This window comes from Oncorhynchus mykiss, chromosome 24 (genome assembly GCF_057628025.1).
Source record: "Oncorhynchus mykiss isolate SJ-2025 chromosome 24, ASM5762802v1, whole genome shotgun sequence".
Classification (NCBI taxonomy): Eukaryota; Metazoa; Chordata; class Actinopteri; order Salmoniformes; family Salmonidae; genus Oncorhynchus; species Oncorhynchus mykiss.
The window spans coordinates 22,092,518-22,162,320 of record NC_143045.1 but is presented as its reverse complement, the minus strand read 5'-3'; the positions used below and the strand labels follow the sequence as shown (position 1 = coordinate 22,162,320).

The following is a 69,803-nucleotide window of genomic DNA, read 5'->3' as shown; positions in this document are numbered from 1 at the left end:
TCCTCCATGCACTCGCCCTGAGGTGTGTATCACCGTTCCAGTACAATGTTTGCCGGTCCTACGCACCGTGTCTCCAGTGCGCCTCCACAGCCCAGTGCGTCCTGTGCCAGTTCCCCGCACTTGCCGGGCGAAGGTTGTCATCTGTCCAGGACACGTTGTGCCAGCTCTACGCTCCAGACCCCCAGTGCGCCTCCACAGCCCAGTACGTCCTGTGCCGGCTCCACGCACAATGCCTCCTGTGAGTCTCCCCAGCGCGGTACTTCCTGTGCCGGCTCCACGCTCCAGGCCTCCAGCGAGGGTTCCCAGTACAGAGCCTCCAGCGATGGTTCCCAGTCCAGAGCCTCCAGCGAGGGTTTCCTGTCCAGAGCCTCCAGCGAGGGATCGCAGTCCAGAGACTCCGGCGACGGTTCCCAGTCCAGAGCCTCTGGCGACGGTTCACAGTCCGGAACCTCCGACAGACGGTTCGCAGTCCGGAGCATCCATTGATGATCCATGGCCCGGAGCCTCCTGTGATGATCCATGGCCCGGAGCCTTCAGTGATGATCCATGGCCCGGAGCCTCCAGTGATGATCCATGGCCCGCAGCCTCCAGTGATGATCCATGGCCTGGAGCCTCCTGTGATGATCCATGGCCCGGAGCCTCGTGTGATGATCCATGGCCCGGTGCCTCCAGTGATGATCCATGGCCCGGAGCTTCCAGTGATGATCTATGACCCGGAGCCTCTAGTGACGATCCAAGTCCCGGCGCCTCCGGCGACGATCCACGGTCCGGTTCCTCCGGCGACGATCCACGGACCGGTTCCTCCGGCGACGATCCACGGTCCGGAGCTTCCGGCGACGATCCTCGCACAAGAGTCGCAACCGAAGATGGAGGATCCGCGAGCGGAGTGGGGTCTACGTCCCGCACTGGAGCCGCCACTAAGGCTAGATGCCCACCTGGACCCTCCCCTATAGAGTCGGGTTTTGCAGCCGGAGTCCGCACCTTTGGGGGGGTACTGTCACGCCCTGACCTTAGAGATCATTTTTATTCTCTATTTTGGTTAGGTCAGGGTGTGACTAGGGAGGGTAGTCTAGTTTTTTCCATTTCTATGTTTACCTGGTATGGTTCCCAATCAGAGGCAGCTGTCTATCGTTGTCTCTGATTGGGGATCATATTTAGGCAGCCTTTTCCCACTGGGTTTTTGTGGGATCTTGTTTATGTATTGTTGCTTGTGAGCACTGCATAGCTTCTGGTTTTGTTTTGCGCTTTATTGTTTTCTGTGAGTTTCATTTAAATAAACATGTGGAACTCTACGGACGCAGTGCCTTGGTCCAGTTATTCCAACGATCGTGACAAACATAGGTACAGCAGATCCTCCTATTGTAATGGACACTTTTAAATGTGGCTTTATAGGCCATGCAATTCAATGCTCATCTTTTTTTTGTTGATCCAGGGCCCGCAATTGATCCAGCAATTTAGGTCAAAAGAGTGAAAATAGAGGGACTAACAGTCCAGATAGATAGAAAACTGTACCATAGAGGCACGGAATAAGTTAGAGGAAAAATAAAAATAACTGGAAGAACTTATTCAAGAAAGATCAAGTGTAATATATTATAAAAAAAGCAAACTGGATGGAATATGGGGCGAAATGGGGGAAATTGATATGTCACGGTCGTTACAATGAGTGGACCAAGATGCAGCGTGGTATGGTTCCATCCTCTTTATTTTTAAGTGAAACTCAAAGAAAACAATAAATTGAAAACAAAACGTGAAGTTGCTATAGTGCTCACAGGCAACTATACATAGTCAAGATCCCACAAAGCACAATGGGGAAATGGCTGCCTAAATATGATCCCCAATCAGAGACAATGATAAACAGCTGCCTCTGATTGGGAACCATACCAGGCCAACATAGATATACAGTGCCTTGCGAAAGTATTCGGCCCCCTTGAACTTTGCGACCTTTTGCCACATTTCAGGCTTCAAACATAAAGATATAAAACTGTATTTTTTTTGTGACGGATCAACAGCAAGTGGGACACAATCATGAAGTGGAACGACATTTATTGGATATTTCAAACTTTTTTAACAAATCAAAAACTGAAAAATTGGGCGTGCAAAATTATTCAGCCCCCTTAAGTTAATACTTTGTAGCGCCACCTTTTGCTGCGATTACAGCTGTAAGTCGCTTGGGGTATGTCTCTATCAGTTTTGCACATCGAGAGACTGAAATTTTTTCCCATTCCTCCTTGCAAAACAGCTTGAGCTCAGTGAGGTTGGATGGAGAGCATTTGTGAACAGCAGTTTTCAGTTCTTTCCACAGATTCTCGATTGGATTCAGGTCTGGACTTTGACTTGGCCATTCTAACACCTGGATATGTTTATTTTTGAACCATTCCATTGTAGATTTTGCTTTATGTTTTGGATCATTGTCTTGTTGGAAGACAAATCTCCGTCCCAGTCTCAGGTCTTTTGCAGACTCCATCAGGTTTTCTTCCAGAATGGTCCTATATTTGGCTCCATCCATCTTCCCATCAATTTTAACCATCGAAGGGGAGACGAAGGGGAGAGGCTGGGACTCTAAGTGATGTAGTAAATTACTTTTCCTGTCAATAACTTTGTTTGATAAATGCCCTTTATTGTGTATGTGTGTCTCTTTTGAAGGTTTAATAAAACCTTCATTCAGCCAAGACATATTTTCATTAATTAAATATTATACAGACTGAACATTCATTTACCAATGAGATGAATAAGTTGCATTGCAGTTGTGTGTGGTGTTGTTGCCATTCAGCCTCATCTAGTGTTGGTATGGAATAACTGATAACTGAAAAAGTACCTCAGCCTTAGGAAATCATTGGGGAAAGAAGTCACACTTCCAGTTTGCACAAATCTGTATTTGATTTACTGTAATACAGAGATACAGACAGTATAAAATAATACATTCAATCTAACAATGTCTTCATTTTGTTTTAATAGAAAATGAAAGCATAGTCTTCCTTTATTCACAATTTCAATAAGGAAAGGGCAATACTAGTATTACTGGCCAGAAGGCTCAGACAATATGCATAATGACTACAGAGAAAGTACTCACACTTTAAGACCCTATGAATCGATGACTTTCCATAAAGTCATATGGTAAGTCATGAAATACAAGTTTCTAGGTGTGTGGGGAGTGGGTCAGTGACTTGAGGGGGAGAAAGAATCAGTGGAGGAAGCAACAGGCTGGTAGAGGGGGGCAAAGTGGGATTGGGCCAGGCACGTTCAAGTGTCAGGCTGGGGTGTCCTCAGTCGCGGTCCAAGAGTCTCAGGTCCTCCGGAAGGAGAGACAGAGAAAGAGAAAAGATGAGGGTTTGTGAGCGCATGCCTAAAACCATAGTACACCACATACACTGGGGGTAGAGAATAATCAAAAGTGTTGTTGTGGACACTGGACAGTCAGACTAACACATACACACACCTGTTTGACCTCGTTGTGATACTGAAGGTCTACTTATGTTACTTTTTTGAGTGAATTCAGGTAGCATTTGATGTCCTGCAATTGTGTTAACAATGGCAGCCAGCATTGTAAATGAAGAGATGTGCAGAAAGATAATCAGCCTCTGTGTCATTGGATCCTTTCCCCTTAATGTAATTTTTTATATCAGCCAAGCCCAACTTTTCAAGAAACACAATTTATTTGAATATCTAGTTGAGTGAAGAGTCTATTGCTTCAGTCCTTGTATAGTTTTGACTTCTTGTTACACTATTTATATTAATCTCTAGTTGAGTAAAAGTCACAAAATGATTTTTTTAAATGTGGTAAACAGTGCCACACTCAGGCAGAAAACGGAATGTTCTATTCTCAGCCAGGCCCATATTTTCAAAGATAAGATTTATTATATCTATATTTGATCAAAATACCTAGTTTTGTTGTGATCACAATAAAATCCTAATAATTCAGGTATAGAGCCCCACAGTCAGGCAGATACATCTGAATGTTCTATCACAAAGTTTCCCTGGCTGTGTCGGGTCCGTAGATACAGAACAAAAAGACTGAACAACTTGGTCGCGTCTCTGGCAACCGAACCAATAGAACGAACGTTGCTTGGGTAGCAACCCTAGATTGGTCTCGGGACTATATCTTGTTGAAGGATGAAATGATAAATTAATAAAAGATAACGTTTTGAATGAAAATATGTCAATCATTATTTGAATATGTTGGTAACCCGTTGTAGAAAAGTGATAATGCCCTCCATGCCAGTGTTTGAAATCCACCCCTTCCAAAATTTTCCCCCCATTCGCGTGAACGCCCACACACTACATTTTTCATTGCTGCTGAGAAGGAGAGATGTCATGTATGCCTTGTTTTGTTTGGCTGGCTCTAAATGTCTATCGTTGATGCCATTCCCATAGTTGCACATAGCGAGTCTACACAGTCCACACAAATTCAGCAAAAAAATAATGTCCTCTCACTGTCAACAGCGTATATTTTCAGCAACTTAACATGTGTTAATATTTGTTTGAACATAGAAAGATTCAACAACTGAGACAAACTGAACAAGTTCCACAGAGATGTGACTAACAGAAATGGAATAATGTGTCCCTGAACAAAGGAGGGGGGGGGGGGGGGTTCAAAGGTAACAGTCAGTATCTGGTGTGGCCACCAGCTGCATTAAGTACTGCAGCGCATCTCCTCCTCATGGACTGCACCAGATTTGCCCGTTCTTGCTGTGAGATGTTACCCCACTCTTCCACCAAGGCACCTGCATGTTCTTGGACATTTCTGGGGGGAATGTCCCTAGCCCTCACCCTTCGATCCAATAGGTCCCAGACATGCTCAATGGGATTGAGATCTGGGCTCTTCGCTGGCCATGGCAGAACAATGACGTTCCTGTTTTGCAGGAAATCACGCACAGAACGAGCAGTATGGCTGGTTGCATTGTCATGCTTGAGGGTCAAGTCAGGATGAGCCTGCAGGAAGGGTACCACAAGGGTAACACACAGCTTTGAGATTGTCTGTAATGATAACAAGCTCAGTCCGATGATCCTGTGACACACCGCCCCAGACCATGGCGGACTCTCCACCTCCAAATCGATCCCGCTCGAGAGTACAGGCCTCGGTGTAACGCTCATTCCTTCGATAAACTTGAATCCGACCATCACCCATGTTGAGACAAAAAAGAGAAAATCAGTGAAAAGTAATTTTTGCCAGTCTGGTCTACTGACGGTGGATTTGTGCCCATAGGCGACGTTGTTGCCGGTGATGTCTGGTGAGGACCTGCCTTACAACAGTCCTACAAGCCCTCAGTCCAGTCTCTCTCAGCCTATTGTGGACAGTCTGAGAAATGATGGAGAGATTGTGCATTCCTGGTGTAACTCGGGCAGTTGTTGTCATCCTGTACCTGTCCCGCAGGTGTGATGTACTGATCCTGTGCAGGTATTGTTACACGTGGTCTGCCACTGTGAGGACGATCAGCTGTCCGTCCTGTCTCCCTGTAGCGTTGTCTTAGGTGTCTCACAGTACGGACATTGCAATGTATTGCCCTGGCCACATCTGCAGTCCTCATGCCTCCTTGCAACATGCCTAAGGCATGTTCACGCAGATGAGCAGGGACCCTGGGCATCTTTCTTTTGGTGTTTTTCAGAACAGTAGAAAGGCCTCTTTAGTGTCCTCAGTTTTCATAACTGTGACCTTAATTGCCCACCGTCTGTAAGCTGTTAGTGTCTTAACGACCGTTCCACATCCCAAAATATATTCCTGGGGGGGTGGTATTATCATTATTGTTATCATAACAATCAAACGTAACACCTACTCTTTCTTAACTTACGCTACACTTTGTACATTGCAATGGAAGCACAGTGTGATTTCACTGAGGTATATATAAATTATGAATTTCTCATCACTAGTGGATATGTTTTTTGGGATCCCCATCCGATTGTGTGATTTTCTTTTTCAAAGGAAAACATGAAGCAAATTAGGCGATGGTGGTGACTAGTTCTCCTGCAAAACTTTCCCATTTCGTAAGTCTAGTTCTCCTGCAGAACTTTCCCATGCCGTAAGTCTAGTTCTCCTGCAGAACTTTCCCATGCCGTAAGTCTAGTTCTCCTGCAGAACTTTCCCATGCCGTAAGTCTAGTTCTCCTGCAGAACTTTCCCATGCCGTAAGTCTAGTTCTCCTGCAGAACTTTCCCATGCCGTAAGTCTAGTTCTCCTGCAGAACTTTCCCATGCCGTAAGTCTAGTTCTCCTGCAGAACTTTCCCATGCCGTAAGTCTAGTTCTCCTGCAGAACTTTCCCATGTCGTAAGTCTAGTTCTCCTGCAGAACTTTCCCATGCCGTAAGTCTAGTTCTCCTGCAGAACTTTCCCATGCCGTAAGTCTAGTTCTCCTGCAGAACTTTCCCATGCCGTAAGTCTAGTTCTCCTGCAGAACTTTCCCATGCCGTAAGTCTAGTTCTCCTGCAGAACTTTCCCAATGCCGTAAGTCTTGAACATTATAAAAACGTTTCATTTGCATCCTTTAAATCACTTGTTTCACTGTAGCCAGACTGACCTGAATATATTTTCGTATGTATGTCATTCCCTCACTAAGGTCTGAAGAAGAGAGGTTGAAAGACCGAAAAAGCCAGTGAAAACAAAACACACTACAGGGAGGTGTCATATGTGGTATAGTGGTATAGTCTTAAACCAATGTTTAAAGAAGTCACAGAGCATCCAGCTCTGCAGGATCAGGTACTGTGTAGGCTATTAGCTAAAGTAAGGTGCATTCTTGTACACACATCCCTAGAGGTTACATTACTTTTTTTTTTTTATTTAACCTTTATTTAACTAGGCAAGTGAGTTAAGAACAAATTCTTATTTACAATGACAGCCTAGGAACAGTGGGTTAACTGCCTTGTTCAGGGGAACAGTGGGTTAACTGCCTTGTTCAGGGTAACAGTGGGTTAACTGCCTTGTTCAGGGTAACAGTGGGTTAACTGCCTTGTTCAGGGGAACAGTGGGTTAACTGCCTGTTCAGGGGAACAGTGGGTTAACTGCCTTGTTCAGGGGAACAGTGGGTTAACTGCCTTGTTCAGGGGAACAGTGGGTTAACTGCCTTGTTCAGGGGAACAGTGGGTTAACTGCCTGTTCAGGGGCAGAACGACAGATATTTACCTTGTCAGCTCAGGGGTTTTATCCAGCAACCTTCCGGTTACTGGCCCAACACCCTAACCACCAATAGACCACTGTCTATTTTCTTTCTAGATGATACTGAAAACAAAATGCACGCCGAACTGGGAGCTGTGAACTGGGTATGTAGTCAACTGTGGGTAATGCTGAAGACTTTATGCATGGCAAGATATAATAGCTGTGATGACTTGTTTAGTTATTTTAGATATCACTGAAAACCCCTTTAGTAATAGGGGCTTTTGTTTGCATTGTATTGTGAAAGTGGAGTATAATTTGACTTGATCACCCAATAAGGCACTACTCTTAATATTTATTCTTCCTTTTTCTTGAAGGAAGCAGGTGTTCTTCTAAGGGACACCCTAGAGGCAGCAAGGTGATGTGAACTCCAAACATTTAAAGGCGCTGTTCCCCTCCCTAGTGTAATTGGGATGGACGGGGAAGACCGCCTTACAACCCTTAAAGAACTACAGTTGTATGATGGCCTGGATGACGAGACAAATGTTCTCCTCAAGGAACCATTCATGTTACAGAGAGATTATGAGTTGTTGTATGTGGAGGCAGTTGACAACAAGAAAATTACTGTCTTTGTCTCTTTTGAGGAGCAAAGCCATTTTTGAGGAGTGGTCAAACTTTGTCTGCTGTGTTAATTGTTTCAATTGTTAATTGTGTAATGTTTAGTAAAGATGACGTAGAAGTCACCCGAGTCTCTGATCTCTTCATTGGAGCTGGTATAACTTAATGTACTTGTCAGTGTGTCTATATGGTATGGACTGTCTCCATTCTCATGAGGAAAGTAAATAACATTATAAATCAGGATGGGTAGTAACTGTGTATGCTCAATGAAATAATGTAATTACAAAGTTCTAACATTTATCAACACAATTTTAACAGTAAATAACAAGTCTGCTGTTCACTGCAACTATCAGTAGTTTGTCTCAAATTTAGCATGAAGCAAAAAGTGTTACATCTGCTGGTACTTTATCTAATATTTCTTACAATCTTCAAAAATGAAATATGTTTGTATTCTTACTTGTGCCTACATTTCACTGATCATAGTAGCAGAAGGTATTTTTCATTAGTGTCCTTCAAGGCAGCTGTCAATGATCACGTCAGGCTGCGTTTCATTTGATTTGTTATGGCGGTTTGATCGCGGAGCAGACACTAGTAATGTCTGCAGTTTTCGGTTTGTCATTTTGTTTCAAATGTATTAGTCTATAAATAAATCTCTTCGCCAAAATTTGTCTCTCCCATGTCTTATTCGACTAGTAGTTAATCTGAAATGTTTGCTTGCCTACATTTTACTCTGTTTAATTTAACACACATTAAGTCAGAGGCAAGACCAAGACCGGAGGGGGGATAGACCGGGAGGTGGACAAGGGGTTCGAGACGAGTCAAGATCGAGACCGGAGGGGGGATAGACCGGGAGGTGGAAAAGGGAGGTGGAAAAGGGGTTAGAGACGAGTCAAGGCCGAGACCGGAGGGGGGATAGACCGGGAGGTGGACAAGGGGTTCGAGACGAGTCAAGATCGAGACCGGAGGGGGGATAGACCGGGAGGTGGACAGGGGGTTCGAGACGAGTCAAGACCGAGACCAGAGGGGGGATAGACCGGGAGGTGGACAAGGGGTTCGAGACGAGTCAAGGCCGAGACCGGAGGGGGGATAGACCGGGAGGTGGACAAGGGGTTCGAGACGAGTCAAGGCCGAGAGTCCAATTCAAGCCCATGATTGTCATTTTGTAAAATCACTACCATAAACAAGAGTTCAAAATGTCCAGTATTTCTGTGTTCATATTTCAGTGCAACATATATATTCTTTAGACATTCAAAATGGTGGCATGGGGGCCTGGGGGTCCTCCCCATCATTTTGGGGGGGCATCTAAAGCTAATTTTCTAACTTTTTACACAATCCAGTCTCTATTTACCAAAAATGCCCACAGTAATCAAGCTAGGTAAGAGATCATTACAAAATATGTTTAAGTGGTTGATAAGACTGAACTAGATGAAAGGTCTTTTATTAATAAATATTGTGTTGCACCTTTAACCAATCGCCTAACAAATGAACAACTGTCTTTACTAAGACATCCTCTATATAACATTTCAGCCAGACCGACCAGCCAGCCCACATACACCACATACTGTGCCTTGCAAAAGTATTCACCAACCTTGGCATTTTTTTGAATTTTTTTCTAATCTTTACAGGAAAATGCCACGGGCACTATCTGATGTGTGGAGACATTTCACTGCAGCTAATGTAGAAAGAAAAGCTGTGTGAATTTTAGGGCTGGATGGAATCCTGTGGCGTACGGCATTAGCATAAAATAGTCCCTGCGATATGCAACTTTTCAGGGAAGTTACTAACCAATATACACAGGCAGATAGGAAAGCAAAGGCTAGCTTTTTCAAACAGAAATGTGCATCCTGCAGTAAAGTCCATGGAGATTAAGAGCACCTCCTCCCAGCTGCCCACTGCACTGAGGCTAGGAAACACTGTCACCACCGATAAAGCCACAATAATTGAGAATTTCAATAAGCATTTTTTCTATGGCTGGCCATGCTTTCCACATGACCACCCCTGCCCTGGTTAACACCCACCACAGCAACTTGCCCAAGCCTCCCCCATTTCTCCTTCACACAAATCCAGACAGCTGATGTTCTGAAAGAGCTGCAAAATCTGGACCCCTACAAAGCAGCAGGGCTAGACAATCTGGATCCTCTCTTTCTAAAATTATCAGCGTAAATTGTTGCAATCCCTATTACTAGACTGTTCAACCTTTCTTTCGTATTGTCTGAGATCCCCAAAGATTGGAAAGCTGCTGCGGTCATCCCCCTCTTCAAAGGGGGAGACACTCTAGACCCAAACTGCTACAGACCTATGTCTATCTTGCCCTGCCTTTCTAAGGTCTTTCGAAAGCCAAGTTAACAAACAGATCACCGACCATTTCGAATCTCACCGTACCTTCTCCGCTATGCAATCTGGTTTCCGAGCTGGTCATGTGGCTGGTCACCTCAGCCACGTTCAAGGTCCTAAACGAAATTATAACCGCCATTTTCTCTGCATATATCAATGATGTCGCTCTTGCTGCTGGTGATTCTCTGATCCACCTTTACGCAGACGACACCATTCTGTATACTTCTGGCCCTTCTTTGGACACTGTGTTAACTAACCTCCAGACGAGTTTCAATGCCATACAACTCTCCAACTGCTCTTAAACGCAAGTAAAACTAAATGTATGCTCTTCAACCGATCGCTGCCCGCACCTGCCTGCCCATCCAGCATCACTACTCTGGACAGTTCTGACTTAGAATATGTGGACAACTACAAATACCTAGGTGTCTGGTTAGACTGTAAACTCTCCTTCCAGACTCACATTAAGCATCTCCAATCCAAAATTACACCTAGAATCGGCTTCCTATTTCGCAACAAAGCATCCTTCACTCATGTGATGTCATTTACAAAATAGCCTCCAACACTCTACTCAGCAAATTGGATGCAGTCTATCACAGTGCCACCCGTTTTGTCACCAAAAATGCTCTCGTTGGCTGTCCCTCGCTTCATATTCGTCGCCAAACCCACTGGCTCCAGGTCATCTATAAGTATTTTCTAGGTAAAGCCCCGCCTTATCTTAGCTCACTGGTCACCATAGCAGTACCCACCCGTAGCACGCACTCCAGCAAGTATATTTCACTGGCCACCCCCAAAGCCAATTCCTACTTTGCCCGCCTTTCCTTCCAGTTCTCTGCTGCCAATGACTGGAACAAACTGCAAAAATCACTGTAGCTGGAGACTCATATCTCCCTCACTAACTTTAATCTCCAGCTGTCAGAACAGCTCACAGATCACTGCACCTGTGCATAGCCCATCTGTAAATAGCCCATCCAACTACCTCATCCTCATACTGTTATTTTTGTCCTCCTTTGCACCTCAGTATCTCTACTTGCACATTCATCTTCTGCACATCTATCACTCCAGTGTTTAATTGCTAAATTGTAATTATTTCGCCACTATGGCCTATTTATTGCCTGACCTCCCTTATCTTACCTCATTTGCACACACTGTATATAGACTTCTTTCTACTGTGTTATTGACTGTATTGTTTGTTTATTCTCTGTGTCGTTGTTTGTTGTTGTTCAATGTGTAACACCCGCCAGCTTAACCCAGAAGCTAGCCGCACCAATGTGTCGGAGAAAACACCGTTCAACTGGCGACCGGGGTCAGACCGCAAGCACCCGGCCCACCACAAGGAGTCACTAGGGTGCGATGAGCCAAGTAAGCCTCACTGGCCAAACCCTCCCCTAACCCAGACAATGCTGGGCCAATTGTGCTCTGTCCTATGGGACTCCCAGACCTGGCCAGTTGTGGCACAATCCGGGAAATGAACCCGGGTCTGTAGTAACGCCTCTAGCACTGAATGTGATGCTCTGCCTTAGACCGCTGCGCCACTCAGAAGGCTGCTGCCCTTGCTACTTTCATTATACTGACATTCTCATGCTTAGTTACATTTGTATATTTTTGTCCAGAATATTGAGTCATTGAAACTCTACCAGGGCATCCCGAATGGAGGAAGCAATCAATTTACTAGGCCAGATAGCAATATTTTTTTGGACTAGCAAGAAATGTATTGTTGAATTATATTAATCATGCATTGAACTGCATCCATCTATTCTGCCAACAATGCCTTAGTATACGCTATGTAACGCTGAGTCAAATAAAACCTATTTTTAAAACCTCTTATGAAGTTGGTTTTGTAGCATAAAGTGTGTATTTAATATTGGCTGATATTACAATTGTCTGTTTTATATCTGCAAAGTAGTTCAAAGTAACGCTGTCAGATCCACTTTAAACAGTTACTTTGTGTGCTAAACTTAAATGTTTTGTTTTTTTTTACAATGGGAAGTAATAGTTGTATATTTCAATTGGGAAATGCTTAATGGTTGTGTTTTTGTATTCTTATGATTGGGACCTACTGGCTTATTATGTCTGAGTTTATGGATTGCTTAACTTTTAACATCATGCTGTATGTGACTGCTGTATTTCCATTGGCTCTAATGCCTGTCAGGGCATTGCTCCCCAGTGGGTGGACCTCTGTCCACCCACACTCGAACCAACACTTCGGACTAAACTTTTTCAATAGCTGGTTTGCATACACATTGTTGCCTTATTGGCTGCCTGCAGATGATATTCCGCTGAAATATGCGCGGCGGGCATGTGAATAGAGTTCACGTGCTTTGCGATTTCGTATGCTACTTTGTGCATGATTTACAGTGCCTTGCGAAAGTATTCGGCCCCCTAGAACTTTGCGACCTTTTTCCACATTTCAGGCTTCAAACATAAAGATATAAAACTGTATTTTTTTGTGAAGAATCAACAGCAAGTGGGACACAATCGTGAAGTAAAACGACATTTATTGGATATTTCAAACTTTTTTAACATATCAAAAACTGAAAAATTGGGCGTGCAAAATTATTCAGCCCCTTTACTTTCAGTGCAGCAAACTCTCTCCAGAAGTTCAGTGAGGATCTCTGAATGATCCAATGTTGACCTAAATGACTAATGATGATAAATACAATCCACCTGTGTGTAATCAAGTCTCCGTATAAATGCACCTGCACTGTGATAGTCTCAGAGGTCCGTTAAAAGCGCAGAGAGCATCATGAAGAACAAGGAACACACCAGGCAGGTCCGAGATACTGTTGTGAAGAAGTTTAAAGCCGGATTTGGATACAAAAATATTTCCCAAGCTTTAAACATCCCAAGGAGCACTGTGCAAGCGATAATATTGAAATGGAAGGAGTATCAGACCACTGCAAATCTACCAAGACCTGGCCGTCCATCTAAACTTTCAGCTCATACAAGGAGAAGACTGATCAGAGATGCAGCCAAGAGGCCCATGATCACTCTGGATGAACTGCAGAGATCTACAGCTGAGGTGGGAGACTCTGTCCATAGGACAATAATCAGTCGTATATTGCACAAATCTGGCCTTTATGGAAGAGTGGCAAGAAGAAAGCCATTTCTTAAAGATATCCATAAAAAGTGTTGTTTAAAGTTTGCCACAAGCCACCTGGGAGACACACCAAACATGTGGAAGAAGGTGCTCTGGTCAGATGAAACCAAAATTGAACTTTTTGGCAACAATGCAAAACGTTATGTTTGGCGTAAAAGCAACACAGCTGAACACACCATCCCCACTGTCAAACATGGTGGTGGCAGCATCATGGTTTGGGCCTGCTTTTCTTCAGCAGGGACAGAGAAGATGGTTAAAATTGATGGGAAGATGGATGGAGCCAAATACAGGACCATTCTGGAAGAATACCTGATGGAGTCTGCAAAAGACCTGAGACTGGGACAGAGATTTGTCTTCCAACAAGACAATGATCCAAAACATAAAGCAAAATCTACAATGGAATGGTTCAAAAATAAACATATCCAGGTGTTAGAATGGCCAAGTCAAAGTCCAGACCTGAATCCAATCGAGAATCTGTGGAAAGAACTGAAAACTGCTGTTCACAAATGCTCTCCATCCAACCTCACTGAGCTCGAGCTGTTTTGCAAGGAGGAATGGGAAAAAATGTCAGTCTCTCGATGTGCAAAACTGATAGACATACCCCAAGCGACTTACAGCTGTAATCGCAGCAAAAGGTGGTGCTACAAAGTATTAACTTAAGGGGGCTGAATAATTTTGCACGCCCAATTTTTCAGTTTTTGATTTGTTAAATAAGTTTGAAATATCCAATAAATGTCGTTCCACTTCATGATTGTGTCCCACTTGTTGTTGATTCTTCACAAAAAAATACAGTTTTATATCTTTATGTTTGAAGCCTGAAATGTGGCAAAAGGTCGCAAAGTTCAAGGGGGCCGAATACTTTCGCAAGGCACTGTCTCTATTGCACTACAATACTGATACGCATCAGGGATTAAGAAGTAATTATAAACTGGGTGGTTCAAGTCCTGAATGCTGATTGACTGACAGCTGTGGTATATCAGACCGTATACCACGGGTATGACAAAACATTTATTTTTACTGCTCCAATTACATTGGTAACCAGTTTATAAGCGCAATAAGGCACCTCGTGGGGGGGTCACCCCCAAAGCCAAAAAAACAGCTAAGGGCTGTTCTTACGCACGACGCATCGCGATGTGCCTGGATAGCAGTGGTATATTGGCAGTGGTATATTGGCCATAACACAACCCCCTTATGCCTTATTCCTTAAGTATACGCAATAGCCACTGAAAAGAAGTGGGTATAGGGTTTATACTTGCGTTTAAACTCCACTACACCAACAGGCCTGTGCTATACAGAGTGCACTCTCCTACATGAGTGCACTAGTATTAGGTTCCCACTGCAAAAAAAAATGTTTATAATAAATATGCAGTTAAGATACTGTATTAATGTTTCAAGGCAGAATTGTATAGACTTAGTCTGGCAAAGCCGTTTTATGCATTGTGACAATGGAAGCTGATCATGTGTTTCCTTACTCTGCTCTTTTCAGCTGGTCCCGGGAAGAAATTACGCCCTCACTGTCAGACTGAGCACAAACGTATTTATCCGACAGACACTTAATGTGGTCAAGACCAACACTGAAATTGATAACACATACAAAATTTGCCTTGAATTGATGTCTTTATTAACCAGAAAAAAACAGCCCTCTTGCACTCCACAACCATACTGAGTACCAGGAACTTTTCCCTGTGAAATCTGTTTGTATCAAAGTATGAAAAACATTAAGCAAAAATGTCGCAATTGCAGTTCAAGACCCCCCCCCCCCCCAGAACGACTGGCAAAAATCTCAGAAAATGAATTTAATACTGAACGTACATAATACAGAACAACACTAGAATGTCTTCCCAATATGAGAAATCACAGTATTTTGCAATAAGTACTTTTTGGTTTCCTGTACTTGGCAAAAGGGTACCAATTTGTGACATGTGGCAAGACAATGCATTGTAATGTCATACAAAAGGAAAATGAATACTCAAATTTAAATAAGCAATGGTTTGCTACAGAGTGATCCCCAAACCACATCACTCAATCTCATATTTACACCTCAATCAATGACTAGAATGCACAACGAAATATTGCAAAATAAACATTGAAAAAATGAAGACAAAACGGAGGAAAACTAGGAATTCAAATTTGTACATTTTGGCTCATATCAACAAGTCGCCACACAATACATTAAAGGATAATTAATGTGGATTTACAAAGGAGTGTTGAAGTCAAAAGGAGGGTGAAGAAGATTAGTTGTCTCAGCGAGTGTGCTTGGACTGAATCCGCCATCCTGGAAATGTTTATCCCTACCTACTCTTAACTCCCAAGACTGCATTTCTGAGACTACGGTAAACTTAGTTGACCCCTGAGTTCCTAATGCAAAACTAGTGTATGAAATACCTCTTTACAGTGTGTTTCTTAGTGCAAACCAGCAAAATATGCTTGATTAAACAGAGGTATATTAAGATAGCACCCAAGCTGACAATGCTCCCCCGAACGGTTATTTAGCTGGCCAAATCACAAAAGCAGAATGGGAGGTGGTTTGCTCTATATATACACACACACACACTTGTGAAAACCAGCTGTTCAAATGCTTGCATTCATACATTTTTTTACCTTATTTTTTTCCATTTATTATTATTTTTTCATAGAAAATATAAATATCCCTGAATGAAACAGATTCACAGCATTTCCTTTTGAAAGGGCTCCAGTGCTACTACCTTAATGTGGCGATCAAGTGTCTTCAAGGTCTCCAGTTAGTCTCGTTCTGGCCAAGCCTGCTGCGCCAAGTCCTTCATTCGCTGTCGTGATATGTCACCGTCCGTTTGCCACGGTTTCGGGTCTTGATACGTGTTCCACTCTGGGGTTCCTGGTCAGTGTCTGCCTCAGATGCATCCCTCCTGCGTTGTCGAGAGTGGCGGACGGCACCCTTTTCGCTGACCCTTGACCTCTTGTGGCTTTTTCTCTTTGTACTGATCTGGGAACCTGAGCTAGCAGAGGACTTCTCAGAGGCAGAGGACTCTTCCTCCTCTTCGCTTTCAGAGGAATAACTGTGGGCACTGCTGCTGCAGCTCTCTTTTCGCTTGCGTTTCTGTCGCTCCAAACGTCTCTTCCATCTCGGACACTCAACCTCCTCCTCATCCTCTGACCCTTGAGAAGAGGCATCTTCCTGACTATTACAGTCCTCGGGTTCTGACTTGGATCGAGATTCCTTCTTGGGATGTTTTGAGTTGGATCTTTTTGCCTCCCTCTCGTCCTTATCACAGTAGCGCTTAGCTTTAGCCTTGCGCACGCACCGTTTCTTTTCATCAGGGTTCTCTGAGGAGTCTGAGGTGTAAATGCGTTTTCTCTTGGAAGAGGACTGTCGTTTTGTAGCAGCTGGGGAGGCTTTTCTTCGGTTGCGTTGATATCCTTTATGTGAAACAGTTTTGCTCTTCCCATTCTTACAACTGCCTTGCATCTCAGAGTTCAAGTCCTCCTCAGAGTCTTCATTGATATATTTCTTTTTTGGTTGGGCTCGAAGGCAAGGCCGCATGCTAGGGCTATGCTTCTCCTTCCCATCAGATTCTTCCTCTGAGGAAGCATGCAGTTTCCTCCTTGCTCTCCTGTTGGGTACAACTTCCTCCTCGCTCTCTGAAGCAGAGTCATTGCGACTCTGCCTTTTGTTTCGCAATGGAGTTTTTTTATTGGATTCTCCCTCAGATTCATCGTATGAAAGGTTGCTGTCTGCTTCGTCTTCCTCCCCATCTTCCTCCTCTTCAGATTTCAGTCTTTTCTTGCGAGAGTTTGATCTCTTTGGAGTGTCACTGAGTTCCTCTGATTCAGGGCCATCCTGTTTGTGGGTTGAGGCAGATGTTTGCTCTTGGCTTTTTGATGGTAATTTACAATTTTTCTCAGAGTCTTTAGGATGTTCTTTCTCCACCCTCCTCCCGTTTTTGTGAGGGTGCTTTTGAGCATTGTGGTCTCGTGTTGTGTGTTGTCTCTTTCTGGAGCCAGACTTCTCTTCTGCCACATAACTGGTAATGCAAGTTCTACTTTTGCTCACTGCAGCAGTTGCGGTGCTTCTGGAGGACTTCTGAGACACAATAGTTTCTTCCTCCTCCCCTTCTTCACCATCAGAGCTCTCCTCATCCTCTTTCTCAGAGTTACTATCAGCCAGTTGATGTTTTGTGCTGTAGCCATTTACATGAGACAAATCATCTGAAAGAGATAGAAACATTAACACTACAGCAACAAATGAATGCAATTGGAGTAAAGGCAGAGAGAAAGTAGCCTTGACTGTGAAAGCATCTACAGTATGCCTGTAGTTCTTACCCTTACCCCCCGTCACTGCAGCTTGTCTGGTCATCCTGCGGCTGCTGGAGTTCTTACTCTCTCCATTCTGATGGCAACGAGAGGATGAAGCTTCACTCTCAATACTGTCCTCATTGTTCTCCCAATCACCCGATGAATCCTTGCCTTTTTTTAGAACATAGGTGAGAGAAAGAATATAGTGTTGAAATTTGTTCTCAAAGAATGCCCCCTTTTGTGGTTCTGGTACAGTAGATCCTTGAAAACAAAAGTTGATCCAAACCGGTCTAAACTGACTGTGTGCTTACTCTGTGCTGATGACGGATCCTCGGATCCAGAGGCTGATGACTGATCCTCGGATTCAGAGCTGCTCTGGATCACGGCAGTGCGTTTGCTGACTCGGGTCGCATGGCGGCTGCTTTTCCGCCTATGTTTGTCCTCATCCTCAGAGGCTGAACCATCGTCTTCCTCAGAGGCTTCCAGAAGCTTCATCTTGTTAACGGCTGCCCTGGCAGTCTTCCTTTTCAATGTCCTGCGGCCCACATTCTCCTCCTCATCCCGGTAAGTGTCTGTACCCTGGGATGGTGATCTCTCAGAGTCGTTCCCTCGTCGCCTCCCTCGCCCAAATGTTCTGCTATAACCGTTCATCTGGGAACCCCTCTCTGGACACAGTGCAGCGACAACATTTTAATGGCTAATAATCATATAATAACTCAAATATCTGCTCTGTGGTGTGATGGTGTTTACCTGGCCATTTGGTATGCTTCCTATGGTTAACAGCATTGTTCCTGGTTAGCCTGGTGCTGGACCTGTTGGGGAATCTGTGAGACATTGAGTTGGACAACTTCTCACTGTCCTCACTCTCCTCCCGCTCATTGGAGGACTCACTCTCGCTCTCAGCAACTGAAATAAAACATCAAAAACAGGGATTTTATTAGAAGGACAGCTAATAAGAGCTAGCTGCCTTCTGCCGGATTTATGTGAAATACTCACTTTTCTTCTTTGCCCCATTGTTCCTGGTGACTCTTCTGGTTCCCCTGGTCTCTGTGCTGTGATGGTGCTGTGAGGACCTCGGGCGTTTCTCTTCTTCAGAGTCACTCATATATAACTCACTGTAAATCTCAGAGTCTGACCTTGAGGAAGCTTCAGAAGAGCTGTGACCTGAGCTGTCACTGCTGTGGCTCCTCCTCCTGGTTCTCTCAGGAGCAGACACTTTGGCTGAGGTAGATTTGGTCGTCGACGCCGCTTCCACCTTTTCCTGAGTTTTTAGAGCAGTCCTCTTTTGACTGAAGGGAAATAATAATATAATTAGAAGTGCTGTACGTCATGTGGACAAGTACATTTCCTTAAGCCCAATGAGGTCCGTGGGCAGTAGAAATGAGGCCTACCTTGTGGTGTCAGTGCTGGGTGCAGCAGACTCGTGGTGCTGAAGCTTCTTTCGGAACCTCTGGCTGCGGCGGAGCTTCTCGCTGCTCTTAACAGCAGTTTTGTATTGCGATATGATTGTTCTGATTCGCTCTTCGAAGAATGCAGAGAGCCGCAAAGTCATACTGTAGATCTGGGGACATAGGAGATAAAAAATATGTAGAGCACACCAATTTGGCATCAGGTCCTAGTCACTAGATTGATGACACTCCAGAACCTGACCAATGTCAAATTGTAAATGAAAAATCAACTCAATAAGTTTTTGATCAAGGTAGGATTTTTTACACTGGAATCACTTGTATGGTTTGGAAATGCAAGAGCTGAAATACCTTTGAGCGTTTGTTTGGCGTGAAGGCTTTAGCATTGGCAAATATCAGAAGTGTGTCTTTGCAGAGCTCCATGGGGTTTTCATAACGGTCCTCCTCAAGGGTCCCCTTCACCATTTCAAAGTCCATGGGAGTGTCAATGATGCTAAGGTAGTCCTGCAAACAGACATGAGTCCCATTCGATCAACAGTTCTGTCAAAGCCAGAGTCATTATTACAGTAGAACTCTCTGTTCTCTTACTGGGTAGGAGGTAGGATCCACAGGCTTTCTGAAGGGCTCAGAGTCCTCACACTCAAAGACATAGTTCATCAGGCGTTTACACTGCCCCTTCCAGGAGTCTGGGTCAGGTACCGTCTCCGAAGAGCGCTGGGATGAAGGAAGACACAAGATAACATTCCCAGCCACTTCCCTCAGTTTTCATTGATGATTTTACATAAATCTTTCATTACTTACCTGGCACAGTCTGTGTCCAGAAGAGGTGCCTGGTGCCTCTTCCAGGTCCTGGGAAAGACATTCAAATCAACATCAGTTCATCCCAAACATTTCAGAGCAAGGTTTGAATGACTTGCCACATAAAAACCTGATTTACCTCATCATCCGTGTAGTCCATGTCTTCAATTGCATTGTAGATCTCCATGATATCTGTACAGCTAGGTCGACTGAGGAAATAAAAAGGCAACATAAGTTGTTAAAAATGTATCTGTATAAAAGTTTGAGCTCAATAACACTTGGATAACTCACTTGATAAACTTTAGCAGGACATCTGTGATAAGTTTTGCTGAATGGGCTATCTTGCTCCTTGGCTCATTGAAGGTCCGGGCATTGTGCACAATGTATCTGGCATCCCAAACTACAGCGGACAGTCGCCTGTAGAACCTACTCAACAGTCTCAGTCTGATGGTGCTCAGGTCTGTGGGGAAGGCTATCACCGTGCAGTAAGTTGGGTATTGAACTATGTCCACCGGGCCAGAGAATGGGGCTACAATATCTGTCAATGAGAAGGAAAATAACATTTTAAATTCAAAACCTCACTAGCCCATCTAGGAATGGTATACAATGCAGGGTCTGTTGAGGAGGAAGTAGTACCAAAATGCAGTGGTGCTTACCGACAGTGATGAGTTGGTCAATGCCTGCTATGATGCGTTCACACTCGTCATCTCTGCTCCTCTCACCCCACTCTCCTGTCTGGGGTTTATACATGACCTCTCTCATCTCCTCTGCTGTCACTGGAACCCCTCCACCTATACACTCAGGTTGCTGGGCTGAAGAGCACACACCATTGTTGCCATATAGTCCATTACCAAATAATGTACTAGAATGTCCCATTTACAACAGTCTGTTAAAATTACCATCCTCTGGAATAGCTTCCACATCCCAAGGACTTAGCTTCTCCGTTTCGCCATTGTCCCATCTGGCAACAAAACAAAGACAAGCAGGTTAGAATTTTGACTGGTTTCCAACATTGCAGACCCAATCATACTAGCACTTTAATACATTCTCACCGGACTTTGAAGCACTGGAAATGACTGTCTGGATATTCAGGCTGATATGGCTCCTGACAAACAATAATCCCAAACCACCAGGCATCATCTATTACGGACCGGAATCTGTCATCTGCAGTGAGGAATGTTACCATTTTAGGTGGGGGAAATGCAGAAAACATTGTATCGAAATGTTGACCTGTTCATCTCATATGTTACTGGACCTTAAGTAGTGTGAGGAACCCCTGAGGAGAGATGTATTGTTAACTTACTTGGCTGCCAGACTCTACTGCGTGCTTCGTCATAACTCTGCCGAAGCACGAGGAAGTCAATCACATCTGGCATGTCATGATACCTGAGGGGAAGCGTACAGAAGTCCAAAGTTACCAAATGGCTCGGGCAATATCTGTGTATATTCATCTTTAATGTTAGACACTTTGAAGCGGTTGCATCACTTACTTGACATAAAATGATTTGTCTGTGATTTTGCGCGTGCCGTGGTCAATGAGCGTCAGTTTCAGGCAGCAGAGTGTCGGAGGGCACACTTCATACTTGATCCCAGTTATTTTAACAAATTCTTGGTCCTGTAGAGAGATGGAGAGCGTCAAGTTACTCTTCAACAATGTCCTTTTATACACAGGCCCTCTCAACACACTAGCCCGTTTTCTACCGCATCAGTGGAAGACAGATTCATCCGTTTCCTAGTTTGGAGCAGAGTGGATATGTTCTTACCCTCAGCTCCATCTTCCTCCAGGGCTGTTTCTCCATGTTAATGGGGTACAGGTTGTTCCTGTTCACCGCCTCCACATACGCCTCGTGACCCTGGCGGAAATAGATTACCTGAGGGAGAGAGAGGGTAACAGTAATTAGATCAGAGGAGGCTGGTGGGAGGAGCTATAGGAGGACAGGCTCATTGAAATTGCTAGAATGGAAATGTGGTTTCCATTTGTTTGACACCGTTCCATTCCAGCCATTCCTATAGCTCCTCCCACAAGCCTCCTCTGATGTAGACATCAGAGATGCACACAACACAGTAGGGGAGACATATGGTCCAGACAGAGCCACGTACCTCATCACCCATCTGGGGAACGAAGGGAGACTTCCTGGGAATGACATCAGTGATCCAAGTGGAGGGTCTGAACTCGTTGGAGACTTCTCTGTTGATCGACGGCCTGGCTTTAGGCCGCTGTGATACAAATGAACAATTACGTAAGATTTATTCAATATTCAATAGAGAAGTGTGAAACTACTTTTTGTCATACCATAACAGGATGCAAGCACTGACAGAAAATATGCAGGTTAGTACAGTGGCTAACCTTGGGCTTCTTGGATTTCTGCTTGCTATTCTGAGGTGGTCGTTCCTCATCCTCACTTTGCTGCTTCTCTTCCTCCTCGATCTCTTCCTCCTCCGAGCTGCTAAGCTGGCGGCGAACTCGTTTCCGTGATGACACGGGAGTGGAGGGCTGCAGGTTAATCCCAGCGTCTGCAGTCCAGTCAGAGTACTCACTGGACGAGTGGCTGTCATGGGAAACGCAAGTTATATTAGCATTAAACCAAGGGAAACAACAATATGACATACGTCATGTACCTCTTGCAAGGAATCAAGAGAAGCAAGGAGCTTATCTGTACCTTGAACTGTCACTTTTCCATTCCTCTTCGTCATTGGATGAATCCAGTTCACTGCCCTCCATCTCATGGTCCTAGAGGAGGGATAGGAGATGGCAAGATTGACCTCCTTCACCCATATTCCAAAATAGCTTGTTATTCTCTAACGGACACGTCAAAAGCATAGAATGTACCTCTGATGTGGTCCCCTCTCCCTCCTCACAGGAGAACTCGATTAATTCCTCCACAATGCCATCTCTGCTCTGCTGGAAGACTTTTTGCTTTTTGCGGGACTGTGCTCGTTTGATGCAAGGCAGTTCATCTTCAGAATCATCCTGAGGCAGAAGCAAAGCAGAAATGCAGGTATGACATCAGTATCATTTAAAAATTCCCGTGTTCAGTCATGATTTTTAAAAGTAATAAATATATGTCTACTTACTCTACAACTGCCGTATGTCACACGGCGTTTCTTTGCGTTGTATAAGGCAATCTCCTCCTCTCCTTTTGTAATTCGGAAGTCATCCTGGTAACTAAGATCATTTACACATTTAATTTAAACTTGCATTTCAGGAATAATGTTCTAGCGATGAACCATTCAGGAGTAGGCTTGTTTATATACATGACATCCTTTGTGTTATATAACCAACTATACAGATTATCTACCCCTGTTGTTTGAGGGATGTCGGTCTCACCTGTAACTGCTGGACGAGAGCTCAGGTACCACCACCCTGCGTCTCCAGGCCTGCAGGTCCCTCTCCGTGGCCATCTGGCTGCGAGGGGCATTCTGGTGCATCTGTCTCACCCCCTCCACCTGCCCACTGCGCCGCAGACCCACGTTAGGAGACGACAGCACCTCAGCTGCACCTCGCTCATTCACCGATGCTGGGAACAGAGTGGGAGAGAAGGGAACACAACATCACTGCTTGTCCAGGACCCAATCATTCCTTCAACCATAATGGATGAGAAATTATTTTCCATTTCCAATAGAGTCCTCGACCATTAACATGTAGGAATACAAAGTTTTTGAGCATGCCCCAGAGCAATGGTAGCTTATAGAAAGTAAAAGAGCTAGGAATATGTTATCTTGCACGCCACCACACAATACTGTTAGTAGAACTGACAGTATGGCTGTGTTCCAGTACCTCTGCGTGGGGTGCTGGGGGCTGGGGCCAGTGTCCCTGGTCTGCTCTGCCTGTCCTGCTGCTCCTGCAGCTGCCTGATGGTGTCATCCAGAATGCTGCGTCTGGCCGTGGCCTCCTCGTGGTCTGTGGTCAGCTGACTGATCACCTGCTCCATCACCTCGCCATCACCTGAGTGGGACAACATGGACAGTCTTAAGTAACAGGGTCTTAAGTAACAACCACTTTCTCAAACATATTAACACATCCACCCACTCACAAACTCACAGAGAAACAGATGGTAGTTACACTGGTCAAACAAAATCCACCCATCCACACGTGCCCAACTGCTATTTTAGTGTGGTCCAATAAACAAAAGGATCATATTGCCTTACAACTGTCTCGTAAATGCTAGTTTACATACTTGTGGCAACATATCCCAGCTGAGGCACCAGGTGTTCGTCTGCAATGTTCTCCCTCCCAGGGACCAGCCGCTGGTATATAGGGGGGTGGGGGTTCCCATCCACATCCACCAGGAAGGGAGGGGGCATGAGGTGGGGTGCCTGCTGGGTCTGCTCATCCAAAACAAAGCCGTTGGCGTCCCGGATCAGTGGCCGATAGTCGGTGTGGAAAAACACCTGATCTGGAAGCTGGACAAAGACAGACAGGCAGTCAACCTCAAACCATTGAATAAAGGACTCTTTCCTATGCATAGATATAGTAGGAGCTCCAGCCTTACCTTCTCGTATGGCTTGGAGCTCCCAAAGCCGAAAATGACCAGATGACCGTGGGAGTCTGTGCAGGCAAAGCGCTGGCCGTCGGGAGTGAATTTGCAGTCAAAGACAGCACCATGACCCTGGCCCTCAATCTGTAGGGCAGACAGAGCAACCAAGATGGAGTCAGTCATAGTTGGAGAGAATGGATGTTACTGTCTTCTGTGGTGCGTGGCTCCTCCTCACCATGTTGAAGTAGTGCTGTGTCTTTGTGCCCCGGACGATGTCCCAGATGAAGACGTTTCCGTCGTGGCCAGCAGACAGCATGATCCTGGGATCTGAGGGGTGGGGCTCCAGGACAAACACCTCAGCCTCATGGCCCTGCACAGAGCATCACACAGCTGTCAGGTCAAATCACTGTCTGATGCTATTTTGCCAAGTCACTGGACAAAATGTTTTGAGGAAATGCTCCTGAAAAGCATGCTTACAGTGATAAGCAGTTGCAAGGGGAAAAACAGTAGAACTAGAATGTCCTCCTGACTAAAGAATCTAGGACTATCCCTCAACAGTTATTTATATACAAATAGTTGAAGGATGGAAATTCATCTACACTACTAGTAGTCATAGATACAACATGTCCTCAGCTATCTTTGTGAGACAGCACTGTTCATGAAAATAGAATGTAAGACAATGCAGTTGCTCCTACTTTAAGGATATGTAGCAGCTGGCCTGTATAGGAGTTCCACACTTTGAGGATATGGTTGTTGACTGCTGTGATTACTGAGTTGTCATGGCGATCCCACGCTACCATGGTGACCTTGGGCTTGAAAAAGCTTTCCTCACAGGTCGCGTGTTCTGAGCTGCGGAGAAAGTTGATATGAAAGGATAAAAACAGATACAAGCATGTGTAGGTGTATGTAATGGTGCCGGCAAGCTGTTCATTCCTTACCCTGGTAGAGTGGCATTCATGTTGAGAAGAAGGCTCCTCCACTGCTGACGCTGAGTCAGCCTCCAGATGCGTGCTGTGCCATCTCGACTGCCACTCGCAAACCTACGAGACGAGGCAAACCAAGACAATGGACTCTAGGCAATCCTCATGAAAACGGTTGGGCTAAGGTGAGTGCTTCAACTAATCACATTGATCATACCTTTCTCCTGAGTGGCAAAATTGGATGCTGTCGACCGTGTCCTAAAAATTAGAACATATATTGACAACAATGATGATTAGAATATTACATCAACATTGTTTGTATTCGTTGTAAATTAAAGCTTCAATGGATTTAATGATTATTTCTTTTAGGAACTCATTTTCTTGTGTTCAGCTTTTCGCTGCTATGTGATGGTTTATCTGCTCTTCAAAAGGATCTTACCGTGTGTTCATGAAGCTCTGATATTTTTTCAGGGTTCCCACCTCCCAGGTAATATATTCTGATGACATCGTCAGTACTTCCCGTCGCTAAGAACATACCACCTAAAATGTTTTATAAAACAAAAAAACTATCAATTTATCCCAGTTTGGTTCAGCGTTTATATACCCATGTTAGAATAACTTGTAACAGTTGGTGAGGTAAAAAGTTGAATCAATACTTCTGTTAAAATCGTATCAGCTATGGTTAGTGTAATAGTATGATCAATTTGTAGAAATGTATTTAAATGAGCCAAAGCATTATTTTACACAAAACTGCTATCTTGACATCGTTACCTGGACTGAATGATGAGCACACCATCTGAACTCCCGGCCTGGGTCGCTCTGTAAACTTCTGCGGGCGATCACTTCATAAACAGAGTGTAAATGTTTCAGATTTATGTCATTTTCAGGATGCAATTACTATCTAAATCAAATTACCAGTAGTTGAAACTCACCTGAAATTGATGTTATTGACATCCCACTGCCAAAAGCAGATTGTTGCATCAGTTCCAGTGGACACCAGGTATCTCTTTGAGCCCTTGGCAAACGGTGAGAACTGAGACAGATGTAATTCACAAAGTTAAATGCTGTTCCAGATATACTTATGTAGTTATATACTTATGTAGACATCCCCTATACTGAGGGATGTCTATGGTACAGACAGCAAATCACACTAGAAGTCCAATGTGAGCTGCTGAAGCAAATCAGGTTTAGTATGTACATTATGAGTTAAAAAGTGCTGTGTGCAGTTAACGCATTGCACTGTTGCATAGTGTCCTACATTTGCAAAACTGTGGACAGCATTAGCTTACATACTATTTGCCCGGCTAACATTACAGTCGATCGAAACATAATAAGGGTGTTGGAGGAATATGGAAGCGCCTACCTGTAGGGAGGTAATGGATCCACTGTGCCCCTGTAGGACAGCCATAGGGGCACAGGTACGAAGGCACCACACTCGGATGGTTTTGTCACAGCTGCCAGCTGCCATCAAGGTATTCTCAAAGCTGACAGCCAGGTCTGAGATCTCAGCAGAATGTCCTCGCAGGGTGGAGTGAAGCCTCCCGTCAAACGAAGACCATATCTTCACCAAGCAGTCGTCCGAGCCCTTGAAAGTAGGGTTTGATAAGGTAGATAAAGTGATGAGCCTCGGGTATACCACCTAACATGATTTCCCCCAAGAACTTGATCTTTATGACGACAAAACTCACGGTGAAAATCCTGAGACCGGTCCGATCAAAAGCAATGCAGTAGACTGCAGACAGATGACCCAGAATCCTCCTGTGCATCCGCATGTGCTGATAGTTGCTCACAGGGTTCACAGGGCTGAACCGTTGAGTACCTGTTAGCTCCCTTCCTCTGTACACCTCCACTGTGAAGGACAAAACACTATGATTCAGAGTGCAAACATGATAACAGAATCATTTTAACAGAAAACAACACAGAATGCGTTAAGTTGAATTAACAGCACTGGCATGAATAGAAAATAATGTGTGAACGTGTCAATCCTGTGTCAGGGAATACCCACCTAGATTTGGAGGATCCTTGCAGGTCAAAGGCATCTCTGGTGGTCTCCCTCTGTGCAGGGCAGCAAATGATGAGCCTTTCCTCCGAACATTGCCGTAACCTGGAAGAGATGGAAAGAAATAAGTAATTGAATCATTTCATTTTACAATTCGATTTCAGAACAAATAGTTGCTGATGTATACATTTAGAATGCACGCTCAATCAAGATGCATGTAAAGCTTTGTACCTTTTGAAGTTCTGAGTAAGGACTGCCTCCCAGTTCCCAGTAGGGAATGTACGCCTGGAACACATGGCACTTCTTTGTCCAGAATCGGCCCAATCTTCTTACAGATCTGCAGCAAATGGTCAGGTGCAATGTGTCCGTTGGCTGCAACCTATGGGATCAAAAATAGTGTTGATGATGAGCAGAATGACTAATCCAGCTTTCATTGTTAAACCATTATGCATGCTTTGTTCTTTCTTCAATCAAGCCATCACAACATTTGTATATTTATATTTGGGTAGCTGTTAAGTGCATTGGGCCAGTAACTGAAATGGTCGCTGGTTCAAATCCACCAGCCGAATAGGTTAAGTCGTTCTGGAGCATCTGCTAAATGAAAAAATAAAAATACAAATGACACCAGGAATCGTGAAACTACAGGACTGCAACCACACTGTCTATATATTATTATTTAGATCATCATAGTATTTCTGTCTAATAGACTGTCAGCCAGTGGTACTGTAAGAAAATTGCATTTATTTTTCTAGGGGGTAAAAAAAAGAATCACTGACATAACTTGGGTTCTTCATGTACATCGGATCTCATTCCACCAGTGTGCTGTATTCTTTGTGGGCAGAACGTTTTATGTAAAAACACATTCATCAACCGACGAATCACAACACAGGTCACAAGGAAAATAACGCAACTACAGCCTTTCTAAGGACGTGGATTGGTCAACAGTGGTGTCCTGACGTAGCCAGAACCCAAAGAGTCCCCACCCTATCTGCAGTACAACAGATACAGTTAAATGTGTTAAATGTGTTTCTATACTACAGCGTTAAGCTTTCGAAACATACAAAAATAAGTAATCCTACATACCGGTAAAAGTTTAAATCAGGTTATTATGTAACAAGAATGTAACAACGAATAAAGCTGAATAGAACAAAGAGTAAATAGCCTATGCATGGACACAACGTGGCTGTCAATCAACAATAACAGATATTCGACATTTAATTTACATCTATAGATTATAGACTTACCAAATCTTCGTAAGATCTTGGATGTTCATTTCCTTGCCAGTCTAATCTGCAAGGCAAAAGCTATCCAAAAAGGTGCGTGTTAGTGTAAATCACAACACTCAAGATGCTAGAAATACTGCCAGAAATTAAGTTAGTAAAAACATGTGATGTCAAACGAGTGAGGCGGTCAGAGAAGCATTAAAACTCGTGAGTGAGACAAGTTCTACGTTCCAGTCCAATCGGGATAGCTAGTAGCTACATACACCGACGGCAGAACGCCGCTACTACCGGAATACACACCTGATATTCTTCTAGTTCGCTCGCTAGAACCTGCAATAGATACAAAAATAGGTTTTTCGAATGTGTTGCTTTCATGAACTTTTCGCCAACAATTTTGAATAGTAAGAAAAACGATGTCAATAAGGCACGCCAATTTACCACAGCCGCGCTCTGACATGGACCCGTTGTTAGAAAACGTGAAATTAGGTAATATAGCTCTGTAAGTGAATATAATAAAATAGTGAGCACAATTGGATATCAATTAAATCAAGATTTATATATAATTTAAGCAATGAATTAGGCAACTATATTCGCCTTACCTGATTCAAGGAGCGAAATATTCCGACTTTTGGCCATTGAATCGGCCGTGATTTGGTGGGTCTACAATTTTAAACTAACTTTATGACTAGTGAGAGTATGATATATTTATTTAATTTCGGTTACACTGCTCTGACCCCCTCCACAGTTGCTCCCGCTTTCTAATCAGCCTGTTTTCAGTCGCCATTGGAAGGATGAGGCCTCAGCAATACGAGTTACTTCCGCCACAGCAGAGGAAATAGGGGGTGGGGAACAACTCTTTATTTTTTGTTCGACTACAACAAAGACAAAGCGACGCTCGCCCTCTAAATGAACTGATATTCTATTTGAATACATTAGAAAGCTTTGGGTCAATGTTACGAAATAAAGCTATTTATATATGCGAAACTATAGTATAAAGACGCATTGTTGTTGTCTTCGACAAGGTCGAGTGTCTTGTTGATGACGTCATATGTGATGGCAAAACAAAAAATGTAAATCTGTCACATTTTATTTTACCCGATGCAATTTGTCTTTGATACACTCACTTAGCTACACTATTTAGGCTTTGTTTCAATAACTCAACTAAATAAAGAAAAATATCCATGCATCCATTTGTATAGACAAGTAGGCTATGCAATGCTGATGAGAACAATGCAGTATAAGCCTGTGCAGTGCACGATAGGCTTCAATTGCGTTGGCGAAATATTAGTGCTATGACAATAATAGGAATATTATCTTTTTATTTTTAGACATTTGTCTGGAGATATGGCATGATAGACCCACATTTCTTACTTCATGTAAATACACAACATGACCCAAAGTATGTGGACACCTGCTTGTGGAACATCTCAATCCGAAATCATGGGCATTAATATGGAGTTGGTCCCCCCTTTGCTGCTGTAACAGCCTCCACTCTTCTGGGAAGGCTTTCCACTAGGTTTTGGAACATTGCTGTGTGCTTCCATTCAGCCACAAGGGCATTAGTGAGGTCGGGCTCTGATGTTCGCAGTCAGGGTTCCAATTCATCCCAAAGGTGTTTGTTGGGTTTGAGGTCAGTGCTCTGTGCAGGCCAGTCAAGTTCTTCCACAACGATCTCAACAAACCATTTCTGTATGTGCCTCGCTTTGTGCACGGGGGCATTGTCACGCTGAAACAGAAAAGGGCCTTCCCCAAACTGTTGCCACAAAGTTGGAAGCACAGAATCGTCTAGAATGTCATTGTATGCTGTAGCGTTACGATTTCCCTTCACTGGAAGTAAGGGATCTAGCCCGAACCATGAAAAACAGCCACAGACCATTATTCCTCCTCCACCAAACTTTACAGTTGGCACTATACATTCCGTCAGGAAGCGTTCTCCTAGGCTTCAATTGAATTGACAAGTAGGCGAAATATTAGTGCTATGACAATTTCAGGAATACTTACTTTTAGACATTTGTCTGGAGACATGACATGATATACCCACATTTCTTACATCATGTAAATACTGTATATTGTTTTCTAGTCTCCATGTGGTGTCCATCCTGCACTTGCATTTGAGGGATCTTGACTAGATGGGATATGCAGCTAATGTCAGAAGTGACTTTTCATAGCAGGTCAGGAGAATTTATGCTCAGGTTTGGAGGTGTCACGCCCTGACCATAGAGAGCTTTTATTCTCTATGTTGGTTAGGTCGGGTGTGATTTAAGGGTGGGTTATTTAGGTGAATTATATTTATATGTTGGCCTAGTATGGTTCCCAATCACAGGCAGCTGTTTATCATTGTCTCTGATTGGGGATCATATTTAGGTAGCCTGTCATGCGGGACTAGGTGGGTGAGGAAGGAGTCAGGCGCAGAGGGTGCCAAGTCCAGAAAATACACACACATAACATAAAGACAATCCCGCACAAAACAAGGGCGGGTACACGTACTTTAAATAAGGAAGCTCATTAAGCACATACAGAACACAGGTGAAACTAATAAGAAAAAACAAACAGACAAATGAAAAAGGGATCAGTGGCGACTAAGGTGCGCGCTAAATAGAGTTTCAATCGGTGACGACCTTGAAGTAGTTGTTCCCCTTGCTCTGCAAGGGCCGTGGCTTTTGTGGAGTGATGGGTAACGATGCTTCGTGGGTGACTGTTGTTGATGTGTGCAGATGGTCCCTGATTCGAGCCTGGGTATGGGCGAGGGGACGGTTTAAAGTTATACTGTTACATTGATGCTGTTGACCCGGATCACTGGTTGCTGCGGAAAAGGAGGTCAAAAGGGGGGTGAGTGTAACGGATGTGAAACGGCTAGCTTAGTTAGCGGTGGTGCGCGCTAAATAGCGTTTCAATCGGTGACTTCACTTGCTCTGAGACCTTGAAGTAGTGCAAGGTCCGTGGCTTTTGAGGAGCGATGGGTAACGATGCTTCATGGGTGACTGTTGTTGATGTGTGCAGAGGGTCCCTGGTTCGCTCCCCGGGTATGGGCGAGGGGACGGTCTAAAGTTATACTGTTGCACGAGCACCGCCAGCGGAAGTCGTGACATAGCCATGCTTTGTGGGATCTTGATTTTGTATAGTTACTGTTTAGCCTGCAGAATGTTAGTCATTTATAGTTTGTTGTTTTTTGGGTGTTCATCAAATAAAGAAAGACGCGTTGTGCCAGCTCTACGCTCCAGACCTCCAGTGCGCCTCCACGGCCCAGTATAACCTGCGCCGGCCATACCTACTGTGTCTCTAGTGCGCCTCAAGTCCAGTACGTCCTGTGCCTCCTCACCACACTCAAATCAAATTTATTTATATAATTTATTTATATAGCCCTTCGTACATCAGCTGATATCTCAAAGTGCTGTACAGAAACCCAGCCTAAAACCCCAAACAGCAAGCAATGCAGGTGTAGAAGCAAGGTGGCTGGGTGTTAAATGTAATTTCATAATTCCAATATGTTTTCATTAATTGAATTAACTTAGTATATTTTATGAGAATATGTAAGATTCTTATTTGCATAAAATAGACAGACCAGTCTTATCAAAATTAGATAATAGTATTTATTCTCGTAGCGCGCTCCAATGTAACCATGAACAACAGTTTATATACAAAATATGACGTTATAGGTTATAAAATGTTCTTCCTCCTATCAACCAGGACCAAACAAAAGTTGAAAAATGTATTCCCACCCCTTCGCTCTCTCACTCCAGACACACAGTTAACTTCAGAAGTTTTATCTTGATTTTTCATCCATCACCATTCAGCAGACAGTTCCAGCTAATGGAAAACCCAAGAAAACACACACTGCCTTATCTAAACATCCCAGAGTTAAGTTGAGTCGGTTAACGACCCTTTCTGCTTACTTAAAAAACCCACAATTCCAGTCTTCTCCAACCTAGCTGGAATGGTATTTATTTTATTTAATTACCCCCTGTCTCATGCTCCACAATCCCTCCCTTATGAATTAATATTATTAATCAAATATAATAAAACAGAGTATAAGTTTCATTAGTTATAGTTCTATTTAAAATGTAGATATTGTTTAGTCATTATTCATAAAATTCCTAACACTGGGAAAAACTCTGTAGAATGGCCAAAACCTAGGAAGAAACCTAGAGAGGAACCAGGCTATGAGGGGTGGCCAGTCCTCTTCTGGCTGTGCCAGGTGGAGATTATAACAGAACATGGCCAAGATGTTCAAATGTTCATAAATGACCAACATGGTCAAATAATAATAATCACATTAGTTGTCGAGGGTGCAGCAAGTCAGCACCTCAGGAGTAAATGTCAGTTGGGTTTTCATAGCCGATCATTAGGAGTATCTCTACCGCTCCTGCTGTCTCTAGAGAGTTGAAAACAGCAGGTCTGGGACAGGTAGCACGTCGGGTGAACAGGTCAGGGTTCCATAGCCGCAGGCAGAACAGTTGAAACTGGAGCAGCAGCACAGCCAGGTGGACTGGGGACAGCAAGGAGTCATCATGCCAGGTAGTCCTGAGGCATGGTCCTATAGCTCAGGTCCTCCGAGAGAGAGAAAGAAAGAGAGAATTAGAGAGAGCATACTTAAATTAACACAGGACACCAGATAAGACAGGAGAAGTACTCCAGATATACCAAACTGACCCTAGTCCCCCGACACATAAACTGCTGCAGCCTAAATACTGGAGGCTGAGAAAGGAGGGGTCAGGAGAAACTGTGGCCCCATCCGATGATTCCCCCGGACAGGGCCAAACAGGAAGGATATAACCCCACACACTTTGCCAAAGCACAGCCCCCACACCACTAGAGGGATATCTTCAAGCACCAACTTACCATCCTGAGACAAGGCCGAGTAGAGCCCACAAAGATCTCCACGGCACAACCCAAGGGGGGGGGTGTCAACCCAGACAGGAAGATCACGTCAGTGACTCAACCCACTCAAGTGACGCACCCCTCCTAGGGACGGCATGAAAGAGCACCAGCAAGCCAGTGACTCAGCCCCTGTAATAGGGTTAGAGGCAGAGAATCCCAGTGGAGACGGGGGAACCTGCCAGGCAGAGACAGCAAGGACGGTTCGTTGCTCCAGAGCCTTTTTCCGTTCACCGGAAAGTAAAGCATTGCAGCCATCCACTTCCTTTTGTCTGAAACACAGGCTTCTATTAAGGGCAATTTTGGGGCTTCACCATGTTTCATTGTCGTCGGCGGTCCGGAGCCTCCTGAGACGGTCGGCGGTCCGGTTCCTCCGGCGACGACCCGCGGTCCAGTTCTTCCGGCGACGACCCGCGGTCCGGTACTTCCGGCGACGTGTCCACTAGCGGAGTGGGTACTTTGCCCCGCACAGGAGCTGCCCCCGACGGTAGATACCCACCCGGACCATCCCCTATTGAGTCAGGTTTTGCGGCCGGAGTCCGCACCTTTGGCGGGGGGGGGGGGGGGGGGGGGGGGGGGGGGCTTTTATTTTCTATGTTGGTTAGGTCGGGGTGTGATTTAAGGGTGGGTTATCTAGGTGAATTATATTTCTATGTTGGCCTGGAATGGTTCCCAATCAGAGGCAGCTGTTTATCGTTGTCTCTGATTGGGGATCATATTTAGGTAGCCATTTCCCATTGTGCTTTGTGGGATCTTGTCTATGTATAGTAGCTTCACGTTTCGTTTGTTCGTTTTGTTGTTTAAAGTTTTCTATTCCAAAATAAAGGATTGAAACATACCACGCTGCATCTTGGTCCACTCCTTAAAACGATAAGGTTAGTTAAAACTCAAAAATCCTCCCCGATGCTATTCAAATATGAAAGTTTTGAAGTCACTTATTAGCGGCATCCCTTCAAGACACGACCCATTCTAGGCTATGTATTTACGGTACAACAAATGTAATTTGTTAAAAAAAAAGTAATATTGAAAAAATAATGACATATGCAACAGATATGAAAGTTTCATAAGTAGGTATAACTGAGTAGTTACAACTGTTATTAATAGGTAGCTAATTGGTTGAAATAGTTAAATAGTTAATTAACTAGATTCAGCTCATTTTTTGGACAATTTTTTTTTCCTGAGCGGATGATGGGGACCGGAACATAAATAATGTGCACTCTGCAAATTTACACAAAAAGCCCAACGGATCATTGTAGGCTATGAGAATTTATTCCGAAAACTTGGGGGCGGGGATAAAATCAATAACGGGACTAATTCGGGCCACAAATTGACAATCCCTGAAATATTGTGATCGTCATGCAGCTACTTGTCAAATAGCCTGAGGTGGTGTATGGCTACACTGGCCTAATAGAATTAGACATATGCTCAATATTTGGCAAGCACCAAAAAACAATCACACATTTTCAATCAATATGGTATAAGAGATATTACAGAGTATTTAGTCAATGCATACATAGTAAGTGTCTGAATTAGAATATCACAAGTATACAGGTTTTATTTCACTTGTGATCAATAAGAGAACAGAGAACACAGAGAAATGACAACCATTTAATTAAATTGACACGCTTATATCAATCATAACACAGATACAGCTACAAAAAAAGGAGAAATACTGTACATAAAATCCTAAAACCACATGTAAATCTTGCTACAGCTGCTATGTTCACTTGAAAGATTAAGTGAAATTACAGTCGTGTTTATCAGTATCCCCAAAAGGATAAGCTACAACCAGTATGTTTAACACTGTAATGCATTTCATGTTACTAGCTTGGCTAAAAACACATGAACCATCCCCATTCCCCACAACGTACCATTACATACTGCATAGAAATTATGAAAAAAACCTTAGTTTTACAGCAGCTATATCAAATGTTATTGCAATGCCATCACCGAACAGAGTCAAACAACACTTAACATAATGCACAGGCCTGACGAAAAATCCAGTACATGTACTAGGGAGGATGATGATGAATCATAACTGTAGATTCATAAAACAGTTAATATTCATAGAGCACAGCTTAAAACAGTCACCACATTCCTACCCATTATAAACAAAAATGAAACAAGTATTATTGTGTATAAACCCCCCCCCCCCCCAACCCTTCCCCATACAATACAGGTTAAATAAACTGTCCCCCATAAAGCCTATGGAATGTTAGTGTCAGACAAGCTCGCCCAGTTGAATAACAAATTCCTGATATTGACATGATTGCATGTCATTGCTGCAAACCTGCCCCCCTCCCTCTGACAACTGCCCCAGACTACAAAAGAAAAGGGAAACACACAATGACCATAACTTTTCTTCCAGAGGTGTAAAAAAAAAAAAGGGGGGGGGGGGATAAGTGTTTCTACAATCTTACTACTACACAACCTGCCTTTTCTTAAGAAAATAGTTGATAAAAATATTCCTCTGCATTGTACAAGAAAGGAGGTACGGGGAGCACTGGCAAAAGTGTAAGCTTATTATTCTGCCTCATCCTCCTCTTTCTCAGGCTCATCTGCATCAGCATCTGCCTCTTCTGCTGCCTCCTGGGGGATGGAAAAAAATAAGTCTCATATTATAGGATAGTTATTTTAGGTCTTGTTGGTTACACAATATTTTTGTGTGTGGGGGACAAACAGTTGTCAATGCCAATTATAATAGTTGGCCTGTTTGTAATACCTAATACTCCTGATTTTGAATGCTGTATATATCAGTGGCATGGCATATAGTATAATTTAAACTAAACCAACAAGTCTTGCCTCCTCATTTTTGGTCTCTCCGTTTTCTGCCGGTGCTGTTTTTTCCTCAGGAGCTTCTTTCTTCTCCTCAGGCTTGACCTTCTCTACTACCTCCTTTACTTTTTTGGGCTTGGCTGCTGCCTTGACTGGTGTCTACAAAAAACAGACAAACATGAGATACATGTCAATGTAAAAGTGCACAGTACGCATAATATATGGTTGCTTTTTGGTTTCAGCAAAAGCTGACAACTACAACATTTGTTTTCACCTTTGTCTTAGGCTCTGGTTTAGCCGGAGTAGTGGGTTTCTGCAAAATAATTAATATTTGATAATTAGTCCAATTACAAATAGACAATAGCATCTATTAACCGAACAGATCATAAATAGGCTATACAACATATAAATATTATGATATAGAGTAAACTTACTGATGACAACCTCGTGGATCGCCTTTTTGGCTGGTGAGAAAAACAAAAAAGTTATCAGTTATTGCAGAAAAAGTATTTATTTATAATGAACAAATATAACAGCATGCAATACTAACCTCGACTTCAGTGTCATTACTTGCCTGTGGGGGTGGGGAGAGAGAGAAAATAAAATGTTAGCAAAAACCAAGAACAACAATCCCACAATCATGGATCGGGAGCTGCTGGGAGAAGTGGGACTGTAATGCTTGGGGAGGGGGAGGGGCTCACATGCTGTACCCCCGCCGCTCCACCCCCAAATTAACGAGGATTATGTAATCCGAAACTGGGTGGGGGAGGGTAGGCTAACGTATTTACATTACTATGCCATTTCACTTTTCTCTTTGTCATGATGCAAAAACAGAGCCTTTGTGGTACTAGTTACCGGGAGAGCGACAAGTAAAACAGTATGTTAGTCAGGCTTTAGTAGCCTGTAAACATAAAGGCCAAATAGCAGCCCCCTCAATCCACCAGCAACACACGGAGGCATCCATCCACCCGCCATGTCAACCAGTCTACGGTATGTTCCCGCCATTAGTAATATCTATAATTCCCTGAACCACCCCTATACTTTCCCGTATGCGCTTTCGTGCATGTCCAGAGAAATTAAATGTTGCATAATGCAACATTGTTAGGGAAGCAAAGACAGGAAATACGCACGAACAAATAACAAAACATTTTTTTTATTACCGTGACCACCTATAATTCAGGTTGTCTTTTTCTTTGAAAAAATAAAATTATATGACCCCATTTAAGTGATACATAACGATGAGTTGGCGATGCCTTTCGTATTTGCAAGGGCTGCCATGACACTCCAAAGACTGTACCTTTCCATGCCATAGGGTGTCGCGCATTACACTACGCTTTACTGCACACAGGACACAAAGTGATAATATAGGATGCCACAAGCGTCTGTTTTTTTAGGATTAAAACGGGGCTATTAAAAGTATTTGAATACAAACGTGAACGTACTATGTAGGCGATTTAAAGCACTTCCAATATTCACAAAATATCCTATAGTTCATGCACGCATTTCTGCAATGGCAACATGTAGCTTACTTACATCGCTGATGGGTTACACCCCTTTGTCTGATCTCATTGCTGAGAAGGCTTTTAAGCTACTTTACATTAATGAAATACCCAATATATGCGTCAAATTAAATGATTACGTAACTTATATAAAAAACACAAGCTGTGATAGTTTATTATGTACGGATTATTAACAGGAGAAAGTGAGATCGAATGGAAAATTCTACCACACTAAGTAAAAAGGCGCCACTTCCATATCAACAAGACAGGCACACAAAGACACATTCAGACTTTAGAGCAAAAGTGTTACATTGTATCAAGCATATTTTAGCGTACATGCAATTGTTGCAGGTATTTATAAAACACTTCCTGTGTTAAATTATATTGTAAAATAAGGTTTAAATTAAGGTACACAATCCAACTTACTTTGCTTCTTTTCGGCATGGCTGCTTTACTTGTATTGTCTAGATAACAAATTAGCCTTCTCAGTTACTGAAAATTCAGTGCAGGCTTCTGAAAGTGTTCGATGTAACTCAGTCAGTACCTTCAGAACACACTGTAACTAACATAAATGTTCCATCAGTAGGCCTACGTACGGAAACGAGCTGAAACCGGATTGGATCCCCCTCTCTATATTATATTCCTTATCCTACCAACCTGACGGCCGACGCATTCTCCGCCCCTTGTTGCCATTGATTGGTTTTAAGGTCCAGGCAACATATTTTTAAACCATAGCAAGTTACCTGTGTGGGTATGTCTGTATGCCAATCAGTCGTTCCAACTTTCGATTTTTATTAAAGGGGTGGGAATAGCTCGATTCAAAATTGTGTTATTTTCGTTGATATTATATTAGAACAATGTATACACACTGTAAATGACCCTTATAGAATTGTCAATATTTTTTTAGTGAATAAAGTAATTTTGTACATTTAGCCAATGTGGATAATGAATTGATATATTACATCTTCTTATGCATATATTTTGCACATTTTCATAATGATTTGAAGTTAATAAAATATGCTGTATTTGAATAAATAAGAGTTTCTAATGTGAAAATCAGCCCGTGGTTCAGACTGGATGTGTCTTCCATTTATGATAAGCGCAGCAGCAACAAAGGTTGATAAGAAGAAATGGCTGACGGGTGCGCTTGGTTCCTGGTGCTGGGATCTGTCTTTTTGTGCAATCTCTTCAAAATACTGTTGCCGACCATTTCCTCTTTCGTAAGTAGGGGTTATTTAGGCATTGGTCGTGTGAGAAATGCAGGGTTGGCTTGTAAATCATGTAATGTTTTGGCAGATTTGCCCAGGTTAAATTAGCTAGCTTGATATTTCACCTCTCGCGCCCCTCAAACAACGAAGCTAACCAACCATTCCGTCCTGTTGGCAAATTGTTACATTGGATCATGGAAGGTGTGTTAGGCCGATAATATTGCCAGGTAGATAATGCCGTGTAGTTATCTATTGGCTACAGATTCAAATAGCAACCATAACATGTCAATACATCGGAAGTCTTATGGTATTTCTAGCCTATAGGCATAGAATATGGGTTGTTATAAACTGGGTGGGTCGAGCCCTGAATGCTGATTGGCTGAAAGAAATGGTATATAAAACCATTGGGATGACAAAACATTTATTTTTACTGTTCTAATTAATTTTGTAACCGGTTTATAATAGCAATAAGGCACCTCTGGGATTTGTGGTATATGACACATATACCATGGCTAAGGGCTCTATCCAGGCACTCCGCATTGCATCGTGCGTAAGAACAGCTCGTAGATGTGACGTTTTGGCCATATACCACACCTCCTTGTGACGTATTAAGCAATATACTCCTAAACCACGTGTTGCATGTTCTCATGCAATAAACCACAAATGACCCATGGCCAATTGCCAAGGCAATTTCATTACAAAGAAAATAGACTTTTAAATGAGTAAAACATTTGGTATCCTACATGTGAATGCAATTCATGAACGTCATTGACTATCAGACAACACATTTAACAGGATGACGTACAGTGTTTATCGGACATAATACAACTTTCCAATACTTTTGCACTTTTGTTGCAGTAACATACTGGTAACTAGCTCTCAAACTCTAGGTGGCATTCTGCCTTCTCCCTTAGTTTTCAGCCATTAGCTTCGTTCACGACTACCTCATGTGAACTACAATCCTGAAGCTGTGTTTTAATGTTTAGGAACATCAATAATCATCACTTGCGATTCGGCTTTCGAAACATAGGGAGAAAGAATGTTTCAAATAAAAAATCTACACTCACTGTAGCAGTTTTGCATAGATCCATACAGCTATGGGGGCCTCCATCCGAAGAAATTACACTTCCGCCACACTTCCCGAGTTACATTTACACACAGGTGTTCGGAGCATGCTAATTAGCACTGGTGGCCGCCACTTGGCTGCCATAAACAAGCGCTGTAATATGGAGATATGGCCGCATGTGAACACTAACCCTATCAAGGTGTGTTTAAATTTACCTTTATTTGTCGCTGATATAAAATATAAGGTATTTTCTTATGCTTCCTGAGTACGTCAAGCGATGCGTGGTAATGTTCAGATTGAGCGTCGGGGCTCTTAAAGTTCCACTGTATAGAAGACGCCTTCGTCCAATGAATTATGTGTAATGAAACTGAGTCATGATCAAGGGAAAACTGGTAACCATCCCAAAGTTATCTCCTATCAGAAACCAGGCTAAACCTGTAGTGTATTAGCCCTGCTGCAGCAGATGATGCTTTTATTCCTTACGTATTTTGTAATTTCTCATTGAAAATGAAAAAAAAAAACATATGGAATAATAGCGCCATCTGTTGGCAGTAGGCCTAGAAATGTGTGTTTGCTATGTTCTAGCAAAATATAAAATTAAATGTTTGTCTGTTGGGATGTGAAGCTGTCGAAGGTCCTTCAGAACGATGTTGAGCAGGAGAGGGATATGAGGGCTGAGATCCAGGAGATGAAGAAGGAGCACAACTCCGTTAGCATGATGGATGAGTTTGCCAGATACGCCAGACTAGAGCGCAAAATCAACAAGATGACTGACAAGCTGAAGACACATGGTGAGAGAGACACACAATTTAAAGTTGGTTTAGGTGGTCGGTGTGGAAGAGGGCGTGGCAATGGGCGTGGTCGGGCCAGTTGGCTCTGCTGAATTTCTCTACACCCCTATCTTGGCCATGTAGAGAAATTTCCTGCATTTCTACACATTTTCTCCATGGAGCTGAGATACATTTTTGCAGTTTTAAAGTTAATTTCATGCAATTCCACATTCTGCAATAGAGCTAAGAGAATTGTTTTAAAGCTTATTTCTTGCAATTCGTCATTGCTAATACTGCTAAATTCATTGCTTTTGGAATTTTCAATTCTCCCTGATATTCTAGCTTTTATAAAGGTTATTTAATTAAAAAAGATATGTCTTAAAATGTTCTACATACTTTATAGCTGGTTTTAGTTGTTTTAAGTTTACACTGAAAGTGTTTTTCCACCCCAAAAATGTATTGTATTATTATAATTGTTTAAATTTAACACAGTTTGGAATTAGGTGGCCTGAAAAAATGCTTAGGCTGCCCACCCACACCTTATAGTGAGTAGGGTTGCACATTTTGGGGAATATTCAGAGGTGGAAACTTTCCATGGGAATATATGGAAATTAATGGAAATACATGCAAATGAATATAATTTAAATGTAGATGTTTTTGGCATTGGATATATTTACCATATCATATGGAGACAGAAACATAAACATTTTTACCTTATCATAAGTAGACATAATTGCAAATTATGACATCCTTCCAATAGAAATAACAAAAACTATTTAGTTACGAATTGAACTTTAATTAAATGAGTTGACTCTTCACATGGGATGATTTCACTGAACAACAGAAAGGGAATATTGAACGATCCCCAATGATCCATCACATCACCCAAAAATGTTTTCAACATACATCTATCTGTAAAATGATAACCAAAGCTTTAGTTTCTAGACTCTTCTTCTCAGGCTTCCATGTCTTCTCCCTGGACCTCCTTAATGTCCACCTCTTGAACATCAGACTCTGAGGCCTCATCTTCACTGTCACTTTCCAACCTTGTTGAGGATGGCTTGTTGTCAGGCTCAAAAAGCCTCAAATTTTACAGAATGGCCACCAATTTTTCAATCCTTGTATTGGTCAGCCTGTTGCATGCTTTGGTGTGTGTGTTCTCAAACAAGGCCCAGTTGCGCTCTTAGGTGGCTGATGTTGGTGGGATTTGAAGGATGATGGAGGCAACAAGGGAAAGAGCCTCAGATCCACAAAGTCCTTTCCACCAGGTGGCTGATGAGATATGTTGGCATGACTGCCATATTGCATCTCCATCCCAAAGCCCTTGCTTGGAAGTGTACTTTGCCAAACTGTCAAAAATCTTGCCCTCATCCAGGCCAAGTGGGTGAGACACAGTAGTGATGACACCATAGGCCTTGTTGATCTCTGCACCAGACAGGATGCTCTTGCCAGCATACGTAGGGTCCACCATGTACGCTGCGGTATGTATGGGCTTCAGGCAGAAGTCTTTACGCTTTTTGATGTATTTCAGAACTGCAGTTTCCTCTGCGTGGAGCAACAGGGAAGTGGGCAGGGCAGTACGGATGTATTCTCTTACATCTGCAAGCAGAGTCAACATCAGACAGGATGGCATTGTCTCCCTCAATCCGTGCAATGGCTACAGGTTTCAGGAGTTTCAGGCTGTTTACCACTCTCTCCCAAAATACATAATCTAGGACAATCCTCTTGATGGGGCTGTCCATATCGGCAGATTTCTTCTTGGAGAGACTCCTTCCCCTCCAGGAGACTGTCAAACACGATGACAACACCACCCCAACTGGTGTTGCTGGGCAGCTTCAACGTGGGGTTCTTATTCTTCTCAATTTGCCTGGTGAGGTAGAGTGCTGCTATAACTTGATGACCCTTCACATAGCTAAACATTTCCTTGGCTCTCTTGTAGAGTGTATCCATTGTTTTCAGTGCCAAGATGTCCTTGAGGAGCAGATTCAATTCATGAGCAGCACAGCCAATGGGTGTGATGTGAGGGTAGGACTCCTCCACTTTAGACCAAGCAGCCTTCATGTTCGCAGCATTGTCTGTCACCAGTGCAAATGCCTTCTGTGGTCCAAGGTCATTGATGACTGCCTTCAGCTCATCTGCAATGTAGAGACCGGTGTGTCTGTTGTCCCTGTCACACCCTGATCAGTTTCACCTGTCCTATTATTGTCTCCACCCTATCCAGGTGTCGCTTGTTATCACCGGTGTATATATCCTTGTGTTTCCTGTCTCTCTGTGCCAGTTTGTTTTGTATGTTTCAAGTCAACCAGTGTGTTTTTCCTGTGCGCCTGCCTTTTCTATTCTCTTTTACGAGTCCTCCCGGTTTTGACCCTTTCCTGTTTTCTGGACGTTACCCGCCTGCCTGACAATTCTGCCTGCCCTGACCTTGAGCTTGCCTGCCACACTGTACCTCCTGGACTCTGAATTGGTTTTGACTTTTTGCCTGTCCACGACCGTTCTCTTGCCTACCCCTTTTGGATATAATAAATATCAAAGACTCAAACCATCTGCCTCCCGTGTCTGAATCTGAGTCTCGCCTTGTGCCTTTATAGTACGAACTGGCCATGACAGACCCAGCAGATTGGACCAGCTCCGCCATGCTATCTCCTTGCAGGGAGCCACCATTGGGTGGCATGAGGATCTACTGCTGGACCTTTTGGAAGGGCTTCGTTCCCTGACAGAATGTCACGACCAAGGGTTCAAGGCTATCATGGTGCGAATCAGTGAGTTAGCTCTTATAGGCAATCTGCCACCTCATGCCTCCCAACCACCCAGTAACCTGTCTACTATCAGTGGTGGGTTTGTACAGCCTACCCCTGCTCCCCGAGAACCCCCGAATACCACCTCCGGAGTGATATTCTGGGGATCCTGGAACCTGCCGGGGTTATCTTTCTCAATGCTCCCTTATTTTTCAGAATTTTTTGGGGGGGGAATATCTCCATACAGCCAAGCGCCTTAACTCCAGGCAGGCTGGGTGGGCTCTCTTATTGACTAGATTCAACTTCACCGTTTCCTACCGCCCAGGGTCCAAAAATGTTAAGCCTGACGCTCTCTCCCGCCTGTACAGTTCCTCTGCCACACCCTCGGTCTCCGAAACTATTATCCCTACCTCATGCCTTGCAGCCACAGTGGGTTGGGGTATTCAGACAGCAAGCAATGTAGATGCAGATGCTATAGCTCCCTCATTTACCTTCTATATAAGATAAGGGGCAAAAAGGCGGGAAACCAAATGATCCATACCTCTAGGTTTTTCAAACTGCTCTCTGCTGCCTATAGGGGACTTGCATGTTAATGCACCATGTGTGGGAGGTGGGGTTTAGATAACAGACTGAGTGTGTACTGGGGGGCCTGTTGTTGCAGTTGCTGCCTGTTGCTCTCCTTCATGTCCAGGCCATAGCTCTGAACTATACAGAGGCAGGAAGCATAGTATAGAGCTCCATTCCGACTGTGTCATACAGACACACACTCCATTGACTATCAGACAACAACCACATGTCTCCAACAGCCATTTGACGAGTTAATGTCATATGAATGACAGCCGTTGCATTACACTATGGCGCCTGCCCTGTAACTGTAAGGGTTATGACCGAGCCAACAAGGAAATACTATACTCAGATGGATTTTATTTTTTTGTTATGAAAAACTATTATGGACAAATTCTCAGGAATGAGAATGGTTTGTTTGGAAAACATTCCTCAGTGGATTTTGTTTGAAGAGATCTAGTTTTGAATTTGTCAAAATGGCCAAAAAAGTCCACACGTTCACTCTTTACCACATTGTTTAAATGAGTCACAATGCAGGTGACCTTGATATATGGTGTTTTATATGTTGTCTCAGTTCAGGGCCACTGCCTATAAACTAACATGCCTTCATGTTCAAATCCTGTTGTTCAGTGACAGGAATATTTCACTATTTTGGAATCAAAAGCATTTTCACATTGAAATGCACCACATGTATTTCTCCAGTAATTCTCCAGTCTAAGACACTGCATCTCAGTGCTAGAGGTGTCACTACAGAGCCTGGTTCAATTCCAGGCTGTATCACAACTGGCTGTGATTGGGAGTTCCATAGGGTGGCGCACAATTGTCCCAACGCCGTCTGGGTTAGGGTTTGGCCCGGGGTAGGCTGTCATTGTAAATAAGAATGTGTTCTTAAATGACTTGCCTAGTTAAATAAAGATACTTTTTTTAAATTTAAATGCACTGTATACACTGGTCACACATCAGTCTTATTTGTCCCTGCCAACCCCTCCCTTACGCCATACCATAAAAAGCAGGTTCTATTCCAATGCATGTTGAGTAGTATACACTGAAATTAATTGTGAAGAACACACAAAAGGCAAGTGTTATTAGATCTGCCAAAATTCCTAACATTTAATGTATGTCTGTAGGCATTTTAGTGGATATTTAGAGAATGGATACCAATAATTAATTTAGATGGTTCCTGTGCAGATTGGTCATTTAGTTTTTTCTTCTTACAGTCAAGTCAAGAACTGCTCAACAAGCCAAAATGAAATGGATGGTGAATATAGGTTTTTATATCCTGCAGGTAAGTTAAACATTTAAGTGAAAAATATGTCCTATATTCTTTAATAGGTACAAAATACACATACCCTTTTTTAAATGTCAGTTGTCACCACCAGAAGACATGCACAAGTAATTCTGATGCACTGAATCCGGCTGTTTTCTCTTGTCTCTCTAGGCTGCTCTGATGATCTCCCTGATTTGGAAGTATTATGCTGACCCAGTGACTGTTGTACCCAGTAAGTGGATTGCCCCCCTGGAGCAGATGGTGGCTTTCCCATCTAGAGTAGCAGGTAAATTGTGTGATTTCAACACCTGAGAATTGAGGCCCACACTCGCTTTCAAAGTGGGTAAATTCATTTTAATCAAGTTTAGTGTTTAATGTGTAAAATACTTAATTATAGACGACAACTGAATGTCCCTTTTATTCGGTCTCTTTAAATACTGAAGATAGAATCACATGACCCTTTTCCATCTTAACATGGAATTCAAAACTCTGTGTTGTCTCCAAATTCAACTTTATTTTCTTTTGAAAATTGTCATCAAATACTGCTAACCGACAACTCTGACGAAACCTATTTGAAACCAGTCTTTTTATCCTTTCAGGTGGTGTTGGAATCACATGCTGGCTGGTGGTGTGCAACAAAGTGGTGTCTATTGGTCTACATGCTGTTAGCTAAGGAATGGTATCTTCTCACGTCTTATTTATTCCCCAAATGTTCTGAGAATGAAGTCAGGCAGTGTTACTCAGCGCTTTGATATTACAGTTTAAACCGGTACTGTTGGTATGCACCTTTTTACAAAGCACCCCATATTCAAAGGTTGCCTTACATTGCCAGTGTTATTGCACATATTTGACGGTCTCTCATGTTGGCTTTGGAATTGTATGTTGTTTCACAGGTTGCTACTCTGCGAAATGATTGTATGAGCATGTTTTAATGAGCATGTATTTAAATCTCATTCCAACTTATTGAGATGAGTTGAGCAAGAAGTGTTAAAATTGTTTAATTGTTTACGTAATTTTGTTAATTTGTTATTCATGTTAATTGTAGGCATGGTCTGTGGCAACATTTTCATTTTGCTGAACCAATATCACAAAGTTTACTGTTTGGGTTTTGGAAGTGTTGAAGTATGCATAAGAAAATATGCGTACTTCAACACAATAAAGAATTTGAAATCCGAAGGCCTCAAGTGTTGGTTGTTCTTAGCATCTTGGGTATTTTACAGAAGTTGTTACAAAATTGTACAATGTACCATTGTGGCATAGGAATGGTCTTCATTGAATGTTGCTTTCATTACAATCTGATTTCAAGGGAGTTAAGGAATTCATCAATAGTGTCAGAGAATGTTTGATGCTCTAATCACAAACAGCTTAATATTACCTCTGTAACAAATAGTTAGGTATATAACTCACTATAAATATCACGTATACAAATACTCCATTTAGTAATGCGTTGAGTTGCCATGGCAGATTAAATATTTATTAAAATAATCAACTTGTGAAAATAGATTATCATTTTGTATTGTTCTTAGGTCAATCAAAAATGATCTTGGTCTCTCTCCCAGGTGAGACTGGGCTAGCATCTCCTGTATGGTGAGATGACATTCTGTCCAGGTCTGTACTTTGAACTCTGGATATGCCTGTCTGCATGGCAATTGGATCAGTGATTGGGGCCTGGCCGAAAAGCTCTTTCATCAAGCTGCTCTTCTTGCTGCGGACTACACCATCCTCCGGTTGAGGGCCCCTGGTGTCACGCCTTTGCCACTTCTCTGCTGGTAGAGTGACAAAGGAGGGCTCATATGCCCCAGACCCAAGGTTCTCCACCCTGGCCTGGCTCTTGATGTATCTAGGAGGGCTCTTTCTCAGGCTGTGGGTATGGCTGGTATAGGCAGGCTTTCCACTGTGTAGGTTCTGGATGGTTTCTTTGAATTTGTAGAGGCGTTTGGTCCTGGGAGAGGATTCAAGGGCCTTGTTGGCACGTTCTGTAATCAGAAAATCCTCCAGAGTGTACCGGACCTGGCTTTCAAACGGTTCTGTTTGCTCTCCTGAAGCCTTCGGGGAACTCGCTGCCTTCTCTGCAAGGCAATCCTCCTCACCCTGAAGCTGAGGATTCTCCTTGTCAGAATCACCATCCAACTCTCCATCCTCTGTGGATAAATATGATAGTTGCTTGCATTTGCGGTTGTCATTCCCTCAGATTTTTTTGGGATATAACATGACACAGGAAAGGTTATTTCAGTCCTGTTAATTACTATGGCACGTGAGCTTTAATTTTTCCCAATATTGGAGTTTTTTGTGTTTGCATATACTGTGACTGGAGAGTACATACAAGCCTCTTCAGAATGTAATTTAACCATTTATTTCCTCAATATCCCCTTCGCTTTGCAGCTGTTCATTGGTTCTCCCAATAGTCTGTAGTAAAGTTTTTTTCAAATCCTTACCCGCAAAGTCTTCATTATTGTTTGATCCTCTGTCATCCTCTAACGTGTCTGCTGCGTCACTTCTGTCTGTGAAGTCGATGGCAAAGGACTCCTGAAAAAAACAACCAGATATCAACTTTACACTGGAACTCACTACACAAACTTTAATCAAAGAGTTACACTCTTGCTTTTATCGGTCAATATTGAATAAATGTTTTATTGACCATTACCCATTTAAACAGCTTTCTGCACAGAATGTGAGAGAGAACGAAATCCATTTACGTACCCAGCTCAAGCTCTTCTGCTTCTCCAACTCCAGATGCTGGAGTGAACAGGCATATTCTAGTTCAAGTTGGCACGGAGCCTCAATGGGGAGAGAGGACAAGTCATCTGTTTGAACAGATTTAGTTGCTCTTGCCCCTGTAAATGTGAAAAGATATTCAGCCTCAAGTAAAAACAAATAGTCTGATCTGGATCATGGGTTGAACATGTTAAAAGTAGCTCATAATGTCTTTGTACCTTTTCCGTTCCAGCCATTTGGAAATCTATGTGAGTAGATATTGTGGATCTCCAATTCTCTCTCTTTTTCCTATATTTCATGTTAAATGCGTCAGTAAACCATTTCTCAAGAATGCAATATGTACAATAAATGTTACTTTCTCAAATGTAGTGTAATCATCCTGATATCTATTACCAGGCTGGTTTGTTGCCAGTTGCTTGACGACTCAAACTGAATTAGTCCGCTTCTCTGATTACTTTGTTTTGTTGAACAAAACAAAGTAATTAGCGATTGGATCATTTCTAACCAATTAGATTAGAGTATCAAAGCCAATGACACATTTTCAAAACGCTGCCTTACCCATGTGTGTTCTGGCTCTGGCCCAACCCATCGGTTTCTGGGACCAATCAGAAGGGTTAGAATGTGTTTGCGTTCTAGAAATCGTCTGGGAGGTACTCAGATCCAGGTTCATTGCGGAGAAGAAACTAACGTCTGTGGGCGTGGCATAGCTTTTTGGTAGCCAGGCAAGTTTACGAGATGGAAATGGGTATTTCGCTTCATTCAATTATGGCTTTTGAAATACAGCTGTATTAGACACCCTCTTGTGTTTACATTGCAGTACTGCAAGTTAAATGACTCACTCTTTCAAACAGTACTGTTCCAAATCTACTCAGATCTGGAACAGTTTACCTACACTGATTGTACAAAACATTATGAACACCTGCTCTTTCCATGATATAGACTGACCAGGTTGAGGGTGGGGTGGGGTAGGGTGCAACTCAATATTAGGAAGGTGTTCCTAAAGTTTTTTACACTCTGTATGTTGCTGCTCTCAAGTACTTATAAACTTACTTTGATTTTTTGGGTCAACAGACTGATCTGTGCCTGGAGGTAATCAGACATCTCTCTGGCCTCATTGGTCTTCCTTGTTTCTGTGGCAAGATGGCGATTGAAGGATATCTGGCTCAGCTCAAAATTTCTTTCCAAGTCCTGCAACATACAATATATGTAAGTTTCACTACAGATATAACATTGTGATACTATGTGTACAGTATCAATCTAGCATAACTGTATTGACCCTGTCCACCTATATTGGTCTCCCAGTAGAAGACCAATACAGATTTGAAAACCCAATCAGTTTCAATACAGACATCCAACTGCCCTGTGAACATGGAGTCAGCCCTGCCTTGTGAGTGCATGTACTGTACCTGTATCCTCTTGTTCTTCCTGTTCAGGTCCACACTGATCAGGGCCAGCCTGTGGCTAAGCTCTTCCCTCTCTTTCAGGCTGCGGTCCTCGCTGAGCAGCTGCAGCCTGTGCAGAACGTCCTTGGTACGCAGCAGCTCCTCCTCCGTTCCACGTAGACGCCTGGACAGACTGTTGCGGCGGATGCGGGCTTTGCGCAGGTGCTCCTGCAGACCACGCACCTCATTGCCGTGCTTGGCCAGGACCTGAGGGTGTGGGTCGTTGCAAAACATTATGATCTTAGCCAATGCTACAAGATCAGATTATTGTTGTTAGCTGATGAGTTTGTTATAGCTGTGTTTCAGATCAGAGTTTGTTATAGCTGTGTTACAGATCAGAGTTTGTTATAGTTGTGTTACAGATCAGAGTTTGTTATAGCTGTGTTACAGATCAGAGTTTGTTATAGCTGTGTTACAGATCAGAGTTTGTTATAGCTGTGTTACAGATCAGTTATTAAAGCCCCCAGAAAAACTGCAGCATACCTGGGGAAGGCCACTCTGTGAGTCTTGGAAGCGCTGTAGCGCCACTGTGTGGCGGACCTGGAGCTGCTTTAGCAGTTTGTTCTCTGTGGCGACACCACTCAGCTGCTGCTGTAGCTCCCAGACTTGGCTGTTGAGCTCCTTGATGCGGTGCCTGTGGGCAGACCTAATGCGCTGGTTTGGGCCCTCCAGGGGCTTGATTGGAGGGACGAGAGAGGCCTTGCGGTTCCTTAAATTAGTGTTTTTCTTCTTTTTGCACCACGAACCTCCCTTGTTTTGCGCTGAGAGGAAAAATGTGCCTAAGTGTGATGCGTACATGGGAATATGCTGCAAACCATCTCTGCCTATAGGCCTACACTTACGGTACATTCGGAAAGTATTCAGACCCCTTGACTTTTTCCACATTTTGTTACGTTACAGCCTTATTCTAAAATGGATTAAATGGGTTTTCCCCCTCATCAATCTAAACACAATACCCCAAAATGACAAAGCGAAAATAGGTTTTTAGAAATGTTTGTATTATGTATTAGAAATAAAAACTGAAAAACCTTATTTACATAAGTATAAAGACCATTTGCTATGAGACTCGAAATTGAGCTCAGGTGCAACCTGTTTCCATTGATCAAGTACTGAGTAAAGGTTCTGAAAACGTATGTACATTTTTTCCCCCGTTTTTTATTTTTAATACATTTGCAAAAAATCTGTTTTCGCTTTGTCATTATGGGGTATTGTGTGTAGATTGATGAGGAATAAAACGCATTTAATCCATTTTAGAATAAGGCTGTAACGTAACAAAATGTGGAAAAGGTCAATGGATCTGAATACTTTCCGAATGCACGGTGTGTCATTAAAGCTAGGCTGTCCTGTAGTAATGAGAAGATATGAAATATCAGATATCACATACTTCGTGTTTTAGCTGTCTTCGTGCCTAGACCTGGCTTCTTGTTTGGCGAGAGGGCAAAGGTCCTATTTGCAGTAGTGTCAGCCTCCTCCTCGTAGTCTGACTGGGTGCATGACCCCTGAGAGTCTACTCTGCTGCCTGTCGTACTGCTGTATCCCCTGCTTGACCTGGAGGGGGTGGACTGGCCTGAGGAGCAGCTTGAGTCTACATCCCCTGCTCCAACTTCATAGTTAGCATCGTCCTGCTGCACTATGCCTCTGGTGTGGTGTCTCAGACTCAGAGACATGTCTCCCATGCAAAAGATGAGCCTGCACCAGTTTCTGTAATATAGCAGAAAGATATCCAATTAGTTGAAGTAGTTCATTTAGCCACACTGTATGTTAAATGATAAGAATCAAAGCAATCTATACTTCCAACTATAGCGTACTTACATTATTTAATAGGATAATCCGTTTAGCTATCTATCTAACGTTATCTAGCTAGGTCTAGCCAATTGAAGACACAGAGTGATTGAAGACAATCATTAGCTCGATTGAAAACCTTTCCTGACCTCAACTATTCTACATAACTAACAACCAAGCCTAATTATTCCCCATGCCAAGTCTATCCCTACATTCAATTATTAAAATATCTCAATGTTTTTTTTCCCCTACTCGCATTCAGTTGAGTTATTATTTATCTTCAATAACAAGAGACAATCATTGACGATTATGTTGCTGGCTGGCTGTCTCTGAAAATGTATTTTTGGTTGCCCTAGAAACCAGCGTTCTCATGGAATAGGACAATGGGAAATGTAGTTGTCGGTCTACTGAACCTCTTTTGAATACGTTCTAATTATATGGTTAAATCACAGCTCATATGACATTTATTTGAACTGACAGCTTTGGGAGAATTAAAAAACACACCATCCTAATTTGTAAATAAACTCAAACTGTTTTCAACTAAACCAATTATATTAGACTTAGTACAAGTTAGTACATAGTACAATTGTTGTTTTGATCAACTTTCAGGATATACTACAATAAAAAAAACGATACATTAGCCTAAAATAAACATGCACAATGTAGATCTACAAAAATGACTGTTAGGCTTATAGATAATCATGGTCCAACATCATACATTTCACCTGCCGCTTTAACTCTTGGTTTTGTTTCACTAGTTGCTCTATTGGGCAGTGGCTATTTCTGTCCATATATGCACTATGTATGTAGCTGCGAACTAACTTTGTGGTCCCCATGCCGACAGACAGCTGAAGTTGCCAATCACTCGGTCAGCGCTGCACCCCTAAAACCTGGCCCACCAATCCTGCGGTGATGGAGAGTTTGGGGACAAAAATAGCCTCAGTAGTGTGTGTGGCTTGGGTGCGCTCTACTATTAGGGGAGGCAGCCTTTACTTTTACTAACCTACGTTAGTACCTCATTCTACAGAACACATTGTAACAAAATGGTTATAAAAGTATTTCTAGCTTCTTCATCAGGATCGACAGCGGTAAGCACTTACCCGAGTCTTTGTTTTTAAATGCTATTAACTTTGTGGCCGGTTTACCACGACTATTGTTCAGCTCTTAATTCATGCGTTTATGTGACTGGCAAACAGATTCAAATCGCTTGAAGTTATTATAGGCCTAGGCAATTTAGCGGTTTGTCAACTTTTAGTACCGTTATTTGCGTCTAACTTCTCATTTGAGGAGCACTAGGACTACCCGAGTTCCATATATATCTCTACCGTCGCTGAGATCATATTCCTAACCTGCAACCTCAATCTGTTGAAGATTAATCACCATGCACTCACTTGCAGAACCTTCTGGAATATATTTGGATTACCTCAAACCTAATCTACAATATCAAAGGAAATGTACACTACATGACCAAAAGTGTGTGGACACCTGCTTGCCGAACATCTCATTCCAAAATCATGGTCATTAACATAGAGTTGCCCCCTCTTTTGTTTCTATAACAGCCTTCACTTTTCTGGGAAGGCTTTCCACTAGATGTTGGAACATTGCAACTGGGACTTGCTTCCATTCAGCCACAAGAGCATTAGTGAGGTCGGGCACAGATGTTGGGCGTTTAGGCCTGGCTTGCAGTCAGTGTTCCAATTCATCTCAAAGGTGTTTGATGGAGTTGAGGTCAGGGGTCTGTGCAGGCCAGTCAAGTTCTTCCACACGGATTTCGACAAACCTTTTCTGTATGGACCTTGCTTTGTGCATGAGGGCATTGTCATGCTAAAACAGGAATGGGCCTTCCTCAAACTGTTACCACAAAATTGGAAGCACAGAATCATCCAGAATGTCATTGTATGGTGTAGCGTTACAATTTCCCTTCACTGGAACTAAGGAGCCTAGCCCGAACCGTGAAACACAGCCCCAGACCATTATTCCTCCTCCATCAAACGTTACAGTTGGCACTATGCATTGGGGCAGGTAGCGTTCTCCTGGCATCTGCCAAACCCAGATTCATCCCTAGGACTGTCAGATGGTGAAGCGTAATTCATCACTCCATAGAACGTGTTCCCAAGTCCAATGGCGGCGAGCTTTACACCACTCCAGCCGATGCTTGACATTGCACATGATGATCTTAGGCTTGTGTGCATCTGCTCAGCCACGGAAACCCATTTAATGAAGTTCCCGACGAAACAGTTATTGTGCTGACGCTGCTTCCAGAGACAGTTTGGAACTCGGTAGTGAGTGTTTCAACCGAGGACAGGCCATTTTTGTGAGCTTTGTGGCCTACCACTTCGCTGCAGAGCCCTTGTTGCTCCTAGATGTTTCCACTTCACAATGACAGCACTTACAGTAAACCTGGGCAGCTCTATCATGGCAGAAATTTGACAAACTAACTTGTTGGAAAGGTGGCAGCCTATGACGGTGACACGTTGGAGGTCACTGAGCTCTTCAGTAAGGCCATTCTACTGCTAATGTTTGTCTATGGAGATTGCATGGCTGTGTGCTCGATTTTATACACCTGTCAACAACAGGTGTGGCTAAAATGGCCAAATTCACTAATTTGAAGGGGGTGTACACATACTTTTGTATACAGTTGATGTCGGACATTTACATACAGCATAGCCAAGTTAATTTAAACTCAGTTTTTCAAAATTCCTTACATTTAATCCAAGTAAAAATTCCCTGTCTTAGGTCAGTTAGGATCACCACTTTATTTTAAGAATGTGAAATATCAGAATAATAGTAGAGAGTATGATTTGTTTCAGCTTTTATTTCATCACATTCTCAGTGGGTCAGAAGTTTACATACACTCAATTAGTATTTGGTAGCATTGCCTTTAAATTGTTTAACTTAGGTAAAATGTTTCGGGTAGCCTTCCACAAGCTTCCCACAATAAGTTGGGTGAATTCCAGTCCATTCCTCCTGACAGAGCTGGTGTAACTGAGTCAGGTTTGTAGGCCTCCTTGCTCGCACCCACTTTTTCAGTTCTGCCCCCAAAATGTCTATAGCATTGAGGTCAGGGCTTTGTGATGGCCACTCCAATACCTTGACTTTGTTGTCCTTAAGCCATTTTGCCACAACTTTGGAAGTATGCTTGGGGTCATTGTCCATTTCGAAGACCCGTTTGCGACCAATCTTTAACTTCCTGACTGATGTCTTGAGATGTTGCTTCAATATATCCGCATCATTTTCCTCCCTCATAATGCCATCTATTTTGTGAAGTGCACCGGTCCCTCCTGCAGCAAAGCACCCCCACAACATGATGTTGCCACCACCGTGCTTCACAGTTGGGATGGTGTTCTTCGGCTTGCAAGCCTCCTTTTTCCTCCAAACATAACGATGGTCATTATGGCCAAACAGTTCCATTTTTGTTTCATCAGACCAGAGGACATTTCTCCAAAAAGTACAATCTTTGTCCTCATGTGCAGTTGCAAACCGTAGTCTGGCATTTTATGGTGGTTGTGGAGCAGTAGCCTCTTCCTTGCTGAGTGGCCTTTCAGGTTATGTCAATATAGGACTTGTTTTACTGTGGATATAGATACCTTTGCACCTGTTTCCTCCAGCATCTTCACAAGGTCCTTTGCTGTTGTTTTGGTATTGATTTGCACTTTTTGCACCAAAGTACGTTAATCTCTAGAAGACAGAATGCACCTCCTTCCTGAGCGGTATGGCGGTTGCGTGGTCCCATGGTGTTTATACTTGTGTACTATTGTTTGTACAGATGAACGTGGTATTTTCAGGCATTTGGAAATTGCTCCCAAGGATGAACCAGACTTATGGTCTACAATTTTTTTTCTGAGGTCTTGGCTGATTTCTTTTGATTTTCCCATGATGTCAAGCAAAGAGGCATGAGTTTGAAGGTAGGCCTTGAAATACATCCACAGATACACCTCCATAAGGCTAATTGACATAATTTGAGTCAATCAGAAGCTTCTAAAGCCATGACATAATTTTCTGGAATTTTCCAAGCTGTTTAAAGGCACAGTCAACTTGGTGTATGTAAACTTCTGACCCACTGGAATTGTGATACAGTGAAATAATCTGTCTGTAAACAATTGTTGGAAAAATAACTTGTGTTATGCGCGAAGTAGATGTCCTAACCGACTTGCCGAAACTATAGTTTGTTAACAAGACATTTGTGGAGTGGTTGAAAAACAAGTTTTAATGACTCCAACCTTAGTGTATGTAACCTTCCGACGTCAACTGCATATAGTGGATGATATGTGAATAGATTCTTTGTCAAACTATAAAACAGAAAGTTAAAAGCTTTCATTAATGTATTAGCCTTCTACTCTGCTCTCCCCAACCTAGTGATAGAAAAAAAATCTGCCAAACATGATCTCATGAAGAAGAAGCCTATCTATACTGTGTTTGTTGTCTGTCTGTACACCTGTGTGATGGTCCAGATCAAAAAGAAGCAACAGGATGTGCTTGGGTTCCTGGAGGCCCTGAAAGTGGACTACGCTCCATTGGACATTGCCTGCAGTGAGGACAACCGCATGTGGATGAGGGAAAATGTCCCTGTGGAGAAAAAGCCCACCAACGGGATCCCTCTACCCCCTCAGATCTTCAACGAAGAGAGCTACTGTGGGGTGAGCATAACAAGATAATATAGAAGGTGTGGTGACCAATAAGTCTACTCCATACTGAATGGTTCAGGTAAAGGTGGGGAGAAGTGTCCATTCAAATGCTGAGAGAACGATTGGAGACTAAACAGAAATGTCTAATTTGCCTTTTACCATAGGACTACGAGACATTCTTTGACGCCAAAGAAGACAATGCGGTATATGCCTTCCTGGGTCTGCCACCTCCTCCAGGTTCCAAGGTTGGAATTCAACTTTCACTTAATTTTCTAAAATATAAATTGTGTTTATATAGCTTTTTAGCTATAGAATTCAACCACAAAATGTGTTTCCACTCCAGGGATTTTATAATGCAAATAAACTCGCCCCAATATTGTTGCTGTCAGAGACAGGCTGTTTTAATGTTTGTTTAGCTGAAATGCTCAGGCATGTATTGTCCTCCTAATTTGTTTTCGCTCAGGTTGAGACGTGCCTGAGTGCACACCACATAACATATTTCTTAGGAGGGCAAGTAGGAGTTAGTGAGGTTAATTGTGTGAGAGGGATACGATGTGACATGTAGGCTAACGTAGTTGAGCATGTTGCAAATTTGTTAAACAACCTGCCAATTTTCCTTGGTGCAGGAAGCGAAAGAGGCATATCTCCTTGAAAATGGGCCTGTTGAGAATGGAACCATTGTAAATGGAACTGATGATGCTGAGGATGAAGAGAACCTTGAAGCGGAGGAGGAGAACATTGATGATGACACACTAGTAATGTCTTTCTCTTATCCCTCAGTCCCTGTCTCACCTTTACCATTTCTCCCTTGGTTTCCTCCCATCCAGCATAACCTTAACCATTTCTCCCCTGGTTTCCTCCCATCCAGCATAACCTTAACCATTTCTCCCCTGGTTTCCTCCCATCCAGCATAACCTTAACCATTTCTCCAGTTAACTCCTGTTGGATTCATTTTCCAGTTACCCAGTTAAATCTTGTTGGATTAATTTTCCATGGATGATTACCAAGTTTTATTTGTATTTAACTAGGCAAGCCAGTTAAGAACAAATTCTTATTTACAATGACGGCCTAGGAACAGTGGGTTAACTGCCTTGTTCAGGGGCAGAACGACAATTTTTTTACCTTGTCATCTCTGGGATTCGATCTAGCAACCTTTTGGTTACTGGCCCAACGCTCTAACCACTAACTAGGCTACCTGCCGCCCCAAGTAACCAGTAATGTTGCTAATCCACTCATTGCAAGGATGAGTGGAAATTTAGAGTTGGTTTAAAAACAGTGTACCTGTCTCTCATTTCTCAGTTTTTATAGTGTTTCATTGTGTTTATATTGCATCTGTAGTTTTTGCAAAGCATAAAAAGTATTTATAATAATTCTATGATATTATATAGGATTTAAACTACTACTCAATAGAAAGCAGATGATTGGGAATGAGTTAATTATTTTTCTAATTCATTATTTGTATAATAGGACTATTCTTATAGAAGAACATGCTGATGCTGTTGTAAAAAATGATCTGAACATTTATATGTAGATATATTAAGAAAAATCTTAAACTTCTCAACTCACTTTGGGATGCTGCCAAACCGTAGAGATTGACCTGGTGCATGAGCATCACAGAGAAATTATTTGTATATTTTTTCCAAAAAGGTGGCAAGGGACAGCAGAGAAATGATTGCCCAGCTGAACCTGTGATCGTCTTATAACAAATCCCACAGGCTTTTAGAGGATGCTGTTTCGAGAAGGGTGCAAATTGAGTTAATTTTACTGGACCAGCTTCATGGGTATTTCTGGGAAAAGAGTTCAGACGCCCTCTGTTTTCGCTGCTCTCCAGAGTACCAGGCTGGTTTATTTTCCATTTAAGTTGCAATGTTGGAATGACAGTTTTTTTTATTGATACTGTTGACTGGACTCCTGTCCTGTAGGCTGGCTCCCGGCAGTGTGATAATATGCAGTCTTTTTCGCTACAGCATACATCATTGAAAACCTCTAATTTATCTCCGCAGCACCACTATGCTGCTATTCATCACCTTGCAACCATATGTAATTGCCCTTAATTTATTCATGCATTTCCTTTACTCAGAGGAGCTGCTGATGCTGAGGCCTTACTCTGTGATGTCTTTGAACATGTGACTCCAGCAGTAGGGCTGCCCCCCTCCTGGTGTTTGATGTGTGCCCATGACAGCTGCTGTGTCATTATTATTCTAACACATCGTTTTTTCCCCCTTGATGGCACATTGTTGTTTTCACTCTAGAAAAGAGAGGTTCCGATGGAGGAGTGCAATGGAGATGAACACACAGAGGAGGTGGAAGCAGAGGTGGGAGGAGAAACAGGAGAGGAAGCAGCAGAAGAGGCCGCAGAAGAGAAGGTGGCAGAGGAGAAGGAGGCAGTCGAAGACACAGAGGAATCCTTAGAGAACACTGTAATTGGCTCCCAGAATCCCATACTGTGTCCTCCCGTGATGTCTCCTCTCTCCATCTCTTTAACGTTGTCTTTTTCTCGACTTCAGGGTTTTGTTTCCCTCGAGCTGCTGTTATTCTCATCTCCTCCTCAACTCTGGACCATACTAACCCACCTGTATTCTGTTATATTGACTGTTCCATAACTGTTTAAATTGACTGTTCTATAACTGTTTCTATTGACTGTTGACTGTTCTGTTTGTTCCTTAGATCTGTTGGATATTCAACCACTTCTCTGTTCTGTAGCAGTTAACTGTAATGTCGTCTCAATGACTACATAATCGTTGGTCTTGATTTTCTTTGATATGTACTATGTTCTTTGTTCTACAACTATGTCTAGGTGTGTATGTGTCGTTCCTCTGTCCATCCATGTCTAGGTATGTGTGTTGATGGGGGTCCTCTGGAAATCCCACCATGTTGTTCAATGTGCGTGATCTGTTCAAGTTGCATGACCTCCAATGTAGAAGTGTCTCATTCATGTTTGAGGAGAGGTTCTCTATTTCCTATATGCCTCCTTGAGGTCATGCTATCGTTCTAATAATCCCGATACACAATCTTTTCTACTTTCTCCTTTTTTTTTGCCAGAAGGCCCCCGTGAAGGAGGAAGAAGCCCAGGTAAATTGTTTTTACATTTCTGAAAAGTATTGAAATCAAATAGAAATTTGGGAGTCATGTCCCAGTCTCACTGTGTTTCTCTCTTATCCTAAACAGGAGGAAGTAGAGGATGAAGAGGCTAAGGTAACAGGCGACACTGTGTCCACCGGAGTAATTCCTGATATGAAGGGCATTGTCATTAATAACAACAGCCACTGCTCGCTGCATTGTGCCATCTGCCCCGCTATAAGAAACGATCTTAGCCTGGATCTCATAGACCTGACACACGGTTCCATACTGCATTGTGCCACCTGCCCCGCTATAAGAAACGATCTTAGCCTGGATCTCATAGACCTGACACACGGTTCCATACTGCATTGTGCCTTTATTGAGCTCTCTAATATTCTGGAATGAAGTAAATGATTAACTTGTAGATATTTTAGTCGTCCAACTATTCTAAACAAAGCATATACATGTACGTCTGAAAGGGACATACAGATCTTAGGTCTATGTTTTCCTGGCCATAGTCACTGATTATCAGTACTATGACGTTTCTCTTCCAATGCCCAGGCACAGCTATGTCTGCTAGCCATTGTATCAAAATATGATTACATCATACATGCTTAATAACATGCTATATACATTTGCAGAATTTCACAACTCACCAGTAGCTTGATTCATTCATAAATGTTTTTATTGTGACTTGAAAGCTGCCTGACTGATCAGCAAAGGTCAAATATCACATTGTTTTAATGTCTCATACCACTGTTGTGTTCTGTTGGGCTCAGAAGTGCACAGAAGCTAGCTAATGCTGGTATTGAATACAAAATGCTGTGGTACAAACAAACGCAGAGTTAACCCAAGATGTGTTAGTGTTACCCAGGGCACTGTTGTTCATTACAGAGTGAACCACTATCAACTCTTTATTGATAAGATATAAAGTTATAAACTTCTGTTCATCTGAATATATCCATCAGACTTATGTGCAATGTGTCAATAGATATCAAAGCACTTGTGATGTTATTGGAATGTAGTAATAGTCAATTTGTTAAAATCTCTATTTCTTAGTTACAGTAACCTGGTGAAAGCTAGTGAGTTGATCCGAAGCTAATCATTGCTATTCGTTGTTTTAGGGAGAAGATGATCAGCCGGTTTCTGAGGTAGATCTCCTTATTTTTTAATGTTATTTTTTTTTACCCCTTTTTCTCCCCAACTTCGTGATATTCAATTGGTAGTTACAGTCTTGTCCCATCGCTGCAACTCCCTAGCGGACTCTGGAGAGGCAAAGGTCAATAGCCATGCGTCCTCCGAAACAAGACTGCACTGCTTCTTGACACGCTGCTCATTCAACCAGGAAGCCAGCCGCACCAATGTGTCGGAGGAATCACCATACAGCTGGCGACCGAAGCCAGTGTGCATGCACCTGGCCGCCACAAGGAGTCGCTAGAGCGCAATGGGACAAGGTCATCCCAGCCGGCCAAACCCTCCCCTAACCTGGATGACGTTGGGCCAATTATGTGCTGCCTCATGGGTCTCCCGGTCGCGGTCGGATGCAACACAACCCGGGATTGAATCCGGATCTGTAGTGACATTCTCTAGAACTGATCATTGCCTTAGACCACTGCGCCACTCGGGAGGCCGAGGTAGATCTACTTTGAATTGTTTTCCATGTTCTATAGCTGTAGTGTTCAGTCCTTAAATCAAATTCATTATATAATGTTTTCTCAATGTCTGTGCTAAGGGCCTTGGGTGTTTAGTTTTAATGTGTGGTTTGTTTGCATCCTTGTGATTGTGGTCTGTGTCTGATTGTCCAGACTACTAACCTCACATATTCTTCTTTGTTGTAGCTTTTCTTGTGCAGTATTGAATGCTTGAAACCCCTCTTCCATACCATGACTTGCAACTCAGACCCACTTTTGTCGTTTTTTGCCCCCTTCTCATTTTCCTCAGGTCTCCTATGGAGGGATTTCTGTATGTTTGGATGCATTTCATCTTAATCCTTGACACAGTTTTAGAACACTACTGATCTTTTCTATGGCATGCCACCGTAGAGATATAATCATTAGATACCCTAGTCATCAACATTCATACAGAGCCTTCAGAAAGTATTTAGACCCCTTGACTTTTTCACATTTTGTTACATTACAGCCTTATTTTAAAGTGGATTACATTAAAAACAAATCTAAAATCTACACACAATACCCCATAATGGCAAATTGAAAACAGGTTTTTAGAAATGTTTGCGAATGTATAAAAAAAATTAAAAAAACTTAAATATCTTATTTGCATAAGTATTCACACCCTTTGCTATGAGACTCGAAATTGAGCTCAGGTGCATCCTGTTTCCATTGATCATCCTTGAGATGTTTCTACAACTTGGAGTCCACCTGTGGTAAATTCAATTGATTGGACATGATTTGGAAAGGCACACACCTGTCTAATATATGGTCGCACAGTTGACACTGCATGTCAGAGCAAAAACCAAGCCATGAGGTTGAAGGAATTGTCCGTATAGCACCGAGACAGGATTGTGTCAAGGCACAGATCTGGGGAAGGGTGCAAAAAATGTCTGCAGCATTGAAGGTCCCCAAGAACACAGTGGCCTCCATCATTCTTAAATGGAAGAAGTTTGGAACCACCAAGACTCTTCCTAAAGCTGGTCAACCGGCCAACTGAGCAATCGGGGGAGAAGGGCCTTGGTCAGGGAGGTGACCAAGAACCCAATGGTCACTCTGACAGAGCTCTGGAGTTCCTCTGTGGAGATGGGAGAACCTTCCAGTAGGACAACCATCTCAGCAGCACTCCACCAATCAGGCACCTAAAGACTCTCAGACCATGAGAAACTAGATTCTCTGGTCTGATGAAACAAAGATTAAACTCTTTGGCCTGAATGCCAAGCGTCACATCTGGAGGAAACCTGGCACTATTGCTACGGTGAAGCATGGTGGTGGCAGCATCATGCTGTGGGGGATGTTTTTCAGCGGCAAGGATTGAAAGACTACCCAGGATCAAGACAAAGATGAAAGGATCAAAGTACAGAGAGATCCTTGATGAAAATTTGCTACAGAGTGCTCCGGACCTCAGACTGGGGCAAAGGTTCACCTTCCAACAGCACAACAACCCTAAGCACACAGCCAAGACAATGCAAGAGTGGCTTCAGGACAAGTTTGAATGTCCTTGAGTAGCCCAGCCAGAGCCCGGATTTGAACCTGATCGAAACATCTCTGGAGAGACCTGAAAATAGCTGTACAGAAACGCTCCCCATCCAACCTGACAGAGCTTGAGAGGATCTGCAGAGAAGAATGGGAGAAACTCCCCAAATACAGGTGTGCCAAGCTTGTAGTGTCATACCCAAGAAGACTCAAGGCTGTAATTGCTGCCAAAGGTACTTCAACAAAGTACTGAGTAAAGGGTTTGAATATTTATGTAAATGTGATATTTCAGTGCTTTGTTTTTTTATAAATGATCAGGAACCTGTTTTTGCTTTGTCATTATGGGTTATTGTGAGGGGAAAAAAAACATTTCATCCATTTTAGAATAAGGCCTAACAAAATGTGGAAAAAGTCAAGTGAGCTGAATGCTTTCCAAAGGCGCTGTATTTGTCATTTGATAAGATAGTTTGATGATTTGATTTTGAAAAATGGCTTGCTCCTTTAGCTGCTACTGTGTCTACATTGAAATATATATTGTATAAGTAGTTAACACCAGACACAGTAAAAATATTGTAAGTCTAATTAAGTTTAACAAAATATTTTAGGGCTCCATGTTGAATCATGCATGAAAAGCTATCTGCAAGAGGGTCTCCTCTGCCAGCAACTCCTTGTACCTTCTCCACACATTGACCTCTCTCACCTTTGCCCTTTTCCCCCATCTCTTGGTTTGCTTTTCCAGGGATAAGAGGATTTGGGGTCGGAGGTAACTGGGCGTCTGCGGCTGTGAATTTCTGTGGTTGTTCCCTTAGTCACGAGCTGTGTGGGTTTGTCTGGCAGAGATCAGAAGGCTTTGTGTTGTAGGACGGAAGAGCTTGTCTTGTGATCTATCTGCCGTTCGTTCCCTCATCAATAGTCCATGTTCACTCGCTCTGAACCTCTTTCTCCCCTCTCTCTTAGCCTTCCTCCTCCTCATTTCTTCCCTAGTCCGGTAGCTGCTTCCTTTCTGTCAGCCTGAACTATCCCTGTAGATAAACATTTTAAGACTTTTCCTATCGCGCATGCTTCTGGTGTCACCTCTGACCAGACCATCCACACCACTGACACTCAATCTCATCCTATCTAGGAGGAAGAAGAGCTGCGACAGCTTGAGGTAGATTGATGTGTTTTTTTCCAACTACACTCGTCCCCCCCTCTACCTCTTCACCATTCTATCAATGCTGCTTTTCTTGATTCCACATCTTGCACAGTTTCAATCACAGTCAGCATTCCTTCAATTTCCTCCTTCACTACTTTTTGTGTAGATGGAACAGACCCTATCTCACCTATGGCATCTGAACAGACTGTATCCCTTTACTATATTTCTTTAGCCCTCTGTCTCATGCCAGATAATGATATCTCAATCACATAGTTGGATGAGCAACATGGTAACTCTGGTAGCCATCAGAACACAGACCATGATAGAGAAACCCAGCACTGTCATTCATCCTGATTTTAGAATTTCACTCACTCACTCACTCACATAGAGCCTCTCCAACATTCCTTACTGCCCCTGCCTGCCCTCTCTTCTCTTCCACACAAGCTTCACTGCTTTTGCTCTCTCTGCTCTTATTCTTTCTCCCCTTTCTTGCTCTCCTCCACCTCCTCCTATACTTTCTTTCTCTCCTCTACCTCCTCCTATACTTTCTTGCTCTCCTCCACCTCCTCCTATACTTTCTTGCTCCCCTCCTATACTTGCTTTCTCTCCTCTACCTCCTCCTATACTTTCTTGCTCTCCTCCACCTCCTCCTATACTTTCTTGCTCTCCTCCACCTCCTCCTATACTTTCTTGCTCTCCTCCACCTCCTCCTATACTTTCTTGCTCTCCTCCACCTATACTTTCTTGCTCTCTTCCACCTCCTCCTATACTTTCTTGCTCTCTTCCACCTCCTCCTATACTTTCTTGCTCTCCTCCACCACCTCCTATACTTTCATTGCAGGAGCAAGACGAGTCAGTCAGTGAGGTTGAAACAGTTTCCTTTGGTTGTAATTTGTGGTGTCTTCTGTGGATCTTAGATTAGAAAGACCCTCTCTCTGTCTCTCTCTCTGCTGCATGGGTGGTGGTCTCTGTGGTACAGATAACTGATGGTGTGCAGCATGGCAGACACAACATCGCCAACACCGTCATTCGGTTCACTTATGGTAATAATAATGGGAACATTAAATAACACAGGGTTTTCCTCCCTCTTGTAGTCTCCTTAGTGACATGCAGATTCGCTTATCTCAAATATAAGCTGTTGTATCTCTTGCATTTGTTCCCTCTTTGACATTGAAATGCTCAAAACCCCTGATATCCCCTACCTTAGGAAGAAGAGGCCCCAGAGGTAAGAGGTATATTCTGGCTGTGCTCCAAGCCCATTGCATGGTGTGGCCCCTGACATGGAGTTAATGGATCTTATGCATGACCCTACTCCTTCATATGTGGATTTAGTGTGGGTTGGTTTGTGAAGAGCTCTCTACCCTCTTATTCTTCAAGGCTGCCAGCATCCCTCCTGTGGTATGCTGTCTTTAATTTCGAGGAAATTATTGAGCGCTCTCTGGACTCTGGTTGTGGTTTTGATGCTGTGTGACTGGGATGAGGTCATTACCCGTTGGTTTACCTGGAGGCTTGAGGATTCTGCAGCATTGTGCCAGTGGAGGTTTCATAACAGGTGACATTCATCGTTTGGTGTCCAGATCTGCCTCTGCGCACATGAGTACAAGTCTGACACATAGACATGCTTGTGAATTGGATCTTACAGTGTTGCATAGGGATCCCTAGTGACTTGACCAGAACTCCATGACAACCAGGATGTTTAAATAGCCATTGGCATGGCTTCACTTTGCGAGGAGAGTCTTGAGACTGAGTGTGGACAGGACAAACACAGCAGAAGATGAATGGACTGTTTGTTATTGTGCAATGCTCCCCCACAACAAGATCTTGGCAGAGTCCGATACGTTGCACCAAACTACACTGCTTTAAATCATGTGTTACTGTGGACATCATTCATCAAATCTTGAATACACAGCAAGCATTATATCCACAAGCAAGTTTTCTGTAAAACTTAGTCATTAAAAACAGTGAATGAATTGGTCACAGGACCAATTAATTGCACTTCACCCCCTGTTTTAAGTGTAGCATATAGGGTAAAGGCTTTTTACATTTGTAGAAATGTAGTTAATTGCAACACCATGCTCAACCCAACAGATGCACCTCGGAGTGAATGTGGTCTGATGATTTGTGAAGTATGCAGTGCCTTGCAGTTTCACGTCATATGATACCACCTCATAGAGAGCCTTGCTTAAAGGCCCACACTAATCTTACTACTTCACTAGCAGTTAAGGGAATGGTGCACTATCCCTGTGGCTAACTTGTTCCATTGGCCTAAGTAATGGTGATATTCCTAGTCTCATCTCTGCTACCTGTTTTCTTGATGCCCCCCCTGGATGGTTTAACTCCCTTTTAACCCAACTATACACTCTACTTCTTCCTTTTCCCCTATGCTGGACTCATCCCTTCACAAAAAAAATATTTTTGTTTTCTATGCCAAGGAGGAAGAAGAAGAAGAAGTGACAGAGGAAGCAGAGGTAGTATATCAACCAGCAAACGCACGGATGTTCTCACCAGTGTTCTTTGATGCAAAGACAAATTCCCTTATCTGAATGAAATCAGTTTCTCCACTCCTCAGTAATCTTGTTCAGCTGTAATCAAGCACAGCTGAGAGAACACTTAACTGAAGAGGAAAGCTTTGTTCTGGCTGCTCTCTTTATTTAACTAGCACTGCAAGATGAGTCATCTGTGCTCTTTTTTTTTAAAGAAACTAATATGGATTTAAACTACGGTCTGGCTCTTATATTCTTATATTGATAGGACTGAGTGGGAAATCTTGGTTCTCCTCTCTTCTGTTGTCTTGCTTTACTTTGTCATCAACGTTGTCATTACTCAGTTTTATTTTCTCAGCAGGAAGAAGAGGATGAGTAGTTACAGCCAAGAAAGGTTTAGGATGTGATTTACTACTGCCCAGGTAAAATACACTACTCCATTACTTAATCAGAATTCTCTTCTCTGCCACTGAGTGGCAGTATTAGAGCATTTAATTTGCCATGAACTGATGGCTGCATCGTAAAACTCGTAAACATGTCTTCTTGTTACTGAATATCTTTCTAGAGTCATTTAAAAATAAAACTATTCAGTACATGTATTACTTTGTGCCTTTTTGACCCCTTTATCAAATGTCTCCTCATACTGGCATTATTAAACCATTGTATTGTTTAGTGCCCTACATGTACCCAGATTACAGATACAAATCCTAAAAAAACACATAACTCAACCAGTGTAAAGTGAGGATATAATCCCTGTTTAATGTACACTGTGTTGCTGTTCTGTATTGGTAGCTGTGTGTTTTCAAGTGTTTTATCAGAGAAGCTAGAGAGAACAGAGCATTGGGCTATTTAACAGGGACTGTCACCAGTCTCTTTACACCGAAAGCTTCAGTGAGCACAAAATGCCTGAAGGATCAAGTGAACAGCCATATAAAACGATATCTCATGAATTGTCTTTTATTTTCCTGCGTCAGTGATGATGATGATAATAATAACAGTAATCTTCAAAGCTGCACTCATCGCCCCTCTCCAGTAGTGTAGAAAAGGGCTCTGCTCGCTGCAGGAGATATTTGGGTTGAGGAGAGGGAACAGCCTGAGACTTTGATCGGATGGCACAGCCCCCCCAAATAAAAATAACTAACCTGTCACGCCCAGTTAGAGAAAGCAGCTAAGTGAGCTACTGAAGGGCCTCGAGAGGGACTGGCACTCAGGATGGCATGGGCAGTTTGGGCACAGTGGTGACTAGAAGCTTAGGACCCACAGCCACTAGCAGAGGCGCATTGGTGACTTTTTTTTGTCTTCCAGCCTAGAGAGACCCCTTGTTCCGGCCCTTCCTGACCCCTCTGATCCCTCAGACCGTCCCCCACCGGACTACCCACATTGCCCCCAACTGCTCACTGGGAACGCACATGTCCCCCTGCTGGAACCTGCTGGCTGAAACCTGCCAATCACACACTGTCTGTACTGCCCGCCCATACTCCAGAGATAACCCCCTGTTTTACCAGATGTTTATATTGCATTCAGTGTGTAGCTCAATTAAATAGTGTTATCAGTTTGTAGTTTTTAGCAGCTTTTCTAATTGTACATACACAGTCATATGTTAAGCATTTAAATATTTCAGACAAACTTCTCATGTTTCAAATTGAAAAGGTTCGTTTTATACCACAGTTTGTATAGGATGATGAGCATCTTCACCACCAACACCTTAGCAGTCAATGACCAACAGCTTTAACCCTGTGAGTATCTGAGTGAAGATCACTCTACTGTGAACTGCAACCAGTGAATGGACTCTCGGACTGAAACCGATCTATCAATGCAGTGCCTCTCACTCGATGCCGGCAAAGATGTTAGATTTATATGTGTGAATGCAACCCAGTGACTCTCAATGCCTCAGTCCAACATGAGAAAGACCCTCATGTAGGGTTTCCACTAGCTTCCATAGCCACAAAGTCAGATTCCACAGCCACAAAGTCACATATGACAAAAAAAATTGCCTTTTGGTCTTACTTTAATGTTAGGGTGAAGGATAAGGTTAGCAGCGTGATTAGGGTTAGGTTTCAAATAAAATGTTAAGAAATTGTAGAAATGGGCGGGGTTTAGCCATAATTATGACTTTGTGGCTATGGATACTAGTGACGACCCTCATTGTAGCGTGCCTTATGACAGCTACTGGACACCATTCACTGAATATTACTGTTTGCTGATTTACTCTGCAGTTTGTTGAATGTAAAAAGAAGTGGATGACTAAGAGATCCTCCCTAGATGTAAGAGAGGTGAAATGCCAATAAAGTTACATGGCCTATTATGTTCTATTTTCAATTCATTGGGTTTTGTTTATAGATCAGTGTGCAATTTTAGGGTTGGGCAGAGCAAGGTCAAGTCAACAGGATGTAGCTCAGTGTAAAGCCTTTCTCTGGGGGACTCCAGAAAGAGGTACGGAGGAGGGTATTGCACAGTGAAAATATATAGGTGAAAAAGTACAATAATGTGTACATTTTGATAGAGTATTATTAGTTTCGAGAATTTGTCATGAAATGTGATATTTGGTGCTCTCCTTTGAAAACATACCTATATTGAAATATATATGCATTTGAATGGAAGAGACCTGAGAAATCAATATTGTCTGTGGTCTCTCCCTTGGAGCATACTTTTGGTCGGTTGGCATTACAGTGATCAATGCTGTCCCTCTAAATTCACACACAGGTCATCATGTCTGTCCAGACCCATTCTCCTGAAGAGGGAGGGGAGCTGCCATGAAGTCCCTGTAGACTGGTGGAATTTCAATGGCATTGTTCTCTCTGGGACTGTGGGAGTGAATCATGTACAGTTTAAGTCGGAAATTTACATACACCTTAGCCAAATACATTTAAACTCAGTTTTTCACAATTCCTGACATTTAATCCTAGAATAATTCTCTGTTTTAGGTCAGTAGGATCACCACTTTATTTTAAGAATGTGAAATGTCAGAATAATAGTTTAGAGAATAAATTTTTTCAGCTTTTATTTCTTTCATCACATTCCCAGTGGGTCAGAAGTTTACATACACTCAATTAGTATTTGGTTGCATTGCCTTTAAATTGTTTAACTTAGGCTAATGTTTTGGGTAGCCTTCCACAAGCTTCCCACAATAGGTTGGGTAAATTCCAGTCCATTCCTCCTGACAGAGCTGGTGTAACTGAGTCAGGTTTGTAGGCCTCCTTGCTCGCACCCACTTTTTCAGTTCTTCCCACAAAATGTCTATAGGATTGAGGTCAGGGCTTTGTGATGGCCACTCCAATACCTTGACTTTGTTGTCCTTAAGACATTTTGCCACAACTTTGGAAGTTTGCTTGGGGTCATTGTCCATTTGGAAGACCCATTTGCGACCAAGCTTTAACTTCCTGACTGATGTCTTGAGATGTTGCTTCAATATATCCACATCATTTTCCTCCCTCATAATGCCATCTATTTTGTGAAGTGCACCAGTCCCTCCTGCAGCACAGCACCCCCACAACATGATGCTGCCACCCCCGTGCTTCACGGTTGGGGTGGTGTTCTTCGGTTTGCAAGCCTCCCCCTTTTTCCTCCAAACACAACGATGGTCATTATGGCCAAACAGTTCTATTTTTGTTTCATCAGACCAGAGGACATTTCTCCAAGAAGTACAATCTTTGTCCCCATGTGCAGTTGCAAACCGTAGTCTGGCTTTTTTATGTCGGTTTTGGAGCAGTGGCTATTTCCTTGCTGAGTGGCCTTTCAGGTTATGTTGATATAGGACTTGTTTTACTGTGGATATACAGTGCCTTGCGAAAGTATTCGGCCCCCTTGAACTTTGCGACCTTTTGCCACATTTCAGGCTTCAAACATAAAGATATAAAACTGTATTTTTTTGTGAAGAATCAACAACAAGTGGGACACAATCATGAAGTGGAACGACATTTGTTGGATATTTCAAACTTTTTTAACAAATCAAAAACTGAAAAATTGGGCGTGCAAAATTATTCAGCCCCTTTACTTTCAGTGCAGCAAACTCTCTCCAGAAATTCAGTGAGGATCTCTGAATGATCCAATGTTGACCTAAATGACTAATGATGATAAATACAATCCACCTGTGTGTAATCAAGTCTCCATATAAATGCACCTGTACTGTGATAGTCTCAGAGGTCCGTTAAAAGCGCAGAGAGCATCATGAAGAACAAGGAACACACCAGGCAGGTCCGAGATACTGTTGTGAAGAAGTTTAAAGCCGGATTTGGATACAAAAAGATTTCCCAAGCTTTAAACATCCCAAGGAGCACTGTGCAAGCGATAATATAGAAATGGAAGGAGTATCAGACCACTGCAAATCTACCAAGACCTGGCCGTCCCTCTAAACTTTCAGCTCATACAAGGAGAAGACTGATCAGAGATGCAGCCAAGAGGCCCATGATCACTCTGGATGAACTGCAGAGATCT

General features: G+C 42.9%; 5 protein-coding genes across 59 annotated transcripts; 2 read left to right on the top strand and 3 right to left on the bottom strand.

Annotated features, from left to right (window-relative positions):
- Positions 1-14,727: 14,727 nt before the first annotated feature.
- LOC110504008 (bromodomain and WD repeat-containing protein 3) lies at positions 14,728-29,277 on the bottom strand. Of its 4 annotated transcripts, none has more exons than XM_021582776.3 (41): positions 28,825-29,277; positions 28,664-28,722; positions 28,526-28,555; positions 28,247-28,306; positions 27,234-27,381; positions 27,009-27,107; positions 26,692-26,852; positions 26,367-26,588; positions 25,936-26,036; positions 25,775-25,845; positions 25,443-25,543; positions 25,221-25,261; positions 25,022-25,123; positions 24,779-24,932; positions 24,319-24,453; positions 24,099-24,227; positions 23,784-24,009; positions 23,384-23,551; positions 22,934-23,123; positions 22,681-22,771; positions 22,436-22,576; positions 22,266-22,336; positions 21,953-22,154; positions 21,706-21,822; positions 21,369-21,476; positions 21,096-21,220; positions 20,909-20,991; positions 20,658-20,769; positions 20,505-20,566; positions 20,262-20,417; positions 19,897-20,143; positions 19,745-19,814; positions 19,609-19,656; positions 19,396-19,521; positions 19,159-19,311; positions 18,793-18,962; positions 18,398-18,690; positions 18,152-18,307; positions 17,713-18,066; positions 17,429-17,572; positions 14,728-17,314 (listed from the first exon to the last, which is right to left on the bottom strand). In XM_021582776.3, exons 1-41 carry the CDS (start codon positions 28,859-28,861, stop codon positions 15,909-15,911), a joined length of 6,669 nt encoding a protein of 2,222 aa, XP_021438451.3. In that variant the 5' UTR covers positions 28,862-29,277; the 3' UTR covers positions 14,728-15,908. The 4 variants fall into 4 exon arrangements, with proteins under 4 accessions (XP_021438451.3, XP_021438452.3, XP_090074845.1 ...); XM_021582777.3 differs by having other exon boundaries at positions 17,435-17,572; XM_090218719.1 differs by having other exon boundaries at positions 27,234-27,831; positions 28,825-29,018.
- A 5,417-nt stretch (positions 29,278-34,694) lies between these two features.
- LOC110504007 (uncharacterized) lies at positions 34,695-38,509 on the bottom strand. Its single transcript, XM_090218718.1, has 5 exons — positions 37,801-38,509; positions 36,426-36,449; positions 36,310-36,339; positions 36,150-36,188; positions 34,695-36,034 (listed from the first exon to the last, which is right to left on the bottom strand). The coding sequence occupies exons 1-5, from the start codon at positions 37,816-37,818 to the stop codon at positions 35,879-35,881; spliced, it is 267 nt and encodes an 88-aa protein (XP_090074844.1). The 5' UTR covers positions 37,819-38,509; the 3' UTR covers positions 34,695-35,878.
- On the top strand, positions 36,618-46,160 carry LOC110504006 (guided entry of tail-anchored proteins factor 1). 3 transcript variants are annotated; one of them, XM_036961211.2, is made up of 5 exons: positions 36,618-36,865; positions 40,274-40,439; positions 44,935-45,002; positions 45,156-45,270; positions 45,584-46,160. In XM_036961211.2, exons 2-5 carry the CDS (start codon positions 40,316-40,318, stop codon positions 45,655-45,657), a joined length of 381 nt encoding a protein of 126 aa, XP_036817106.1. In that variant the 5' UTR covers positions 36,618-36,865; positions 40,274-40,315; the 3' UTR covers positions 45,658-46,160. The 3 variants fall into 3 exon arrangements, with proteins under 3 accessions (XP_036817106.1, XP_036817104.1, XP_036817105.1); XM_036961209.2 differs by lacking the exon at positions 36,618-36,865 and adding an exon at positions 38,463-38,594; XM_036961210.2 differs by lacking the exon at positions 36,618-36,865 and adding an exon at positions 39,981-40,040.
- A 276-nt stretch (positions 46,161-46,436) lies between these two features.
- LOC110504000 (lebercilin-like protein) lies at positions 46,437-50,916 on the bottom strand. The gene is made up of 8 exons (XM_036961192.2): positions 50,526-50,916; positions 49,625-49,902; positions 49,106-49,348; positions 48,750-48,887; positions 47,918-47,987; positions 47,685-47,818; positions 47,420-47,510; positions 46,437-47,125 (listed from the first exon to the last, which is right to left on the bottom strand). Exons 1-8 carry the CDS (start codon positions 50,815-50,817, stop codon positions 46,512-46,514), a joined length of 1,860 nt encoding a protein of 619 aa, XP_036817087.2. The 5' UTR covers positions 50,818-50,916; the 3' UTR covers positions 46,437-46,511.
- A 986-nt stretch (positions 50,917-51,902) lies between these two features.
- Positions 51,903-67,674, top strand: LOC110504001 (adapter SH3BGRL). Of its 50 annotated transcripts, none has more exons than XM_021582748.3 (12): positions 51,903-52,011; positions 55,375-55,560; positions 55,713-55,793; positions 56,175-56,303; positions 58,591-58,620; positions 58,717-58,743; positions 59,733-59,759; positions 62,875-62,901; positions 64,094-64,111; positions 65,319-65,354; positions 65,731-65,791; positions 66,675-67,674. In XM_021582748.3, the coding sequence occupies exons 1-11, from the start codon at positions 51,967-51,969 to the stop codon at positions 65,746-65,748; spliced, it is 624 nt and encodes a 207-aa protein (XP_021438423.1). In that variant the 5' UTR covers positions 51,903-51,966; the 3' UTR covers positions 65,749-65,791; positions 66,675-67,674. The 50 variants fall into 50 exon arrangements, with proteins under 50 accessions (XP_021438423.1, XP_021438422.1, XP_090074813.1 ...); XM_021582747.3 differs by having other exon boundaries at positions 65,728-65,791; XM_090218687.1 differs by having other exon boundaries at positions 64,094-64,118.
- Positions 67,675-69,803: the final 2,129 nt, after the last annotated feature.

Excerpts from the sequence above, each read along its gene's own strand:
- LOC110504000 (XM_036961192.2), bottom strand. The coding sequence starts at position 50,817 with ATGGGAGACATGTCTCTGAGTCTGAGACACCACACCAGAGGCATAGTG. Across the intron at positions 48,888-49,105 it reads GGAAGAACAAGAGGATACAG|GACTTGGAAAGAAATTTTGA; the intron begins GTACAGTACATG and ends TGTATGTTGCAG. Across the intron at positions 47,511-47,684 it reads AGCAGAAGAGCTTGAGCTGG|GAGTCCTTTGCCATCGACTT; the intron begins GTACGTAAATGG and ends TGTTTTTTTCAG.
- LOC110504008 (XM_021582776.3), bottom strand. The coding sequence starts at position 28,861 with ATGGCCAAAAGTCGGAATATTTCGCTCCTTGAATCAG. Across the intron at positions 28,723-28,824 it reads TATTTCGCTCCTTGAATCAG|AGCTATATTACCTAATTTCA; the intron begins GTAAGGCGAATA and ends ATTCACTTACAG. Across the intron at positions 18,691-18,792 it reads CCCAGCACTGACACCACAAG|TCAAAAGAGGACTGCTCTAA; the intron begins GTAGGCCTCATT and ends ATTTCCCTTCAG.
- LOC110504007 (XM_090218718.1), bottom strand. Across the intron at positions 36,340-36,425 it reads GTAATGACACTGAAGTCGAG|CCAAAAAGGCGATCCACGAG; the intron begins GTTAGTATTGCA and ends TTTTCTCACCAG. Across the intron at positions 36,035-36,149 it reads AACCAGAGCCTAAGACAAAG|ACACCAGTCAAGGCAGCAGC; the intron begins GTGAAAACAAAT and ends TGTTTTTTGTAG.
- LOC110504006 (XM_036961209.2), top strand. The coding sequence starts at position 38,505 with ATGGCTGACGGGTGCGCTTGGTTCCTGGTGCTGGGATCTGTCTTTTTG. Across the intron at positions 38,595-40,273 it reads TGCCGACCATTTCCTCTTTC|CTGTCGAAGGTCCTTCAGAA; the intron begins GTAAGTAGGGGT and ends TGGGATGTGAAG. Across the intron at positions 45,003-45,155 it reads TAGGTTTTTATATCCTGCAG|GCTGCTCTGATGATCTCCCT; the intron begins GTAAGTTAAACA and ends TTGTCTCTCTAG.
- LOC110504001 (XM_090218685.1), top strand. The coding sequence starts at position 51,967 with ATGGTTATAAAAGTATTTCTAGCTTCTTCATCAGGATCGACAGCG. Across the intron at positions 55,561-55,712 it reads ACGAAGAGAGCTACTGTGGG|GACTACGAGACATTCTTTGA; the intron begins GTGAGCATAACA and ends CTTTTACCATAG. Across the intron at positions 62,902-64,093 it reads AAGAGCTGCGACAGCTTGAG|GAAGAAGAGGCCCCAGAGGT; the intron begins GTAGATTGATGT and ends CCCCTACCTTAG.